We start from the raw sequence: 72089 nt of genomic DNA on the forward strand, positions 1-72089 counted from the left end.
AAAGAACGGTTGAAAAACATATGTGACATATCTTTGGAATGTGGCAGGTGCATTTGTGAGACCAAATGGCATAACCCTGTATGCAAAACAACCCCATGGCGTGATAAAAGTGGTTATTAGCTGATCTTCCAAGGCTATGCGTATTTGAAAGTATCTAGAATAACCATCACAGATGGTATAGCATTCAAAACCCGCTACTTCATTCAGAATTTCATCCAAGAAAGGGAGAGGAAAGTGGTCTCTCTTTGTAGCTGCATTTAGTGGTTTGTAGTCAACACAGACCCTCCACTTACCATTCTTTTTAGGCGTCACCACTACGGGTGACACCCATTCTAAGTTTTCTACAGGATAGATGAATCCCGCCTCCAGCAGTTTCCTTACCTCGGCCAAGAGTGCCTTTTCTTGTATGACCCCCAATCGTCGTAGCTTTTGCACAACTGGTTTTACCCCTTCCTTCAGCTTAATATGATGTTCCACCACTGTAATGCCTGTGATTCTTTCATAGTTGTCAATGAACAGGTTAGGAAATCCCATCAACATTTGCAAAAAACTATCTTTCTCCTCAAGTGTTAATTCCGTAGACAACATACCCTTCAACCTACTTCCTCCTAGGCCAGGTGATTTTCTCTCCTCTTCATTGGGTTTCCCTTTTGGTGATGGATCACCAGTTGTGCTTACCCTTTGTGGATCCTTCATAATGATACCCATCACATCAATGGAACTGTCACTTTCGTCGGTGGATGTGGTCTCCTCCTCAGAACTGGAAGATTCGCTAGTGGTTTCATCTGCCGATGTTTCCAGATTCATTTGCTTCTGCTTGCCAATCCTCATGTCGTAGTAGATTGTCTCCCCTTTCTTACCGGTCATGCGTAGAAGGCTAGTAACCCAGTCCTGTTTTGCCTTCATGGCCATCAACCATGGCCTTCCCAAAATTAGTGGATAGCCCTCCCCCTTAGTAGGCATTACAAAAACATCTACCTCTACCTCAGTGTTGAAAGTTTTGATTTTCACGGCACTTACGACACCCACACACTTTACTTTTGCGTTGTTTGCCATCTTTGCCTTGCATGGAGATGGCCTGTCAACCTCGAGCCCTAATCGAAGCATCATAGCTTCGCTCATTACACAGATTTGTGCACCTCCATCAATGTAGGTGTTTCCAACCCTCTTTCCTTTTATGTTTACGTCGACAATTGGAAGGATGTCATCCATGTTGCATCCCGAAATTGCTCCGGCTACCTTTGTTTTGGAGCGTCTTGTACTTACCATTTTAGACCATTGTCGCCTTACTTTTGGTGCAAGATGTAGCAGCTGTGGCCATGTAATCTTCGGTCCTTGCTCTGCCACATCCAATGTTAGATCATAGGGCTTAGAACTTTCCCCTAGCTGGAAGTCGGTGATGCCCAATTTCCGTCGTGGCCTGGATGGCCTCTTGCTAGTTTCTCCTCTCATGCTTCTCTCATCATCTGATTGTGTAGCTTTCTCCCTCCTAGCTCTTTTCACAGTCATGGCTTCAAGTGGTTCTAAAAAGGTTACCTTCTCCTTACCCTTGTCCCTCTCCTTTGCTCTGGGTGGATCCACTACTATGGCTTTTCCTTTCTCTTCTAGCCTTATGATGTTTACAGGGCGATCAGGTGGTGGGGCTGGTGGAAGAGGTGGGATAGATGCTTGTAGTGGTGTCTGGGGTGGACGTAGAATTTGTGTTGGTGGGGGTGGTGCTCGGGGTGGGGGTGTTCTTTATTTAGGGGGTGACAATTGGTTCTTCCTACCTCCTCTATTATAGTTTTGTCGTGGTTTGGGACAGTAGTACATACCTTGATCGTCTTCTCCGCAGTTGTAGCAATGATACTCCCTGTTTTGTCGTCATGATCTTCCAGGGTCTTGATCTCTTTCTTGACTCCTCCCTTGTTGTATTAAGTGGACAGACAAATTCTACAGTTGGTCAGTAATATGGGCCAACATATCTTGTTGGTCATCTCTTACCCCAAGAGCCGGTGGTGGTGGTGGAATGGTGGTTGTCGTAGTTGCTGGTCGAAGCGATGTTCCTGATTCTGTTGACTCGGTTTCTTTGGCTTTCATTCGCAGCTTCTTGTCTTTAAGGCGAGCAATCTCAACGGCTAACTCTTACGTAGCCGGGAATCTACCTTTCACCTTCTCCTTGAGAAGCGGCCATAAGCCATGCGTGAACCGATCTTTTTTTAGGAAATCGGGTGCAGCTTCCCCCCTAGCCAGTGACTCAACCCACTGTTCCCACAAATCCACAAATTTGGACTCATAGGTGGCATATTCTAAAAGACCCTCCTGCTTCAAGTCTCTCAACTTGTCCCACAACTTTTCTGAAGTGGTACCTTCCCCAAAGCGCCTCTTAAAAGCAGTTTTTAAGGGTTCCCAGTCATCCTTGGTTGCTTGTGGAAGTGCATTGTACCATGATCTAGCTTCTAGCTTCATGAGATGCTTAAAGATTCTAACCCGGGATTCATCCGTATCTTTGTTGCTCACTACACATGCTACTTCAAAGTCATCTAGGAAGTCTGCTACCAAATCCTCCCCCTTCTTTCCTTTAAATGTTGGAAATGCTACACTTGCCATGATTACTAAGAGAGAGCTAGAAAGACACACTGCTTAACTTGCAAAAGTTTTTTTCTTCTTTACAAGGAGGCGTGTATACCCTCTTATACTAGGACATAGATTAAAACTTCAAACGGTACATTGCCTTGTACCAAAGGTAAGACAAATGGTTGATCTGATGCCAGAACCTCCAAAAACCACTCCCCACCCGGCATGGTGTCAATGACGTGCTGGTAGTGAGCCTTCAAGTCCAGTATTACCTTGATTGAGCGTACACGTGTTGGTATGTGTGATCTGTCTTGAGGTAGGTTGTACTGATTCATGTGAAGCTTAGAGGTGCTTAGTCACTGTCCAAGCTTGTGGGAGAGGGTGGTGTTCTTTCCTGAAACAAACTCAGTAGATCCCTAGTTTCTCTAGTGAGAGTGTGAGCCAATGCTTCCGTTATCTGTGCTGCAGCATCAGGTGCGACTTGAAAACTGACTGTGGTAATTACCTCGGTGACTTGAGTTACCCGATTCTCAAAGTAAAATAGTGTTGATTCTCTATTGTGTAGAGCTCCTTCCATTTTGTTGTTGTGGGTTGGTTGTAGGTTGCGGACATGGTTTCGACCTTCTCCTTCTTCTTCTTGGCACTTGGCCTATGTATATCCACTGGGTTTGGCGTGTTGGTTGACTCTCCCACTGCAAATCGATTACCGTTACGCCTGGCACTCGAGCTTCGATGGAGATGCGGAGTTCGTCTAGTTGTGCTTGGAGCTCTTCTTCTTCTGTCGTCCAATTAGCAAATCCTGCTAGCCATTCATCCATTCACAATAGTTTAGGGGTTTCAGTCTTGTAAACTGAAGGGTTTCATGAAAAGATCCTCAGTGGGGGCACCAAATGACGGGAGCAAAGCGAACCCCGAACCCCGACGGCCTCTAAAACACCGGGGACCGAATGGCGCACCTCGAGCCTGTCATGGTAAAGCAAACAGGGGGCACCACCTAGCTTTAGCGGCTAGGACGCAAACAACACACCACCATAACAAAGTTTTCATCCAAGAGAGATGGATGCTTGGGAGTAATGATGAAAAGGAAAGGGAATGAGATCAAGTGAGAGAGAGAGAGAGAGAGAGAGAGAGAGAGAGAGAGTGAGGGAGGGGGTATAGCGGCTTAGTACTTAGGCATCACAAAAGGATGGCGAATCTGCACACCCTTCACACATACACAAGCTCACTCCAAAACACAAGACTAGGTGGCGATTCCGCACACCTCACATGGGCAAAACATTGCAAGAAAACATACTCACAAAACCTCAAGCTTTATTTAGAGAATTAGGCGATGAAATGGTGAGCATAGGGTAGGGGAATGAGAAGGGAGAGAGTGGTAGAGCACATGGAGGATAGGTGGGAGTTGATGGCGAAGACTCGCACGAGGATTATGTCCATCATCCTTCATTTAGTTCCCCTTCATCGTCCATAGCCAAGGGTGTAGAGGTCATGCTCAAGACAAGCATGGTGATTGCGGTGATGGTGATGGTGTGGGTGTGTGTGTGTGTGTGCACTAGGCACACACAGTGCATAGTGTGTTCTTTGGTGATGTTGTGTGTGTCTTCAGTGTGATGGTGACCCCTCTTTATATAGGGGAGGAGGGGGGAGAAATTCTAGAATTTAGAAATGAAGAAATCATTATCTACATAGGCCATGTGACTGTGGGCCCCACTTGTCTGGCTGTGTGTATATGTGCCAGAACAGCAGTCTCATGAGAGAGAGACTAAGAGAGAGAGATGGGTTGATGAAAAAAGTGAGAGGTGACATGGAGAATAAAGTAATTACAAGAGGGGAGAGAGGGGAGTGTGCTCAGAGGTGAATCTGTGTGCAGATGTGTGTGAACACAAGAAAAATCAGGTAACCACCGGGTGGGGATGGGTCTGTGGGTACCTTTTTCAGTGAAACTGAGTGTGTGTGAGTGTGGGGAAGGTTATTTAGCTACAAGACAAGAGACATGGCACCCTTTAGAGAGAGAGGGGGGTATTTGGGTCATGGGATATGATAGGAGAGAGAAAGAGGGGGTGGGGTATACTATTTTGGAAGATAGGGTAAGTTGTATGTGAGTTAGGGTGCATTATTGGTGAGTTATAATGCATTATTGGTGAGAGGTGGGGTAGCTTGAGGGGAGAGAGAAAGGAGAAAGGACAAGGGGAAGAGAGAGGGGGTTGACCTTTTGAGTGGAGGAGAGGAAAAGGGACACACGACGGGGCAACAGTGAAGAAAAAGGAGGCAAGGTGGGGATGGGCTACCCCGCAGGCATGAGGTGGCCTATTTTACCTTTCTTATATATTTACATAATCATACTTTATTTTTTTCTTACTTTTTCCAATGCTTTTTATCACTCCCTCCCTAAGAGGGGGTTTTCATGGGGTGGGGACGAGAGAAGAGGGGTATGGGAGCTTGGTTTGTGAAAAGCCCCCATCAACATCCAACCTCTTTTGCTTATTTTTGGTCGATTTCATTGTATGTTGTAATTTGAAGCCATGTAATCTGTCTTTTGCAAATCTGGCACCATGAAAAAAGCTCCAATGAAGCCTCTCTATGGTCTTCGTGATTATCTACCAGAGATGGTTGAAATCAATAGGACCTAGCTCCTCCTTTGAACTCAAGTGGATATGAAAGGCTTTAAACAAGGTAGAGTAGTGGCGGTGTGATAGGGTATCAATGTTGGGTGTACTGTGTGTGTGTGTGTGTGTGTGTGTGTGTGAGAGAGAGAGAGAGAGAGAGAGAGAGAGAGATGTCATAACCTAATGGGAACACCCTCCAAAATAGACCATATTGGAACTTTTGCGAGTATCTGCAAATCAACACAACAGCCAATGCAATGCAAACTCATTTGTGGCCATTGCATCAGAGTCCTCAAGCACTCTAGTAAGATAGTTCTCGTCATCGACACAAAGCAAGTGTCATAATAATCAATATCTAATTATCCTAAATGATTTTTTCATGTTAAACTGATCATTTAATGTGGGGAAGTGCCAACGGAGAAAAAGCTAGAATATTCGTTAAGTTAGCAGATCGACCACAGTAGGGATCCAAAGGAGGAAAAATAGGGATCCAAAGGGGCGGACATCTGCAAAAGAGCTATGTGCAACAATGGGCTCCAAAGACCTTAGGGTTCAGCCCATTAAGACTTCCAAAAGGCTAAGGTTCCAAAATTCGTTCAAAGGTCAAAAGCCTAGGGAAACTGGATGCTTTGTGTGTGTCTCAAAAGTCTTCAACCATCCCTATATAGGAAGAGGCGAGCCCTAGAAGTAGGAGATCAGAGAGAAACTCACACACACACACACACAAGCTCCTTGTACACAAAGGGAATGAGGGACACATGTCAGCTCCCTAGCCCAGATGCCCAGAAGGCGTACTCAATTCCTATTGGATGGCCTTGGAGGTATACCAATGAGAATTAGTCTAGAGTAAATCTAGTTTAATTAATTTAAAAATAGTTAATAAAAGAATCATTAAGAATTAAGCTCTCTAGAAGACATTGGACAGTCTCCCAAGGGGTCCAATGAGCATTTAGCAGCCCAATGGCTTGCCTGATTCCTATTTTCCAAGAGGCAAAGGGGTCCAATGAGAGTTTAGTTGAATTAAATAATTACCTAAAGCTCTCACAAAAGGGGAAAGGGGGACACATGTCAGAAGACTATCACTTATGGTGCTTAATTTCCATTGGCTAGGCCTGGGGAGGTCCAATTGTGATGCAAATCCAACCAAGAGCCAAGCTTCAATGCATGATCATCTCCTCTACCATGCTAATTACTAAGCTAGGATATGCTAATACTAGTGATTATGTGAGGAGATGTACATCTTTCTCATAAGAATACTCCATCTTCCTCTCAATCTAGTGTCATACCCCGCTAGCTCTCGCCATCTTCGAAGGTCTGTGAGGTCTTGGTTCTGAGACCGTGAGGGAATTGATGTTGTGTTTAACAAGTGTTGTGCTTAGTGCCTGAAGTTTCCATCTTCATAGCACTAGCTAGTATTGAAGGAACACAAAGAATTGTATTGTAAAATGTCTCTCTTGATGGGAGAAACCATAATACAAAGCCTTTTGGAGGGGGGACCGGCTCCATGCAAATCCGGTCCTCAACTGTTGTCAATTGCTTAATTTCTCTCTCTTTTGAAGTATTGTTCATGCTATCTAACTAGGTGTTATACTTTTTGTTGCTCTTTCCACCCAAGCACTCTTGTTATTCTCATTAGGAATCTATTCTAATGAAATGCTCACTATGTTCATGCTATTCCACTACACACAAGTTACTAGACCATTAAATGTTACATTGGTATCAGAGCACAAAGGGATGACAAAAAGCAAGAGAAGAAAAATGCGAGAAAGAGGACACCCTCTCCTCCATATTCTTCATCCTCTTCCTCTTATGAAAGTGATGGTGAAGACAACAAAGATCAAGGCAAGAAAAAGGCGAGAAAGAGGTCACCCTCATCTCCATCTTCCTCAAATTCTTCATCTTCTGAAGGAAGTGATGCTGCAACCTTTGAACCATCAAAAAGAAGAGGCCATAGGGAATCCTATGCCACATGGAAGAGGTCATCCAAGCTCAAGAAGTTCAAAGAGGGAGGGAAGAGCATCTCTTTCCTTACCTACGATGGCACTTTTGGTGCTACAGAAAAAGTCTTGGCCTTTATCCAACAGTTCGATGTGGCGTTTGGAGTTGAGGGCTTCACGGAGTCTAGAGCTCTAAGCTACACCATGTAGCTATGCACTTTCAAAAATCGGCCAGGCAATGGTGGTCTAGCCTATGGGCCAACGGTGAAGCTCCACAAACATGGAAAGCTTTAAGAGCTTCCATTATGAAGCAGTTTTTGGCCACCGATGCCAAAGACAAAGTACTCACCGAATGGCGAAGCTTGAAGCTCTCTCCCTATGAATCCATTCACAAATATGTAGACAAGTTTTGGGACCTACAACTCAAAGCCACTGTCTTTAAAAAGTTGGATTTTGGAGAGCAAAAGAAAAAGTTTGTGCAGGCTTAATTGAAGAAATGGTGGAGTATGTCAACTCCCAAAGGCCACGCACCATATCGGCGGTTATACACCATACTATGGTGGCCTCTCGAATCAATTTCCAAACGGGGGCTAAAAGAAATTTTAAGCCCACGGAAAACAAGTGTTCCAATGATTCTAAGGGGAAGGACAATGTCTAAAGTCTCCTAAGGGCAATTCCAAGAAAGCTAAAGAGAAGGGAGTTTACAAAGGCAAAAACAAACTCTCTCCTGAAGAGCTTGAGTGTTATCGCAAGGATAACCGTTGTTTCAAGTGCGGCAAGCAAGGGCATGCGTACTGTGCTTGTCCCCAAAAGAACAACCACCATGAGCCTCCTAGAGCTACCTTGGTCGAAATCCAAGAGGAGGAAACTCAGCACAAAGGATCTCCTCAATGCCACGCTTGGGGAAAGGCATGATGCTTTTCTTCTCTTTGACCCTGGTTCTACTCACAATTTCATATCCACAGAGTTGGCCACCAAGCTAGGCATACAAGCTTATGAGATGGGAGATGTCCTACCCGCAGATGGTGCTTTCAAGGGCAAGAAGCTTCAGTCACTCCCTTAATCGGGAAATTGAGGCTCCATGTCCAAAGCTATGTGGACAAAGAGGACGTCTTTATCTCTCCTCTCAAGCATGAGGATGTAATCCTAGGGGCACCATGGTTTGATTGCATGGCTACCAATGTTAAATACCCTGAAAGGAGAATCTCCTTTAGGTTCAGGGAAAAAGATATGTACATAGATGCTAAGGAAACGGGTAACACCATACCCATTGTACATACGCAAGCTTTCAATAAGTCAATAAAGAGCTCTATTTCGTGTACATGATTTTTGTTAAAGACTCTCAAAATGAACCTAATGTTTTAACAAAAGAAAATATACACAACCAAAAGGAATTAGAGTTATCCAATTTTCTCAAGGTGTTTTAAGATGTCTTTATTGACGACATCCCTTGTGAGCTACCTCCTAAACAAGGCAATGATGACCATGCAATTGAACTTCTTCCAGGAAATTCACTGCCTAGCAAACCTCCTTATAGAGTTTCTCAAGCTCAACAAGAAGAGATTGCGCGGCAAGTGCATGAGTTAGTTGAGAAGGGCATGGTTAGGTCTAGCTCATCTCCATATTGTTCTCTTGTGCTACTAGTGCAAAAGAAAGACGGCACATATCATATCTGTGTTGACTATAGAGCACTAAATAGGATCACTATCAAAAATAGGTTTCCCGTTCCACGGGTAGAAGACCTATTTGATAAGCTACAAGGGTCAACCTACTTCATTAGGATTGACCTAAAAAGTGGCTCTCATCAAATAAGGATAGTTGATCAAGACATTGTAAAGACCACATTTTGCACCACGTTTGGTCTTTATGAATATATTTTCATGCCTTTTAGCTTGACCAATGCACCAGCCACATTCAATCGCTTGATGGAGAAGCCATTCAGGCCTCACCGAACCTTTACTGGAGTGTTATTTGATGATATTATCATCTACTCTAATTCATTAGACGAACACAAGAAACAAATATTTCAAGTTCTAAGAGAGAATAAACTTTATGTTAATCAAAAGAAAAGTGAATTTTTCTTACAAGAGATTCAGTATTTAGGTCACATTATCTCTCAAGATGGCATCCAAATGGATCCATCAAAGTTAGAGGTAATAAAAGGATGGCCTAAACCAAGGAATCTTCATGAGCTAAGAAGCTTTATAGGTATGTGTGCATACTATAGATGCTTCATAGAAAAGTTCTCACTAATAGTAGGACCATTACATGACCTAACAAAGAAAAACGTTAGGTACACATTGTCTGCCAAGGAGAACAATGCTTTTGAAAAACTTATCTCTCAACCTGCACTTACACTACCGGATCTCTCAAAGCCATTTGAGGTCCAATGTGATGCTTGTGATGATTGCCTTGGAGATGTTTTGCTCCAAGAAGGGCATGCCATAGGCTATGAAAGTCGAAAGCTCGACCCTGTTGAGCAAGCTCTAGGAATATATGAAAAGGAACTCCTCGCAGTTCTACATGTCTTAGACTCATGGAAGCACTATTTATTGGGGACTCCTTTCATTCTGCGAACAGATCACCAAAGTCTTAAGTACTTCATGTCGCAGACCAAGCTCTTCGACAAACAAATGACATGGGCAAATTTCCTTTTGCAATTTCATTTTCATATTGCTCACCTTGCTGGCAAGCATAATCAAGTGGCTGATGCACTCTCAAGACGGTTGAGAGTGAATGCGGTTTCCATAGCAACTCACAATGATCTATCTTCTATGATAGATGAGTATGCTATTAATCTCGATTTTAGAGATGTGATTTCAGCCCTTGCACTAGGGGAAGAAAGAGGAACCATTTACTTTACAAGATGGTTATCTTCTCTATGGAAATAGACTATGTGTTACTAGCTCACTACGTCAAAAAGTAATGAATGAATCTCATGCTCCTCCGTATGCAGGGCATAGAGGGATTCATTCTACCCTAAAGGGGATTGAAACATATTTATATTGGCTTACCATGAAAGCAAACATACAAGAGTATGTTTCTAAAAGTGTGGTATGCCAAAAGACAAAGTTTGATAGAGGGAAGCAACCTGGATTTCTTCAAACTTTTCCAATCCCTAATTCACCATGGGAGAGCATATCCATGGATTTTATCTTTGGATTGCCTAAGTCTATCCATGGGAATAAGGGAATATGGACGATAGTAGACAGGTTCAGTAAACAAGCTCATTTTATACCTGTCAAAAAGACTATCAAAGCCCATCAAATGGCAACCCTCTTCATTTCACAAATCTTCAAGTACCATGGCTTGCCAATGTCCATAGTGTCGGATAGAGATCCTAGAATGACCAGTAATTTCTGGAAGGGTCTCTGTGAGAATTTAAGAAGAAGGCTAAATTTCTCTTCGGCCTATCACCCGCAAACGGATGGCCAAAGTGAAATAGCTAACCTAATAATTCTCGATCTACTAAAAGCCTATGTAACGGAAGTAGATCAAAGATCCCAATGGGAGAAGTACTTACCTTTAGTGGAGTATGCCTACAATAACACTGTACATACTTCCACGGGAAAAGCATCTTTTGAGCTAATTGAGGGAAGATCAAAAAGTCCCTTGCTACTTAAGGTACATGGGAAGATCTTCGCTGTGGATGAGTATAGCCGAGACCTACAAGAATCTTTCCAAAAGATTAAGGATGCTATCTCTATCTCATAGCAAAGGCAAAAGGCTGCTACTGACAAGCACATAAGAGCCCAAGCCTTTAAAGAAAATGATTGGGTCTTACTCAAATTTCCCAAGGCTCGATTAAGGCACACAACGGGCAAGAATCCTACGGGACACCAAAAGTACTATGCTAACTTAGCAAAAAGATAGTATGCTCCTTTCCAGATTCTTAGGCCAATCAACAAGATGGCCTATCAACTCAAGTTGCCCAGCCATTGGCTCATACACGTGCTTTTCATGTGAGCCTATTAAAGCCTTACAAAGGAGAGCCACCTCAAGAACCTACTATTGAAGACCCACCAGAGATCGAGGACCAAGAAGAGGTGTTGCAACCCGAGTCTATTCTCCGACATGAAGACAAGGTACTAAGAGGCGGTAAGACTATCTCACGATATCTTATTAAGTTTAAGAATTATCCTTTTGAAGATGCTAGATGGATGCAAGGCATACAATTAAAGGATAACCTAAACCTTGTCAATGCTTACAATGCTTCCCAAGAATAAGAAAATTTACAAATGTTTAAAATGAACAAAGTTTTTGTCTTATAAGACTCTCTTTTTCTTTATTGTGCACAAAAATGAAGTAGTAGGCATGCTTAGATCAAGTTTGCGGAGACGACGTCTCCCAAACACCAAGTAGAGCTTGTCACTCTACTATGGAATATTGATAGGACTAATGTGCAAACATGCTTGCGGCAGCTTAGGCTCTCAAGCGCCAAATGGACTAGTCATCCATTCTGGAACGATGTCGTAGGGTAACATAGGGATCCTCTACCCGCTAGGAAAAAGGACTAATGAATATGCTTTATCTTCTCTACCTCATAGTAGAGGACGACTATGATTTCAAGAGAGAGTTAATGTCATAATAATTAATATTTAATTCTCCTAAATTTTTTTCTCATGTTAAACTGATCATTTAATATGGGGAAGTGCTAGGGGAGAAAAAGCTAGAATATTGGTTAAGTTAGCAGACCGGCCACAGTAGGGATCCAAAGGAGGAAAAATATGGATCCAAAGGGGGGGCCATCTGCAAAAGAGCTATGTGCAACAATGGGCTCCAAAGACCTTAGGGTTCAGCCCATTAAGACTTTCAAAATGCTAAGGTTCCAAAATTCAAAGGTTGTGTCCAAAGGTCAAAAGCCTAGGGAAATTGGATGCTTTGTGTGTGTCCCAAAAGTCTTCAACCATCCCTACATAGGAAGGGGCAAGCCCTAGAAGTAGGAGATGAGAGAGAAACTCACACGCACACACACAAGCTCCTTGTACACAAAGGGAATGAGGGACACATGTCAGCTCCCTAGCCCAGATGCCGACAAGGTGTACTCAATTCCTATTGGATGGCCTTGGAGGTGGACCAATGAGAATTAGGCTAGAGTAAATCTAGTTTAATTAATTTAAAACACTTAATAAAAGAACCAATAAGAATTAAGCTCTCTAGAATACTATTGTACAGTCTCCCAGGGGGTCCTATGAGCATTCAGCAGCCCAATGGCTTGCCTGATTCCTATTGTCCAAGAGGCAAAGGGGTCTAATGAGAGTTTAGTTGAATTAAGTAATTACCTAAAGCTCTCACAAAAGGGGAAAGGGGGACACATGTCAGAAGACTATCACTTATGCTGCTTAATTTTCATTCGCTAGGGCTGGGGAGATCCAATGAGGTGTGAGGATGAGCAAATAGCAAGAGGGGTTGACCAAGAGAGATAGGGGGCTGATTTTTCAAAGGCATTATTGAGTTACACACACACACACACAATCTATGTGTGAAGGAAGAAGACTCTTACTCTCCTTCTCAAGCTTCGATGGAAAGCTTACCACGTACTCCAAGCTTGTGAGAAGGGAGGCCTACACCAACTACTCTTGGCTTTGTGATGCAAATCCAACCCAGAGCCAAGCTTCAATGCATGCTCATCTCCTCTACCATGATAATTACTAAGCTAAGCTATGCTAATATGAGTGATTATGTGAGGAGATGTACATCTTTCTCGTAAGAATACTCCTTCTTCCTCTCAATCTACTCTCATACCCCGCTAGCTCTCACCATCTTCGAAGGTGTGTGAGGTCTTGGGTCTGAGACCGTGAGGAAATTGATGTTGTGTTTAATAAGTGTTTTGCTTAGTGCATGAAGTTTCCATCTTCATAGCACTAGCTAGTATTGAAGGAACACAAAGGATTGTATTGTAAAATGTCTCTCTTGATGGGAGAAACCATAATACAAATCCTTTTGGAGGGGGGACCGGCTCCATACAAATCCGGCCCTCAACTGTTGTCAATTGCTTAATTTCTCTCTCTTTTGAAGTAGTGTTCATGCTATCTAACTAGGTGTTATACTTTTTGTTGCTCTTTCCACCCAAGCACTCTTGTTATTCTCATTAGGAATCTAATCTAATAAAATGCTCACTATGTTCATGCTATTGTCCGCTACACACAAGTTACTAGACCATTAAATGTTAGTGCAAGCAACAAGGGAGACATGTTGTTTGAAGGGTGTTCTAGTTTGAAGAAGGTCGGCTAAGTATGTGCGTGTATGTGTGTATCTTCATCAGCAACGAGGGAGAGAGATCGAATGCTGCAGAGTTTGCCGAAGCTTGAGACGGGGATGGAACTTGTGGTGTGAGATCTCGTGCTCGTCCTCTTGAGCCTCAGTGTCAGTCACCAGCTCACGCTTGGGGTCAGAGTCTCTTTCTGACTCCTCAGGAATAGGGTCAACACGGTAGGATGGTTTCTGGCCATGACTGGTTTTGGGTGCCATTACTGCAGCTGAAAAACATCAAACTGGGAGATGATTTTTCTAGTCAGCGAGCAACAACTCTAGCCACCGTGATCGCCAAAATGTAATTGGAGCTGATCTCTTTAGATAGTTGACTCCAGTGTTAGAAGTTTACAGCTATGGGTGATGTGTTAGTTCAAGCAGTAGACTGGAAAAGGAAATAGAAACTGAACTGGAATACATCTACTGGAATGAGAAATAGACTGAAGTACTAAGAATGATGTTCATATTCAGATTCAGATTCAGACTCAGAGAGAATGAGTACAAAGTATGTATGACTGGAGTATACTGGACTTCTATATTTAGGATTACAGATGAAAGATTACAGATAAAGATGATGTAGCTCAAGAACAGCTCGAGAACTAAGGATTATGACAAAAGCTAAGCAGAAGTACAGCCGACAAATGCCAACCCAATTGCCAACCCGATTACAATGTAATGGGTCCTATTTATATGCCTTGGGAATTACTGTGGTAACTACCGTGGTAATTACTAACTGATCCACTGTTTGTCTCACAAGAGCCGATTCCCACCCAGTGAGACTGTCTCAGCCATCTACACAGTGGTTCTTTTGCGAATTGGAGATGGCATGCACAATATGCCTGCTTCGAATATGTGGGCATCACTGGTGGAGAGAGCGGGTTGTTAGAAAGCAATACCAAGCAACTGAGAGAGAGAGAGAGAGAGAGAGAGAGAGAGAGAGAGAGAGAGAGAGAGAGATGTTGAACCGTCGTTGTAGAGAGAGATGTACGTGTGTGGTTGTGCTTCTATGGCTCCAAGCTTGCATGGCAACTCTGGTTGGTGAGAAAGAGTTGATGGAGTGTGTACAAATGATGAGAGAGAAAGCAACAAACAAAGTGACTCATGGGTTGTTGGTAACAGGGGGTGGATATTATTTCTATATCGGATGGTGGCATGAGCGAGAGATAGGGAGTCAGGGACTAAACACCATATTAGTGAATTTGGGACTTCTTGGATTCCCACTTTAAAACTGAGCTTAAGATTTGACGACATGGCCAAGTCTTAGCCAAAGTTTTGAGACCATGGATCGGAAGAGATTTTCAAGTACTACCTTGTGGAAGTATTTGGCCCTTAGAAATAGTTTGAGATTTGTCCATATGGCCAAATCTTCAAGACATTGGTGATTTCCAAATTTTCTCTAAAGTCTCAAACTCTTTAATATGGTGTTACTAGATGTAAAAGTGTGGCCGCAAGTTGACCAAAGGAGAGAGAACTAGGTCACTAGACGACGCTAATCTGATCATGCACAATGAAAGAGAGAGAGAGAGAGAGAGAGAGAGAGAGAGAGAGAGAGAGAGAGAGAGAGAGAGAGAGAGAGAGAGAGAGAGAGAGAGAGAGAGTTCACTCGTTGTTTAAACTGCGAATAATGGGTCTGCGCATATATCTGAGAAAAAATAACTTCTCTCTTTGTGGCATGTTAGCACACACCAATGAATCTCCTTTTCGGACTAGTCTTTTTGGAATTATCTTTGCCTTTTCTTCGAAACTACTACAGATATCGAATGTTTCTATTTTCCTATGGGCTAAATTAGGCATCGAAAAGACTTTGGAATCCCTTGGGGTTGTATCCCTTAGTTCAATTATCCCGATTCTTTCTCTATACTCGAATCTCAGCCCAATTCATGGGATTGTTTACCTTCTCCTTCTACTTCTCGTTCTTCGTAAAAATCTGGCTACTTCTACTTCTTCTCCTTATTCCCTCGTGCAAAATTCCCTGGTGGTTTATATATCCATTGATTCTAAACTTATCATCAACCAAGCTTAGAATTCTTAAACACTAGCCCTCACTAGGTCATATTGGCTCATCTCCAAGCTACAAAAGGAGTGGGATAAGGTCTGAAAGTGGTTCGCACTCTATTTTATTCATTTGCTTACGAGATTCCTCCTACTTGCCTCTCAAAGCCTACCTTAGGATTCCTACCTCTTAAAAGGAAGAGTCGAGGATATTTCGAACCCGAAACCATAAGGACTGCAAGATTACGAATTACTACCTTAGGATTCCTACCTTTTAAAAGGGAGAGTCGAGGATTCGAACCCGGAACCAGAAGGACTGCAAGATTACAAATGCTTACATAACCAATCGAGCATCCCTGCGAGGCTGACGACGATGGAAATTCTGACGACAATGGTTCTTACCAGGTTTATGGAAAATTTGAAATTCAAATTCCATAAGGAACATCATCCACCGTATTAGCCTGCCTTGAATAATGACTTTATTAATCAAGAATAATAGGGCCTGATGATCCACATAGAAATGAAACAATTTTTCTAGCAAATAATGCATGAATTTCGTAGTACTGAAAACCATCCCTAGAGCCTCTCGTTCATTGGTTGTATAACCTTGTTCAACCTGGCTGAATCTAGGACAGGCAAAGTAGACAAGATAGTCAGTCCTTCCATCTCGCTGGGCTAGTGTCACCCCCATCGCCAGCCCCGAAGCATCCACATGTACATGGAAGATAACATCCCAATTTGGTTGTGGAAGGACTGGTAATGGCACATTTTAAGCTCTGGAAACTTTCCTCACACTTAGCAGTCCAATTGAACTTGCTGGTTTTCTTTGTGAGCTCATACAGTGGTAAAGCCTGGGAGGCAAATTTATGCACAAATCTTCTGTAAAAGTTAATATACCCAAAGAAAGAACTTAACTCAGATGCATTCCTGGGCACCTTGGCCTGTTGAACACACTCGATCTTATTGTTGGCCATTTCTATTCCATTGCGGGATACTACATGTCCCAGTAGCTGGCCTTTCCAAACTAGGAAAACAGATTTGAATGGATTCAGACAAATCCCCTTCTCCTGACAGCGCTTAAAAACCATTTCCAGGAATAGTAAATGTTTTTCCTCGGCTGAATATACAGTGAAATCTTCCATGAATATGGCGAGGAACTGATGAAGAAACTCATTGAATATCTCCATCATACACCGCTGGAAAGTGGTTGGTGCATTGCATAGGCCAAATGGCATTACCAGATACATAAATGCTCCCCACTCTGTAATGAAAGTGGTCTTCCCCCGATCCTCAGGAGCAATTTGTAACTGGTTGTAGCCACTGTATCCATCCATAGAACTGTACATCTCGTACCCTGGAATCTCATCAAGCAACATATTTGAAGGGAAATGGAAATGGATCCTTGATGGTTGAGCGTTGAGTTTCCTATAATCCACACACTCTCAACTTCCCATTCTTCTTAGGAACAACTAGAATAGGAAACAACCAATCGCTACTGGCTACTTCAGTGATGAACCCAGCTTTGAGAAGGTTGTCAATCTCTTCCTTGACCTTCTTAGCATAATTGGGATTCATTCGGTACCGCTGCAGTCTCACTGGCCTGACATCTGGCTTCAGTGGTATCCTGTGCTGGCAGACCTCTGGATCCACCCCTTTCAGATCAGTGTGTTCCCAGGCAAGACAGCTTTGTAATGCTGGAACATTCTGTGTGCTTTCTCCTTCATTGTAGGGTTCAGATGTTTGTTAACTTTGATCATTCTAGGGTTGTCTTCAGAGCCTAGATTCCATTCCTGGATCTCTTGGTCATCTGGGAGTAACCAATTAGGCCCGCCACCTTTTTTATTGGTTGACTCTTCAGCGTAATCCCAAGATGGCCCTTTGAGTTCCAAATCACTGTTCTGATTTACCGTGTCCTCCCCAAAATGTGCTGGCTCATCTGGCGTGCTGGATTCAATTGATTTTTTCGGCCTTCCAGTCAACTAAACGAACGTTCTCTTGAATTGAGTTCAGTAAACTGGTCTAGAAACTGCTTCTTCTGTTTGTCAGCCTGCTCCTTGTTCACTAGAAGTGCATTAAGATCAATTTTTGCTAAGGGAAAAGTATTTAGAGCTGCTAACATCCTTTCAATCTTCTTGATCTTATACTTCTGGTATAGTTCTTTAGGTTTCAGCTCCTTTCTCCAGATTCTAGTGTTGTTAGTCTGAATCTGGATTCTGCCACACTAGCCCCTTGTAGAGTAAAAGTTTGATTAGCATAGTCGTGAACAACCTGTGCCGTTCGCAACCATGGGCGCCCTAGTAGCATTCCATATGCTCCTTGCACATCGAGAACTAGAAAACTGGCCTTGAACTTCTCCTTGCCCACTCGTATCGGCATATTCTCGATCATACCAGTAGCTTGCACTACTCGATGATCTGCCATCCGCACTTTGAAAGGTGTTGGCTTCAGGTTGGTGATGCCCATCCTCTGCTGAAGATGTACTCCCATGATGTTTACTCCTGCTCCTCCATCCACAATGACACTGGAATGTGGTTCCCATTGTTTCCGACCTTTGTAATCTACTTGAATTAGCGGCACTTCATCATCTCTGACAACCGTCAAGTCAACTGTCCTGGCCTCTGCCTCAGCCTTCCTTTGCTGTCTGATGAATTTCGCTGCTTTAGGCAAAGTTCTTTTAATGTCTTCCAACTCCACAGTGAGCTGGATTCTGTCACAGATTTTGACATGAATTTCCTCTTTCTCATGGTCAGAGTTGTTGTCGGAGCTTGAAGAACTGGTAATATCTTCACAATGCCATTCCTTCATTTTAGTGCTTTGAGCTCCTCTATCAGCTCCCAACTCTTCAATCAACCCTTATACTGCAGCCAACATGGTCTCAACCATGCCGGGCTTTGACTGATTTGTCTCAGAAGATTGGGCTGGTATCTTTTGAATGACCCGTGCTTCAGAACTCTCTAGCTTCTCTGGTAGCTTCTTAGCTAAATCCTCTGTGATTTTCGTCGCTAGTTCTCTCTGCTCCTGCCATTCATCAACCACCTTTTCTTTACCTTGGCCTTCCATACCTCTCTCTGTTGAGCCCATTTGCTGCTTTCAGTAGTGACTAGTTTTTCTGGAATCTCTGGGATTTCCTCAATCACTACTCCTTTGCTTCGTGTAACTACTCGTACTGGAACTGGCTCTAGTACCTTCGCCTCAGTAGCCGCAGTCCCAGGTGTTTCTGGAAATTGAGCCGCGAAATGCCCATACTTTCCACAAGTATAGCAATTCAGACTTCGGCTCTGGAAATTACCACGCCCTCGGCCCCGACCAGTACCTTCTTGGTATCTGTCGCGCCCTGGACCAGCACCACCGGTACCAAGTTTCTCCTCCTGAGAAGCGTTGGTAGTTTCCACTCTTACTGGTTCGGTATTCGTAAATGCAACCACTAGCAAGTCTTTGCCCTTTTTGAAATGATGAATCCTAGTGCCACAGTTATTCCATAAATGGCCATAGGCTTTACAATAAGTACACTGTGGGCACTCATTGGAAACACGGTCCTTAGATTTACAGTTTGAACACCAAGTCTCCATTCTTCTCACCGGTTATCTGGTCTGGCTAATCTCAACAATTTGTCCAGCCAGCTCTTCAATATTCCTAGCCCAAGACCCCTTTTTAGGCTTATCCTTGGTCTTCTCATCGGAGATACTCTCAGAATTACTGGAAACTCCACTTGAATCAGAGTCATCAGTAGAAGGACTGCTACTATTGGACCTCCTCTTCCTATGACCCTTTTCCTTCTTAGCTTGTTGTTCCAACTTCAGGGCTCGCTGCACCAAATCATTGAATTTCTTCGTCGGTGCTGGCACCTCTTGCTCCCTAAGCTTCTTGTTGTGAAAGCCATTCAAGAACCATGCTCGCAGTTCCTTTTTTGATGGTGGTTCCTGCAGCTGCCTTGTCAACTCCTTGATTTTCTTAACATAGCTTCGGACTAACAATTTCCTCTGCTTAATCTTATCCAGTTCACAAAGAATATCCTCATCTCCTCTGTTGTCAGAATATTCCAGTCTGAAGGCTTTAAGTAGTTTATTATAGGATCTGAGCTGGCAAGCCGGGTAATGGTAGTACCATTTCCTCGATGCCTCCTTCAGCGTTTGCGGAAAGTATTCACCCCAATCATCCTCATCAATATTTTTCAGCTCTGCATACTGCTCAAAGGCTTGGATGTGAACATCCGAATCATCCTTCTTGCCCCCTTTGAACACGGGAAAAGAGATTTTCAACAAGGATGTGTAATCATGTCAATCACCGCTGGTCCTTTCTCTTCTCATCTTAGAGTCTGGACGCCTATTTGGAGTTTTCTTACAATTTTCTGTATCTACATCCCAATTAATATCTGCCTCTATCTCAGTTTCTATGTCCTCCCTTGCCTCTCTACTGGAAGTATGGCGACTTCGTTTACTGCCTTTGGCGCCCTCGTCCCCCTGCCTGGACCGAGAACTTTTAGCCTTGCGTGCTTCTCTTTCTGCCCTTCTGCGTCTGGACTGACTAGAATGCTGTGAGTCCTGCGCCTCATCAGCCTGATTGTGCTCCTCCCGAGCCTCAGTGTCAGTCACTAGCTCATGCTTGCGGTCAGAGTCTCTTTCTGACTCCTAGGAATAGGGTCAACACGGTAGGATGGTTTCTGGCCACGACTGGTTTTGGGTGCCATTACTGCAGCTGAAAAACTTCAAACTGGGAGATGATTTTTCTAGTCAACGAGCAACAGCTCTAGCCACCGTGATCGCCACAATGGAATTGGAGCTGATCTCTTTAGATAGCTGATTCCAATGTTAGAAGTTTACAGCTATGGGTGATGTGTTAGTTCAAGCAGTAGACTGGAAAAGGAAATAGAAACTGAACTGGAATACATCTACAGGAATGAGAAACAGACTGAAGTACTGAGAATGATGTTCATATTCAGATTCAGATTCAGACTCAGAGAGAATGAGTACAAAGTATGTATGACTGGAGTATACTGGACTTCTGTATTTAGGATTACAGATGAAAGATTACAGATAAAGATGATGTAGCTCAAGAACAGCTCGAGAACTAAGGATTATGACAAAAGCTAAGCAGAAGTACAGCCGACAAATGCCAACCCAATTGCCAACCCGATTACAATGTAATGGGTCCTATTTATATGCCTTGGGAATTACTGTGGTAACTACCGTGGTAATTACTAATTGATCCACTGTTTGTCTCACAAGAGCCGATTCCCACCCAGTGAGACTGTCTCAGCCATCTACACAGTGGTTCTTTTGCGAATTGGAGATGGCATGCACAATATGCCCGCTTCGAATATGTGGGCATCACTGGTGGAGAGAGCGGGTTGTTAGAAAGCAATACCAAGCAACTGAGAGAGAGAGAGAGAGAGAGAGAGAGAGAGAGAGAGAGAGAGAGAGAGAGAGATGTTGAACCGTTGTTGTAGAGAGAGATGTACGTGTGTGGTTGTGCTTCTATGGCTCCAAGCTTGCATGGCAACTCTGGTTGGTGAGAAAGAGTTGATGGAGTGTGTACAAATGATGAGAGAGAAAGCAACAAACAAAGTGACTCATGGGTTGTTGGTAATAGGGGGTGGATATTTTTTCTATATCGGATGGTGGCATGAGCGAGAGATAGGGAGTCAGGGACTAAACACCATATTAGTGAATTTGGGACTTCTTGGATTCCCACTTTAAAACTGAGCTTAAGATTTGACGACATGGCCAAATCTTAGCCAAAGTTTTGAGAGCATGGATCGGAAGAGATTTTCAAGTACTACCTTGTGGAAGTATTTGGCCCTTAGAAATAGTTTGAGATCTGTCCATATGGCCAAATCTTCAAGACATTGGTGATTTCCAAATTTTCTCTAAAGTCTCAAACTCTTTAATGTGGTGTTACTAGATGTGTAAGTGTGGCCGCAAGTTGACCAAAGGAGAGAGAACTAGGTCACTAGACGACGCTAATCTGATCATGCACAATGAAAGAGAGAGAGAGAGAGAGAGAGAGAGAGAGAGAGAGAGAGAGAGAGAGAGAGAGAGAGAGAGAGAGAGAGAGAGAGAGAGAGAGAGAGAGAGAGAGAGAGTTCACTCGTTGTTTCAACTGCGAGTAATGGGTCCGCGCATGTATCCGAGGAAAAATAACTTCTCTCTCCTGTGGTGTGTTACCACACACCAATCAAAATCCTTTCCAGACTAATCTTTCTGGAATTATCTTTGCTCTTTCTTCGAAACTGCTACAGATATCGAATGTTTCTATTTTCCTATGGGCTAAATTAGGCATCGAAAAGTCTTTGGAATCTCTTGGGGTTGTATCCCTTAATTCAATTATCCCGATTCTTTCTCTATACTCGAATCTTCAGCTCAATTCATGGGAAAAATCCCTGAGTCTCTTGGGATTGTTTACCTTCTCCTTCTACTTCTTGTTCTTCGTAAAACTCCAGCTACTTGTACTTCTTCTCCTTATTCCCTCGTGCAAAATTCCCTGGTGGTTTATATATCCATTGATTCTAAACTTATCATCAACCAAGCTTAGAAAATTCTTAAACACTAGCCCTCACTAGGTCATACTTGCTCATCTCCAAGCTACAAAAGGAGTGGGATAAGGCCTCACAGTGGTTCGCGCTCTATTTTATTCATTTGCGTACGAGATTCCTCCTACTTGCCTCTCAAAGCCTACCTTAGGATTCCTACCTCTTAAAAGGAAGAGTAGAGGATATTTCGAACCCGGAACCATAAGGACTGCAAGATTACGAATTACTACCTTAGGATTCCTACCTTTTAAAAGGGAGAGTCGAGGATTCGAACCCGGAACCAGAAGGACTGCAAGATTACAAATGCTTACGTAACCAATCGAGCATCCCTGCGAGGCTGACGACGATGGAAATTCGTTCAATAATGAAAAGATGAACATCCACTACCTGCTCGCACGGAGCAGGGCAGATGACTGCCACAGAGCAGGGCTTCCCCCTGCTCCTCCCTGCTACATCTGGATTTTGTGCGTGCTCTCACAAGCTCCATATGCTCGCTCGTCGGCAACTCTACGCTACTCGCATCTCTATCGCTCGAGCGGCCTTAATGTTGCTCGCTCCTGGATGTACTCACGCCCGTCAGTATCGTAGAGGATTCTTGCTTATTTTATTTTTCATAATGGGTGCCACATACTGGTTCATCTCCCAATTTATCAATTGGAATCTCACTATATTCCATCTCAAGCTCTGTGGGTTGGCGAGTCCAAGAGCCAAAAGAAACACTTGTCAGCGAGAATTGAACCCGACACACCGCAATCAGGAAGCATCCTTTGTGTTGAACCATCCCACCAGCACCAGGTGCTTGTGACATTGCTTGCCCCTTTGTTATAAAACAAGCAAGCCCCCGGTCCTCTGCCCGCCCCCGTGTCCTCCCTAGCCTAGTCGTCATTGTCCAGCACACATAGCTCTTCCACTCGTGCATCACATTCTCCTACTCTGTCTGCTTGCTATAAGTCACGTTCTTCGCTGTCCTGCCTGCGAGTCACAACCTCCTTCCCTGCTAAAGTGAAGAAAATGAAAGCATCTCTTAAGATTCCAATCTTTAACGAATTATTTGAAATCCTGCTTGAATTTTTAGGAGAGGAGCTCATGTGATGTCACGACTCCACCCCTTGCCCCCGTCCTTTATAAAGCTTGTCGAAGCGTGCCTGTGCTGTAAAAGCTCTCCTCTCATCCCGTCTCGACACACGGCCAGCCTGCTATCTAAGAATTTCTTCACCTGCTGCATTTTACATGGCTCCACCTGCTGTTAAGTCGGTTCCTTTGGGGTCGCAGGGCCTCCACGTTTCCGCTCAGGGCCTGGGATGTATGGGCATGTCCTCCTCCTTATATGGTCTCCCCAAGCATGCCATCACAACAATTCCTCACTACTCTGCCTCTCTACCCAACCAAACGACTATGCACTTCCAATGATGATAAGGAATCACCTCATAGACTTCTTGTCCGTATTATCACCATCCAAATTAGCATCTATGTATCCCTATAGCTCCAATACTACATACATTGCATAAAACATGCACATAATGAAGTTTACCTCTAATTTTGGGATCAAGAGGTAACCTACCAAGACCAGAAATCAAAACTGCATAAACCTTCAAATACAGACTAGAGTTTTCTACATGAAGGCTTTCCAACACTGCAGAATACAGAGTAGAGTTTTGTTTTTTCTTCATAGTGCAACTCGACAGCATCATTCCAATTGTGGTATGTTGATCGTAACAATCATGGAAGTTTCCATATCTCTACAATTGTACCGTATGACTGTACGACACAACATACCCAACAGTATGACATGGCATAGCTACCCGGAATGGGAAATCGGAATGGCAACATGCATGAAATATCATCCCCTTTTATGGATACTCATGTCTGAAACACGAAACACGGATTTGGAATGGGAGATTGGAACAAGGAACGTAGACCTAAAAATTGCCATTCCTTGTGACTATGTGGTCAACATGGTTCTTGGGAGTTATTTGAAAGACACGTCCTACAAATCTGAATCATACGATATGAATGGTAGTACACAATAAAGAAACCATACCAAACTTTATTACACGATAGTATGATGACAACCCTTGTTACGATGCTCCCACTATCTTGTTCCTTTACTTGGTGGGTTTCCTTTTTTTTTTTGTTTTAAGTACTGACAAGTCAGCTATTTTTATTCCACCAACGCCATGCATTAGGCCGGGCACTTGGGACCATCCTTTGCCTTGGGACCATCCTTTGCCTTAAGATACGGCCAATGGCGCTTAGTGGGGATTGAACCCGTTGGTGATGCAAGTCCAACCCTCTTCCAACTAAGCTAGCTGCATTGGATAAACATGGTGGCTTTCTTAAACACATAATCTACATACGCACCAACCTTGCTAGTTTAATCCCCAAGCATTGAAATAGTTTTATAACCATAGCTTCCTACTACACTTTGACAACATGTCCACAAATCACAAACAACTTACAAACATAACTTAAATTTAGTTTGAAAAAAGTGCCATAGGTTAGGCTACCCACCCATGAAAGGGTTCTTCCACACAACCTACATCCTCACAAACCTTGCAATTATGAGCTAATGGGATCGAGCAACTATCCCTCTCATACTTGTACATGCCCACAAAAAATTGTCTCTATGGCATGCAAACAACACTAGGTATGTGAATGGTCTCAATGTCCCCCAAGCTCCTAGTGTCGAATTATGTCATCGCTCTACTTCTTTCAATTTTTCATCCCCATAACCAAGGAAGGCCATCTCACAATAACCACAGTAACTTTATCACTCATGTTTTCATACAACTACTTTATTTGCATGGTTAGTACAAGAACTAAAAGAAAGAAAACACTCCCTTCTTGCCATGCATGTGGGTTTACTTCATCCTATATAGACTTTGCATAGTGTGTATTTAGAATCCAAGTATGTGATCGCCTCATAACTACATGGGTCATTTATAGACACCCTCTCTTGCAAAACCTTATGCAAGAACGCAGTTTTTGGATCCATGTGATGCAAAAAGCAACAATTAATTATAATGATTGCAGATATACCTTATTGTTTCCATCTTTGAAATGGGAACATGTGTCTCCTCACTAACTGTTTGGAGCACACAATTGAGCCAAATGCACGTCTTCTTGCCCAATGTTTTATGTGATCTTCGTCTTTGTTATGGAACCAAATTAAGGGCTGGGTCTTTCTATGGCTAAAAGTATTAGTAGTATTCTTGGTAATAATGTATCCCACAATTTTGAAAACTAGTATTAGTATCAATTTCTCTTCCTGCTAGACAACATTAGCACTTTTGAACAGAAACTTCCTATGTTAGCAAGGAGCGTCTGCTTATTAAAAAAGGCTAAGGAAGGCTAGCATATCAATTCAAAGGCATTAAATTAATCCACAACATTTCCTTTGTACTATTAGTATACCTAAAAGTAAGGGAAAAAAGGGGAGCAAATGCTCACTTGCTTCCTCTAAAATGGTTTCAAATACCACTGAAGAATTGATGCATAGTGGGTCCGAACCTAACTCTAAGCTTGACATGTTGAAAATATAGGATTGACGTGTTATGGCATATCGACAATGGAAAATTGCATCTTTTTTAAGATTTGCATGCCTCATGTATATCAACTTCAGAGCCGATTTATGTGTAGAGATGTTCATGTACAAAGTCTTTCTAGGAACATTAAAAGAACAAGTGTGTGACCCGTCCTCCACACAGAAGCTATGCGAACCACACACACAGTTTATAAAATAGAGGTGTTCTAGGTACATACATATATATATATATGTATATGTATATGTATATATATATATATATGTATATGTATATGTATATATATATATATATATATATATATATATATATATATATATATATACACATATACATATACATATATATAATGAGGCGGTCCGGGGCGGGCAACAAGAGAGGCGACCTCTAAACACCCCTCAAGGCTCCCGTGCTGCTCAATTGGGGCTGGGGCAACCACAAGCACAACACAACAACAAACCCACAGCCAAACCCAAACAAGATAGGGGCACCACCTAGTTATTGTATGCGAACTAGGACGCAAGAGAGATTTTGGCACAACCAAGAAGATGCACCACACAACACACACAAACAACCTCACACCAAGACACACACAAACTGGACCAGAGAGAGCTAGAGCAAAGGGAAGAGAGAGAGAAAAGGATCTTGGGTAATACCTTATTTGTGACTTGCAAATGAAGATGGTTTGTTATGATGCTATCGTAGAACTTGTATAAAACTCACTCAATGCTTAGTGATTGCTAAACATTGCCAAAACACACACACTGTCTTAGGGTGTGGGAGACCTCTCACCACAATACCCTCTTACAATGGACAAAAAATGGCAATGAAAAAACACACTAAAACACTTTCTAAATCAAGATCAACCGATAAAAACTCAAAATACACAAGTCACCTTGAATTCACCGAACCGTATTGCACAAATGGAAGGATGAAGATTTGAACGTCGAATCACGCCTTTGATGCACCAAACCTCAATTTATTGATGATGAAGGAGCATATACAATAGTGGTTTTGAGATTTGTGGAACTCACGCTCTCTCACTTACAATGTGTAGCTTGAAGGCTTCTCTCACACCAAGAGTGAAGCTCACAAGTGGTTGCTACACCTAAGTCTCTCCTCACACATAGAGTGTTGGGGTGCTATGTGAGATATTGGAGGTTGTTTTACAAGAAGGAGAGGGGCCTATTTATAGGTTGGAGACCCCTCATTAAGATTATTGGAAATCCTAATTTACAAGCTAACAAATCAGGATTATGATTTTTTTGAATATCAAAACATTGCGGGCCTTCTTTGTCTGCTTGAGTCATGGGTGTGGGCTCAAAAGAGAGCATTATTGATGGTAGATAAGGTGAAAGTAAGTTTTAAGGAAGGGGAGAGAGAGAGAGAGAGAGAGAGAGAGTTACTATACATGTCTTGAGGTGAGGTGTCTTTTATGGTTAGGTCAATGCTATTTTGTGTTAGTATGTTAGTCGTTAGTAATCACTAGAAAGTTAATGTTACATTTACAATGGGTAGAGTGAGTTGATTTGATGAAGGCAGAGGGGTGAATTAAAAGAGAATCATTGAGATGGTGAAGCTTTGAAGAAGCTTGAACTCACCCTTGTGTAGATTGTGGAAAAAATGACCGCTGGTCTTCTTCTTCTTCTTCGCTTCTTTACGCCGCCGCCACGGTTGACCACCACGATGAAAAGAGGATTTGTTGATGAAAAATCCTCAATTTGCAGAAGTTATCATGGTTAAGATGCTGAATTTTAGATATCTTAGGAGAGGTAAATGAAATTGTAACATAGAAGCAATAGAGAGAGACATGGAGAGGGTGTATGTATGTAGAGGTTCATAAAAGAACTATAGGGATGAGAGAGAAGGGTAATGGTGAAGAGGGTGGGAGAAGCCATGGAAATTGCAGGTTTGAGTGAGGGAAGGAGAGGGAGGGATGTGTAAGAGTGAGTAGGTGTGTGGAAGGGTGAGAGAAGACTAAGGGCTACTTGTGAGAAAAGTGGGCAGACTGGGGTCCACTCAAAAAATCATAGCTCACCGGTGGTAGCTCCAAAAATCATGAAAAACTTTGAGGTGATTATTCAGAGCGTGGGCTACATTTTCTCTTTTGACCACCGCTCCAAATTCGGAGTGGAGATAGGTGCCAAAATTCTCACCAAAAAGCCTGTTTTTTATGCCTGCAAAAGTCTTTATGTGGCCCCCTCCTTTGTTGAATTTGTACAATGCATCCAAGAGTGAGCCCCTCCTTTGTCATATTATAATACAAAGCATTCAAGTTGCCCTTGACCCATGCATGGAGGAGGATTATTGGTGAAATAAGAAATATATACATGGTGGGACTAGTGTATGGACTATTCATGGACTTTAGCTCAATGAGCACATGGTGTTAGAATAATGAGTAAAAATAATAATAAAAATATGGAGGAGTTATGGATATGGAAAGATATTGGAATCATATGATATGGTCCCTCCTTGAATTATTTTGGGTGAAAGAGGAAAAGGTATGCAAGTAAATAATATAATAAACGTAACTAATGAGTAGAAATCAATTTTTTGTTTTCACGAGGGTGAGGGTGAAAATGTGAGAGTGATTTGTATAAAGGAAAAATATGAGGTTAGAATATGTACATATTGGCAAAAAATATACTTATGGTGTAAGAGGATGAAAGAAGGTGTACATAGGTTTAATAAAACACACACCTAAGTAGAAATATTTAAATAAAATACCAAAATAATTATAAAAAATCCCTATATTTAGGCCATATATACAATGAAATATTTACACACAAAGAGGCCATAATATACTTTTATTTTTATTTTTTTATTTTTTTTGGCTCACCTAGCCCAGTGACTAGCTAGCTGAGGGTTTTTAAGAAGATATGGGAAAAGCCCCCTAACTCACACACGCCTATGTACAGTGAAATGGTAGGGATAGCCATAGCGTTTGGGTGAATTTGGTAGGGTGGAGTAATCTAGTATGGCAATTATGGAGAGCCGAAAAACGGCTATCATTAGCCCTTCCCCCAGGATGATGGTATATTCATGTACCATCATAGAGCATCTTTTCCAAAGAGAGTGCTTCAGAGTCCTTGACGAGATCTTCATTGTTTGGCCCCTCAGAATTTTGGCTGGAGTTACACTCATGCTTCATGTAACAATATTTACATGAGACAGCGGCCTTTGGATAGATCTTTGGTAGATCCTTTGGTAGAAGGCGACTCAAATAGGGCTTCAAGCGATACCCGTTTACCTTCCTTGAGTGCTCTTTACCATTCAAGTCCATAAGCTGATAGTAACTAGAATTGAAAGCCTTCTTGACTATGTATGGCCCTTGCCATCTAGTTTCAAACTTGGCATCAAAACGATTGTCAAGTCGATTGTCATACCTTAGCACAAGCTCTCCTTCCTTGATGCCTTTGTCCTTCAGTTTCTTGTCGTGCGTTTCTTTCGCTTGTGTGGCTTTCCTCTTGTAGCACTCGTATGCTGCTTCTCTTTTCCACTCAAGCTCCACTAACGTAAGAAGTCGATCCATCCATACCTCTTGATCATCTTGTGCTCCTTTGCCATGAAGTCGCATTGTTGGAATGTTGAGCTCGATAGGCTGCAAAGCCTCTTGACCATAGACCAAGTGAAATGGTGTGAACTCCGTGGCTTCCCTATATGTGGTTCGATATGCCCACAAGGCACCATCCAAGAAGTCATCCCATAATTTTGTCTTGTTTTGCACCATCTTTCTAATGATTCCTGCAATGACACCATTAGCCTTCTCCACCAAACCATTTGACTGTGGGTAGTATGGTGTGCTATGACGATGTAGAATGTGAAGCTCTTCACAAACTTCTGTGAGCAAGCCCTTCCTAAACCCTGGACCATTATCAGAAACAATCTCCAAAGGTGTGCCAAATCTGCAACAAATGTGAGTGTACAAAAACTTGCTAACTGTCCTCTCATTCACTCTTGCCACACTTTGAGCTTCCACCCACCTAGTCATATAGTCTACAGCCACTAGAATGTAGAGTTTACCATTTTTTGTCCTAGGCAGAGGACCCATAGCATCAATGCCCCACTTTTCAAAGGGTCCATTTGCAAGCACTATTTGCCTCGGGCCATGCACCAACCTTCTATTTCCATTTATCTGACAATTGTGACAGCTTTTACACCAATGTTGAACATCCACATGCAAGCTTGGCCAAACATACCCCGCAAGCAAAATCTTCTTCACAGTTGATTCTTGGGAAAAATGACCACCACATGCCTCTTCATGCAAACCTTTTAGAATGGCTGGAATTTCCTCGATAGTTGGTACTCTTCTGCACACTTGATCCTTCCCTTTTTGATAGAGGGAGCCTTCTAGGAAGAGATAGAAACTTGCCTTCTTCATGAGTCTCCTCTTCTGAGCCTTCGTGAAGTCTTGTGGAAACTCACCCTCCAAAATGTAGCCGATAATGGGAGCCAATGACTCCAATCCCTGGTATCTCGGTTGCTTGACAGCTGCTACCACCATGATGACCTGCACTTCTCTCTCAACACATGTAACTGCTTGTTGTGCAAGTAAATCGGCATCTTCATTTTGTTTCCTCGGAATATGATATAGTTGCACTTCTTCAAACTGATTAAACATCTTACGAATGGCATGAACTTTTGTCCTTAAGCTTTCATTCTTGCATGCCCAAATGCCTAAAATCTGTTTAACAATGAGAAGTGCATCTCCCTTTACCATGAGACGTTTTATCCCTTGGCCAATGCACATCTTCAAACCATGAAGTAGTGTGTCGTATTCTGCTTCATTGTTGCTAGTTGAACCTGGTAGATTGACCTTCTCTTTCATGACCACCTCTCCACTTGGGTTGAGCAACACTAGCCCTCCCCCTGCTTTTCTTGTGGCTCGTCGAAAAGCTCCATCAAAGAACAAGGTAAAAGCATTGGGAATACTTTTTGGTGGTGGCAATGGTAGGGTCTTTACTTGAGGCACCTTAATTTCCTTCTCATGTACCCTATAAGTGAGAATCCCTGCCAATTGTGCACGCACACTATCTTCTACCTTGAAAGAGTATTGGAACTCTTGCAACTCCATAATCCACTTTGAGATCCTAGTACTAAGATTCATTTGAGATGACACCCAAGGGAACACATTTTCTGCAGTGAGAATTACAAAAGGTTTTGGTAGTAGGTAGGATCTAAACTTTCTCACCGCAAACATGAGAGAAAGCATCATGAGTTCTGCTTCTGTGTAGTCTCTCTCCAAAGCATTCATGACCCTACTAGCAAAGTAGATGGGTCGCATCCTTGTACTGTGGGGATCTTGTTGTAGCAACACAGCACCAATTGTTTCCCTTCCAACACTAGAGCTAACAAAGAATGTGTACTCCCAACAAGGAGGCATGAGTGTTGGTAGCTCTGACAAAATGACTTTAATGTTACAAAAATACTCTTCAAGCTCATCAGACCATGCAAATTCTACTTGTTGTGTCAACTTTTGCAAAGGATGAAGCAACTCCGAGGCTAAGTGAATGAAGCGTGACATATACTTCACCTTCTGAATGAAAGAGATGACCTCCTTAAGACTCTTCGGTGATGGGAGCTCAATAAGAGCCTTTGCCTTTGAAGGATCCACCTCAATGCCTTTATAGGAAACCTTGTGACCAAGCAAGATCACTTCATCCTCAGCTATGTGACACTTGTCGGGGTTGAGTTGACCTCCCATGTCATAGAGCTTCTTTAAACCTTCTTCTACCCTTTGTAGATGCAATGATTTTGAGCTATAAATGCAAAAATCATCAATAAAAACCCTAATGGACTTTCCAAAGAATGCTTGAAACACCATGTTCATGAAGCGTTGGAAAGTTGCAGGAGCATTTGTCAGGCCAAATGGCATGACTCTAAAAGCATAACAACCCCAAGGAGTGATAAAGGTTGTTTTCAATTGATCCTCCAATGCGATACCTATTTGAAAGTAACCCGAGTAGCCATCGCACACAGTGTACTTCTCATGACCAGCTACCTCATTTAGTATCTCATCCTGGAATGGGAGGGGAAAGTGATCTCTTTTTGTTGCCTCATTGAGTGGACGATAATCCACACACACCCTCCACTTGCCGTTTTTCTTAGGAGTGACAACAACGGGAGAGACCCACTCTGAATTCTCCACTGGATAAATGAAACCTGCTGCTAGAAGCTTTCTTACCTCCTTGAGTAGAGCCTGCTCCTTAATGACTCCTAGCCTTCGTAGCTTTTGAGCCTTAGGTGTGGCCTCTGGCTTCAACTCAATCTTGTGTTGAACAACATCTACTCCACGCACATCGGTGTAGTCTTTAGCAAAAAGCCTCGGAAATTTCCTTAGCACACATTTGAACTCCTCTCTTTCATCCTTTGTAAGTGTTGTAGACAACATACCTTCTAACATTCCTTCATCTTCCACCTTTTGGTTCTCTTGAGGACCTACCTCCTCCAAGCCTTGACAAGAGGTCTCTTGGTTGCTTGGCTTAAACCTTACCCCCATGACCTCGATGGAAGACTCCTCTTCAGTAATGCTGTCGCTACTTTCTTCTTCTGAAGTGCTATCGGTCCAACCTTCTTCCGTCTCACTTTGAGATGATTCTTCATGGAGCTCCTCTTGGCGTTGCTCCTTCATGTCAAAGACAACCTTCTTATGATTGTCATTCCTGCAAATTAATTTCCCACTCTCCCAATCCTGCAAAGCTCGCATTTTCATTAGCCATGGTCTTCCTAGGATAAATGGATAACCACTTCCCTTGGTCGACATAACATAAAAATTCACCGCTTTCTTAATGCCAAAGGCCTCTACAAAGACATTTTTACAAATGCCTACACACCTAGCCTTGCTATTGTTTGCCATTTTCACTTTGATTTCAGGTGTCTCATGGATGTGCATGCCTAGTCTTTGCATGAGTCCCTCTGTCATGATGCAAATTTGTGCACCCCCATCCACTAGACCTTTCCTAACCAATCTCCCTTTGATGTAACAGTCTAGCACCGGTGTAATGTCCTCATTCATTTCAGCTTGTGCAATTTTTACAACAGGCACACTCTCTTTTACCTTTCTCCTAGTGCTAACTGCCCTTGTTAAATCCCTCCTAACTTGTGGACATAATGCAAGAAATTGAGGCCATGAAATATCAGGACCCTTACCTCTCATGTCTTCCAACAAGTTGTACGGAGCCATACCATGTCCAAGAGGGAAGTCTTGGAGGTTGATACGACGTCGAGTCCTCTTGGTTTCCTTGGTTTCCTTTGCCTTCTTGCCTTGTCCATGGTCACTCTGTGATGTGACTCCTTCTTTCTCTTTACCTTTTCGTCGGCCACGCTTAATGCCATTGGCTTCCATGTCAACCTCATTTGAATTTGTCACCTCTACCACATGCACATTTGGATCTGGCAAAGGTGGAACTCCTTCTACCCCTTGTGGAGGTGGTCTTGGTCCATTTGGCCTTTGTAGAAGCCTTGGTTGTTGACCAGCTCCTTCTCCTGCATTCATCACTGGGTAATTCAAGTTAGGTCTCCCTGGCTCTCCACGGGGCCAAGGACAATTATACATCCCATGTCCAGACTCTCCGCAATTCCAACATTGCAAGACTCTCCTAGGTCGTGGGTCTCGCTCTTCAGACTTCTTTGCTTGTCCCTTTGGACCCACGACTTGTGCAAGGTGAATTGACAGGCTGCTTAAGGATTCATTTAACTTCTCAATCACTTCAACCGTTACCTCAGGAAGCTCCTTAGATGTTGATGCTTGTGACTTACCTTTGGGTCTAAGACCTTCTATTGGAACCTCCCCCCTTAAGCACTTGAGTTTCCTATATTTCTCAGCAGCCCTAGTTTCAGCTGCATCAAAGGTAGCATGTGCACCCGCCTCAACTTTTACCTTAAGGTCAGGAAAGAGTCCGGCTATGAACCTCTCCTTCTTTAGAAATTCTGCACCATCACCAGGGTTAGCAACATTTCGTATCCATAGAGCCCAAAGACGTAGGAACTCTTGCTTGTACAAGTAGTAGTCATCTAAGTCTTTTTGCTTATGAGAAACAATGTCTTGCCATAGCTTTTGAGTGTTTTGGGGATCAAAGAAGTATCTCTTGAAATGATTGACAACTTCCATGTAATTTTCTTTAACTTCCTCAGGCAAAGAGTCAAACCAAGTGCTAGCATCTTTCCTAAGGACTACCTCAAACATTTCTACACGTTCTTGATCAGTTACTATCCTCTTGATACGACAAGACATCTTGAAATTTGCCAAAAATAATTCTGCATCCTCTCCAGGCTCTCCAAAGAAAAGAGGATATCCAGACATTTGGCGTTGGTTCTCCATTGAATTGATTTCAAAGTGACGCGTTTTGTTTTTTCTTTCTTTAAAAGATCTACACAATAATATTCTCTAAATTGCAATCTATTCTACAACAAAATAAAAATATTCACATCAAATGACCTATGATAATCAATGAGAGGTAGGATGACAGGGTTTGGTGACGCGAGAATTTCTCCTACTCTTTGGGCAGCAAACAAGAACACCATACGTTGTTGAAAATGGATTTTTCTACTAATTGCAATGTTTATTCTAATGTGTGGAGTGAAATGAAAGGGGAAAACCTCTATTCTTGGGCCATTATCCATTGTCTATGCATGACCTTATGCTTAAAACAAAACAAAAATATAGACGTCCAAACTAAGGGCGTACCTAATGAGAGGCAAAATAAAAGGATTTACTGATGCGTTTATCTCTGCCAACCTAAGAGGACCTAAAATTCTACGAATTACACGTTGAAATTGCAACTTAGTACTAACAATTATGTGTACCTTTTGCCTTGCAATGGGAATGAAGGGATCATACAAATTCTCGTGATTCATGCAAGCTACTTGATTATGCTAAAGGTTGAGCCTACACAAAACATACACAAGCCTGTCCTCAGTGGGGGCACCAAAATTGAGGCGGTCCGGGGCGGGCAACAAGAGAGGCGACCTCTAAACACCCCTCAAGGCTCCCGTGCTGGTCAATTGGGGCTGGGGCAACCACAAGCACAACACAACAACAAACCCACAGCCAAACCCAAACAAGATAGGGGCACCACCTAGTTATGGTATGCGAACTAGGACGCAAGAGAGATTTTGGCACAACCAAGAAGATGCACCACACAACACACACAAACAACCTCACACCAAGACACACACAAACTGGACCAGAGAGAGCTAGAGCAAAGGGAAGAGAGAGAGAAAAGGATCTTGGGTAATACCTTATTTGTGACTTGCAAATGAAGATGGTTTGTTATGATGCTATCGTAGAACTTGTATAAAACTCACTCAATGCTTAGTGATTGCTAAACATTGCCAAAACACACACACTGTCTTAGGGTGTGGGAGACCTCTCACCACAATACCCTCTTACAATGGACAAAAAATGGCAATGAAAAAACACACTAAAACACTTTCTAAATCAAGATCAACCGATAAAAACTCAAAATACACAAGTCACCTTGAATTCACCGAACCGTATTGCACAAATGGAAGGATGAAGATTTGAACGTCGAATCACGCCTTTGATGCACCAAACCTCAATTTATTGATGATGAAGGAGCATATACAATAGTGGTTTTGAGATTTGTGGAACTCACGCTCTCTCACTTACAATGTGTAGCTTGAAGGCTTCTCTCACACCAAGAGTGAAGCTCACAAGTGGTTGCTACACCTAAGTCTCTCCTCACGCATAGAGTGTTGGGGTGCTATGTGAGATATTGGAGGTTGTTTTACAAGAAGGAGAGGGGCCTATTTATAGGTTGGAGACCCCTCATTAAGATTATTGGAAATCCTAATTTACAAGCTAACAAATCAGGATTATGATTTTTTTGAATATCAAAACATTGCGGGCCTTCTTTGTCTGCTTGAGTCATGGGTGTGGGCTCAAAAGAGAGCATTATTGATGGTAGATAAGGTGAAAGTAAGTTTTAAGGAAGGGGAGAGAGAGAGAGAGAGAGAGAGAGAGAGAGAGAGTTACTATACATGTCTTGAGGTGAGGTGTCTTTTATGGTTAGGTCAATGCTATTTTGTGTTAGTATGTTAGTCGTTAGTAATCACTAGAAAGTTAATGTTACATTTACAATGGGTAGAGTGAGTTGATTTGATGAAGGAAGAGGGGTGAATTAAAAGAGAATCATTGAGATGGTGAAGCTTTGAAGAAGCTTGAACTCACCCTTGTGTAGATTGTGGAAAAAATGACCGCTGGTCTTCTTCTTCTTCTTCGCTTCTTTACGCCGCCGCCACGGTTGACCACCACGATGAAAAGAGGATTTGTTGATGAAAAATACTCAATTTGCAGAAGTTATCATGGTTAAGATGCTGAATTTTAGATATTTTAGGAGAGGTAAATGAAATTGTAACATAGAAGCAATAGAGAGAGACATGGAGAGGGTGTATGTATGTAGAGGTTCATAAAAGAACTATAGGGATGAGAGAGAAGGGTAATGGTGAAGAGGGTGGGAGAAGCCATGGAAATTGCAGGTTTGAGTGAGGGAAGGAGAGGGAGGGATGTGTAAGAGTGAGTAGGTGTGTGGAAGGGTGAGAGAAGACTAAGGGCTACTTGTGAGAAAAGTGGGCAGACTGGGGTCCACTCAAAAAATCATAGCTCACCGGTGGTAGCTCCAAAAATCATGAAAAACTTTGAGGTGATTATTCAGAGCGTGGGCTACATTTTCTCTTTTGACCACCGCTCCAAATTCGGAGTGGAGATAGGTGCCAAAATTCTCACCAAAAAGCCTGTTTTTTATGCCTGCAAAAGTCTTTATGTGGCCCCCTCCTTTGTTGAATTTGTACAATGCATCCAAGAGTGAGCCCCTCCTTTGTCATATTATAATACAAAGCATTCAAGTTGCCCTTGACCCATGCATGGAGGAGGATTATTGGTGAAATAAGAAATATATACATGGTGGGACTAGTGTATGGACTATTCATGGACTTTAGCTCAATGAGCACATGGTGTTAGAATAATGAGTAAAAATAATAATAAAAATATGGAGGAGTTATGGATATGGAAAGATATTGGAATCATATGATATGGTCCCTCCTTGAATTATTTTGGGTGAAAGAGGAAAAGGTATGCAAGTAAATAATATAATAAACGTAACTAATGAGTAGAAATCAATTTTTTGTTTTCACGAGGGTGAGGGTGAAAATGTGAGAGTGATTTGTATAAAGGAAAAATATGAGGTTAGAATATGTACATATTGGCAAAAAATATACTTATGGTGTAAGAGGATGAAAGAAGGTGTACATAGGTTTAATAAAACACACACCTAAGTAGAAATATTTAAATAAAATACCAAAATAATTATAAAAAATCCCTATATTTAGGCCATATATACAATGAAATATTTACACACAAAGAGGCCATAATATACTTTTATTTTTATTTTTTTATTTTTTTTGGCTCACCTAGCCCAGTGACTAGCTAGCTGAGGGTTTTTAAGAAGATATGGGAAAAGCCCCCTAACTCACACACGCCTATGTACAGTGAAATGGTAGGGATAGCCATAGCGTTTGGGTGAATTTGGTAGGGTGGAGTAATCTAGTATGGCAATTATGGAGAGCCGAAAAACGGCTATCATTAGCCCTTCCCCCAGGATGATGGTATATTCATGTACCATCATAGAGCATCTTTTCCAAAGAGAGTGCTTCAGAGTCCTTGACGAGATCTTCATTGTTTGGCCCCTCAGAATTTTGGCTGGAGTTACACTCATGCTTCATGTAACAATATTTACATGAGACAGCGGCCTTTGGACAGATCTTTGGTAGATCCTTTGGTAGAAGGCGACTCAAATAGGGCTTCAAGCGATACCCGTTTACCTTCCTTGAGTGCTTTTTACCATTCAAGTCCATAAGCTAATAGTAACTAGAATTGAAAGCCTTCTTGACTATGTATGGCCCTTGCCATCTAGTTTCAAACTTGGCATCAAAACGATTGTCAAGTCGATTGTCATACCTTAGCACAAGCTCTCCTTCCTTGATGCCTTTGTCCTTCAGTTTCTTGTCGTGCGTTTCTTTCGCTTGTGTGGCTTTCCTCTTGTAGCACTCGTATGCTGCTTCTCTTTTCCACTCAAGCTCCACTAACGTAAGAAGTCGATCCATCCATACCTCTTGATCATCTTGTGCTCCTTTGCCATGAAGTCGCATTGTTGGAATGTTGAGCTCGATAGGCTGCAAAGCCTCTTGACCATAGACCAAGTGAAATGGTGTGAACTCCGTGGCTTCCCTATATGTGGTTCGATATGCCCACAAGGCACCATCCAAGAAGTCATCCCATAATTTTGTCTTGTTTTGCACCATCTTTCTAATGATTCCTGCAATGACACCATTAGCCTTCTCCACCAAACCATTTGACTGTGGGTAGTATGGTGTGCTATGACGATGTAGAATGTGAAGCTCTTCACAAACTTCTGTGAGCAAGCCCTTCCTAAACCCTGGACCATTATCAGAAACAATCTCCAAAGGTGTGCCAAATCTGCAACAAATGTGAGTGTACAAAAACTTGCTAACTGTCCTCTCATTCACTCTTGCCACACTTTGAGCTTCCACCCACCTAGTCATATAGTCTACAGCCACTAGAATGTAGAGTTTGCCATTTTTTGTCCTAGGCAGAGGACCCATAGCATCAATGCCCCACTTTTCAAAGGGTCCATTTGCAAGCACTATTTGCCTCGGGCCATGCACCAACCTTCTATTTCCATTTATCTGACAATTGTGACAGCTTTTACACCAATGTTGAACATCCACATGCAAGCTTGGCCAAACATACCCCGCAAGCAAAATCTTCTTCACAGTTGATTCTTGGGAAAAATGACCACCACATGCCTCTTCATGCAAACCTTTTAGAATGGCTGGAATTTCCTCGATAGTTGGTACTCTTCTGCACACTTGATCCTTCCCTTTTTGATAGAGGGAGCCTTCTAGGAAGAGATAGAAACTTGCCTTTTTCATGAGTCTCCTCTTCTGAGCCTTCGTGAAGTCTTGTGGAAACTCACCCTCCAAAATGTAGCCGATAATGGGAGCCAATGACTCCAATCCCTGGTATCTCGGTTGCTTGACAGCTGCTACCACCATGATGACCTGCACTTCTCTCTCAACACATGTAACTGCTTGTTGTGCAAGTAAATCGGCATCTTCATTTTGTTTCCTCGGAATATGATATAGTTGCACTTCTTCAAACTGATTAAACATCTTACGAATGGCATGAACTTTTGTCCTTAAGCTTTCATTCTTGCATGCCCAAATGCCTAAAATCTGTTTAACAATGAGAAGTGCATCTCCCTTTACCATGAGACGTTTTATCCCTTGGCCAATGCACATCTTCAAACCATGAAGTAGTGTGTCGTATTCTGCTTCATTGTTGCTAGTTGAACCTGGTAGATTGACCTTCTCTTTCATGACCACCTCTCCACTTGGGTTGAGCAACACTAGCCCTCCCCCTGCTTTTCTTGTGGCTCGTCGAAAAGCTCCATCAAAGAACAAGGTAAAAGCATTGGGAATACTTTTTGGTGGTGGCAATGGTAGGGTCTTTACTTGAGGCACCTTAATTTCCTTCTCATGTACCCTATAAGTCAGAATCCCTGCCAATTGTGCACGCACACTATCTTCTACCTTGAAAGAGTATTGGAACTCTTGCAACTCCATAATCCACTTTGAGATCCTAGTACTAAGATTCATTTGAGATGACACCCAAGGGAACAAATTTTTTGCAATGAGAATTACAAAAGGTTTTGGTAGTAGGTAGGATCTAAACTTTCTCACCGCAAACATGAGAGAAAGCATCATGAGTTCTGCTTCTGTGTAGTCTCTCTCCAAAGCATTCATGACCCTACTAGCAAAGTAGATGGGTCGCATCCTTGTACTGTGGGGATCTTGTTGTAGCAACACAGCACCAATTGTTTCCCTTCCAACACTAGAGCTAACAAAGAATGTGTACTCCCAACAAGGAGGCATGAGTGTTGGTAGCTCTGACAAAATGACTTTAATGTTACAAAAATACTCTTCAAGCTCATCAGACCATGCAAATTCTACTTGTTGTGTCAACTTTTGCAAAGGATGAAGCAACTCCGAGGCTAAGTGAATGAAGCGTGACATATACTTCACCTTCTGAATGAAAGAGATGACCTCCTTAAGACTCTTCGGTGATGGGAGCTCAATAAGAGCCTTTGCCTTTGAAGGATCCACCTCAATGCCTTTATAGGAAACCTTGTGACCAAGCAAGATCACTTCATCCTCAGCTATGTGACACTTGTCGGGGTTGAGTTGACCTCCCATGTCATAGAGCTTCTTTAAACCTTCTTCTACCCTTTGTAGATGCAATGATTTTGAGCTATAAATGCAAAAATCATCAATAAAAACCCTAATGGACTTTCCAAAGAATGCTTGAAACACCATGTTCATGAAGCGTTGGAAAGTTGCAGGAGCATTTGTCAGGCCAAATGGCATGACTCTAAAAGCATAACAACCCCAAGGAGTGATAAAGGTTGTTTTCAATTGATCCTCCAATGCGATACCTATTTGAAAGTAACCCGAGTAGCCATCGCACACAGTGTACTTCTCATGACCAGCTACCTCATTTAGTATCTCATCCTGGAATGGGAGGGGAAAGTGATCTCTTTTTGTTGCCTCATTGAGTGGACGATAATCCACACACACCCTCCACTTGCCGTTTTTCTTAGGAGTGACAACAACGGGAGAGACCCACTCTGAATTCTCCACTGGATAAATGAAACCTGCTGCTAGAAGCTTTCTTACCTCCTTGAGTAGAGCCTGCTCCTTAATGACTCCTAGCCTTCGTAGCTTTTGAGCCTTAGGTGTGGCCTCTGGCTTCAACTCAATCTTGTGTTGAACAACATCTACTCCACGCACATCGGTGTAGTCTTTAGCAAAAAGCCTCGGAAATTTCCTTAGCACACATTTGAACTCCTCTCTTTCATCCTTTGTAAGTGTTGTAGACAACATACCTTCTAACATTCCTTCATCTTCCACCTTTTGGTTCTCTTGAGGACCTACCTCCTCCAAGCCTTGACAAGAGGTCTCTTGGTTGCTTGGCTTAAACCTTACCCCCATGACCTCGATGGAAGACTCCTCTTCAGTAATGCTGTCGCTACTTTCTTCTTCTGAAGTGCTATCGGTCCAACCTTCTTCCGTCTCACTTTGAGATGATTCTTCATGGAGCTCCTCTTGGCGTTGCTCCTTCATGTCAAAGACAACCTTCTTATGATTGTCATTCCTGCAAATTAATGTATATGTATATATGTATATGTATATATCTCTACATACATATACATATATATATATATATATATATATATATATATATATATATATATATATATATATATATATATAATATATATATACATATACATATACATATACATATAGCAATGATGCAAATCTTTAAGGATTACCTTCAAAAGTTCATGAGAATTGTTTTGGGTGATTTCACTATATACTCAATTTGTTCTTTCACTTTGATTGCATAATTGGGGTTCATTCAATTTCATTACTTCCTAACCGAGGTCTTGCATTAATCTTTAATGGGATCGTGTGTTGACACATCCTTTGGCTCATGAGTGGTTTCCAATGCTCTTACCGTTGTTCCCTTGAGTTCAACACTCGTGCTATGGATCTTTGAGTTCTCTTAAGTTTGTTCCTACGATGGTTTAAGAAAGCAAATTTCCTTCCATCTTCTGCTTCTCGGGTAAGAGCCATGATGAAGAGAAGAAAAATTGCTACCATTATACTTTCTTAATAATCTTTTAACCCTATTATGGTACATTCTTGGTACATTAAAGTTTTGAAATGACACCATGCCATGCTTATCAATCAAAAAACATTCTCACGCACTTAATGTTTTTCTGATTGCTTCTTCTTCTTGATGCTTGCTATAGTACAAACCACATTCCTACAATCAAATTTAAAGAGTGCACTATGATCTGACAAGATGCAAAATCAGAGAGCTCAATGTGTCGTCGTTTTTGTGAAGGGTTGTCTTGCATGTGTAGCAACATGCTTCTCTGATGCATAGAGTCCTCTCCATGCAGCATGCCTTTTCCTCTTCTTTCTTGAAATTTTGACTTCTTTTAATAGCCTCCGCTCATCTTTTTCAGCCAAACTTAGCCTACATGTTCTAATTGGCTAAAAAGCATACAAAGTATGTATTTTAAAAAGTGGGCACTTAACCCTCCCAAATTTCAAAGTTGTGAGTGGGTTTTCTGAGAGCTTTTGACACTCTCTCATAGCATCTATGCACTGTAAGTTTGATCAACTACATCCTTTGGATTGAAATTTGCTCTAAGGTTCTTGCTAGCACTACAATAAATAAGGCAAAATAATTATAAACTACCAGCCCTTGGCCCCGATCTACTCATTAAAAGCTTACATACATAATTGTAAATGTGATAAGTAAACTTGTGAACACTAAAAAAATAAGCAATCCGACTTTGTATATAATGAGGTACTTATAAAAATATGATACAATTGTAAAAGTGTTAATTAAAAATGTGGACACTACAAAAATATGCAATTCGACTCTGTATATGATCAGGTAATTACAAAGATAAGCGACACAAATAGACATTTGGTGGCATATGTTAGCCTGATTGCTAGCAATGTGTAGCCCATGTAGTATGCCCACTTGGATAGCAATGCACGTGTGTAGGTCACGGTGGTGTATACGTGAGCACTAGTGCCCATGTGGAGGTGGAGAAGACATGGGGACAAAAAGGAAGAGAACGATAGAAGAGGGAAGGAGGAAGGGTTTGCCAGAAAAGACATATGCACATCCTTCAGAAAACTAAAAGAGTCCCATCGATGTCTTGAATACTTCCTCCAAGAAAAACACACTCACAAAAACCATGTCAATCATTCATGGGATTGTACAGGTGACCACTACAAGAGGTCGCCCAAAAACGGATGCTTTGATTATCGAAAAGTCACATCATAGCGTCGGTATGTTTGAAGAAGAGTGAATCCAAAAGAGGAGATTTTTTTGAAAAAGAAAGGAATTTTTGACACTATACCAGTGGAGATACCGATGGGTGTTTCAACGCAGATATTATGGTTATTCTAGCATAAATATCGATGCCTTCCCAAAAAGTAAGCGTCGAGCAGATCTTGCCCTTTTCTGCTCGATTTTTTCTCGTGCCTTGCTTTTCTTCTTCTTCCCAGATCTGCACTCGTCCCTATATTCTCTCTCTCTCTCTCTCTCTCTCTCTCTCTATTACACACACACACACACACACACACACATTTTGTGGCATTATTGTGTTAGTATGTGAGTATATTTTGGGCTTGTTCTAATTCATTGATTTGTATGTATGTATGAGTAAACTATTGATGCTTTTTTTGGGGGGTTTCAGATTTGGTGTGAATTTCTCACGCGGGACAAAGAGCTCAAGATTGTGGAAAGTGCATGTGAGTCCACATTGCAGACATAGTAACAATGCATATTCATACACACAATATTTTAATGCCTTTTAATGTATTTTTATTTATTTTTTGTACGTAAGTATTTTAATTAGATCAATATTTAAAGGTTAATTGAATCAATTTTAAATAGAATAGTTTAGTTCATTAATTAAAAGCTATTTTAGTTTTCTTGATTGCATGCTGGTTTATGTGTGAAAAAATAAATTATATTTGTTTTAGTTGTAGATTAGTTATTGTATATTAAAAAAATAGATTTGTTCAATTGTTTATAAAATAAAAATAAAAGCCAAATAATTAATAAAAAATATAAGTTAATTTATAAAGTAATTAATCAAAATAAAAGCTTAAAAAGATTTTGGATAAACACATTGGAGAGAGAGAGAGAAAGAAAGAAGAAAACATTATATAAGCAACGAGAAAAAGAGAGAGATATACGTTAATTTAAAAACTAATTAATTAAAAATGAAAGATTAAAAATATTTTGGATAAACACATTGAAAGAGAGATAGAGAAAGAGGGAAGAAAAATTTATATAAGTAAAGAGAGAGCGGATAGAGAAAAGATAAAAAGGTAGAGAGAGAGAGAGAGAGAGAGAGAGAGAGAGAGAGAGAGAGAGAGAGAGAGAGAGAGAGAGAGAGAGAGAGAGAGAGAATTATTGTCCACGGAGGTCAGATATGACCCATGGGACCAAAACAAAACATTACATCCGTTCTTTTAAGGTGGAGGTGTTAAATACACATCAGTTAGGGACTGAGGGTCCATCAGGGGGAAAATATAGAAGATCAAAACCTAAGGGGGGAGTTTGCTTGGGAGTTTGAAACTCCTGAATGATGGCTTTACCACCACGATAGACTGCCCATTTACCTCTTTTACGAGCTTCATGCATCTTCTTGAGCTCAGCTTGCTTTATGCTTGAGTTGGTTTCATGGCAATTGCTTGGCGATCCAAAGCTTTGTCCTCTTGAGGCAGTAGGATTGGCGTAGAAGCCTTGTCCGTTATTCTTTGTTTTTGAAAGTGAGGATGCAATTTCCAGGTGGTACACGCCTATGTGTGCCGTTGATCCAAGAGACAGTGTCGGGCTTGATGTTGATTGGTTGAAGAGTGTCATTCAGCATGGTGATGGCTTCTTTGAGGGTGTCCTCTTTGGTGCACCATGGTGGGGAGAGTTCTCCAATTCTAATCTTGAGGGCAAGGGATTCTTGTAGCCTCATTGAGAGAAGCTTCGACTTTGTGTTTTTTTGCGAGTAGAGTTTTGTTCTCCTTTGCCGCATCCTCAAGCTTACTCAAGCGTTGTTTAAGTGCAGTGTTCTCCCAAACAAGTGCTTGGATCTGAGCCTCTAGGGTCGTGATCCATGCATCTTGGCGAGTGGTGGGATCCTTCTTGGGTGCAGATACCATAGGAAGAAAACTCTTGCGTGTTTTGGGGGTCGGCGTGTTGAAGGAAGACATGGCTCGCGTAAACCTTGAGTTTTATGAGAGTGGTGTGAAAACCCTTGAAGCTCGACAAAAACCTGCGATTGTCCTTGTGGAAGTGGAGGTCAAACCTTGAGAGCTAAGAGAGGGGTGTGAAAACCCTTGAAGCTCGATGAAAACTTGAGGGACTCTGTCCTTGTCAAAGTGGAAGCCAAAGTCAAGTGGAGCATCCAACTCTAGGCAGACCACTCGTAGACAACAGCGCCGTCATGGCAGTACCCTAGTCTAGTGACTATGGAAGCAAGGGTTGCTGAGAGAGTGGAAGCGAGGGGCATGATTATGCAGAGGCTGTTTTGATAGTTTGGTTTGCAAGTGCTATTGTTTGCGCTAGTTTGCTGAGAGAGTGGGAGCGAGGAGCGTGGTTTTGTAGAGGCTAGGGGTGGCTCGAGTTTGTGCAGGGCATGGCAGAGGCTAACACCCCCCCATAGGGCAACCCCTCGCCCATAGGGAGACCGAGGGAGGCACGAGGTAGAGACGGAACTAGGGCATGAGATAGAGAGCAAGAGCGAGAGCGAGAACATTAGGAGAAATATAGACTTTGCATGGGCCTTCTAAGGAATCCTAACTTTTAGGGATAAAGGCTAATGTTGTGTAGGGTTAAGGGGACAAGGACATAGAAGAAGGTAGTTTTGAGTAGGCTTTTCTAGCCTTTTTTTAAGACAAATGTAGGATGTGGAGGTAAGAGGTTACTTTCTCTCTCTAGCTTTTTGAAGTGAAGGAAGTATAGGGGTGTGGCCACATCAGCAAAAACGTGGTCACTAAGAGCCAAGATCTGCCCTTTTTTTCAAAAAACTCATTTTTGACTTAAAACTCCCTCCCAACATATACATATCCAAAAATCACTTTTTGACTCTTTTTTTTACCTTCAAGTTAGAAAGTCCATTTTTTCAAAATCTTTTTTGCCAAAAAATAAAAAACACTTCGTTCTCTCCTCCTCCTCCTCCCTACTCCCTCCCTCTCCTCTCCCTCCCTACCCCTACCTTCCTCCTCCTACTCCCCAATCTCTCCCTCCCCCCTCCCCCTTCTCTCCTCCCATCTTCCTCCATCTCCCTCCCCCTCTATCTTTTTATCCTTTGCTTCCTCACGCAACAGCTACCATGGTGCTTACGGACATCACAAATTATTTGCTTCCACCACCATGTACTCTGCACACCAAAAGCATACATATTCGCTTGCCCACGGCGTTTGCACCGACGGCCGTATGTGCGGGTGATCAAAGGTCATCACAAAAATGTCGTGCCGTCCGTGAGACGAATGTTGATATTTGGGTGGACAACCATTTGTACCCTTAAGATCCTATAAGCCGCTTCCATCCATCCTTTAATAGACTTTTGACATTTCAATATCTTGGGAGGGGAGAAGTAGGCTTGTAAGGCTATTGCAAGCGGTTTTGTATCGGTGCAGGTGCTTCTTTGCATATGTGGATGCACGAATGTCAAGCTCTTAAGCTCAAGAAGGCGGAATTACAACATAGTATTGCTCTTCGGAGAGGGAGGTTGAAACTATTCAACAACAAATGCAAGAAAAGGATACCCACATTATGAAGCTTGCCAACACGATTACATATTTGAAGGAAACACCCCTTGGTGCAAGGGAACGCAAACACACGTATTTATCCATTGAAACCCTTACACATTCGGGTGGAGCACGAAAACGACGAGTGACAAGCACAAGGTGATTTGATCTTTACTTGCATGATACATTCTTACTTCACACTATTTTTTAACATTTATCTTATTCGTTGCTAGAAACTTCCTCCAGGAGGCATGCGGTGGAACAAGCCAAGATGATCGATTCAACCTGCTCACTAGTTGTCTCAATACCCATGATGTGATATCTATCTTACAATCACCTGAAGGGAATCACATTAAGTATGCAGTCACCAAGGACCTTATAAACAAATTGAGAAATATGTTAGTGAAGATGACGTGCAACAAGCTTGTGATGAGGTTGGGATCAACACCAAAGCCTACCAGTCTATTTTTCAACTCCTAAAGGATGATTTAAAAGAAAGTGGCATAGCGGAAAACCTATTTCCCGTTCTGCACAAGGTCAACCTTGCAAGGAAGGCCACAGACGAAGATGTGTTCTCCAGCATTGGGGCATACCAACACATTTAGGACACAATGCGAACTTCGCTTTACGCTTCGTGCACAACAAAGGCAAGGGGAAAAGATAAGGAACACTCCGTAAGACCTTTGGATAAGGGCTTCCCTTACACAATGTGGAAAAATATTTCTGTGGATCTTAAAAGGATTAAGAGTTGCGTCTACTGTCTCCAAATTCATTTGGCATTTGGGATTATCCATGTGTTTTAAGTTTGGTGATTCTGGACATAGGGATTTAAATTTAGATCAAATATTAACATTTTTGGTATCCTAGGGGTCAGACAAGGCCAGAAAATGCCAAAAAAAGAGTGGCCACAAGGATGTGCAGATGGCCCATCCAGCAGTTTTGGTTTGCTCACCTGCGTGCCCTTATGGCCACCGTTTTGTTTGCATTTTCTAGCCTTGTTTTCCCCCTAGGATACCCAAAATGTTAATATTTAGTGAAATCAAATGTTTATGCAACATGATACTATAGATTTTCATACTGTCCAATGTGATTTTGCCTTTTGGTGTAGGGAACTATTTAGTTGAGTTGAGGGAAGTACTAATGTGTATGAAAAGTGAAATTTTAGGTTCATCTCACCATTTTCAGGGTCCTGGAGTGCAGCAATGGCCAAAATATGCAAAAAAAAGGTGGCCACAAGGGCGCACAGGAAAGTCATCGAAAACTGCTGGATGGGCCATTTGCGCACCCTTGTGGCCACCTTTTTTTCTGCATTATATGGTTTTGTCTGTCCCCCAGGATACCAAACAATGTTAAGATTTAGTGAAATCAAATCTTTATGCAACATGATAGTATAAATTTCACTTCTTTTCACTCATATGTTTTTTGTATTGTCCCCATAATTAAGGTAAGTTAAAGGGAGTGATCATGTGCATCCCACTTATGCTAATTTATTGCATTGAGTAAAAAAGACACAACTTATTAAACACATCACCAATTTTAGTAATTTACAAGATTGAGAGATCACATTGAAAAGAACGTACAAGATAGAGAGGCAATTCAAAGTATATTTTATTCCTTCCAAAAGTTGATTTTACATCATACATCTGAAGAGCTCATAATTTTCTTGGACATTTCCTGGCATCTATCTTGTGCGTAAGATAACTCCCCAGCCAACCAGGAGGGACTGCGCTCTCTCCTTAGGGTTAATTGAGCCAACGGAAGTGTGTATCCCTATTTAGGCAAGCAATTTGTAACGGAAGCCAGTGCCAAATGTTGTGCATACAAGGGATCTACGCACTAGAAACACAAGATGTGCAGTTTGAGCAATGGTGCACAAACACAAAACCTTGCTTAGAGCTTTCAACGACCATGCCATAAAATGGCCTTGGGGAGTAAAATCATTATGTACAATGGCAACATTGCAAGGGGGGAGTTTTCCTAGGTAATGCGCAAGGGAAGACTTAGGTCCAAAGACCGTCCAACTGCCACCCGTCCTTTCCACCCAAGCCAATCCTCCCTTGCACCACACCTACAAGCTTTGGATCATCAGAGGGGGGGTTATGCAGTGGAGTAGGCATCCTAGCAGCCTCAACCTTGGCTTGCATGGAGTGTAATTCTTCCTCATCCACGTGCAACTGCTCGGCTTCCATGACCTCCGCACACATAACTGCAATAGCATTTGAAACAGAGTCCCCAAGTGGCAAGAGTTTGCTTTCAAGGGCATCTGGCGCACTGTCTAAGGGAAATTGGGCGCTGGTGCATAGCACGCTCAAGCATTCATCCGTGCGCAAATCAAATGCTTTCTCCAAGCCATGCATAAACACATACTCCTCCCCATCCACTACCACTGAGGAGAAGTGACTAATTTCTACCTCTAGGATAGCTTCATCTATCAATGGTAGTGGCACTAGAGTGTCACTAGGGCTAGCCACAACGATGGATTTCTCAACCACCTCCTTGAGCCCCCTTCACGGCAAAGTGCATGTTGTTAGACAAGAGGAACTAGAACCTAGGAGTCCACTTCCCAACCACCCACTATATAGCATGGACCCTGGCCCTTTGCCCTAGTTGGACTCCCTTTCCACACTGTCTAGCCCGGCCTTGCCCTTGTCTAGTCCGGCCTTGCTGGTGTCCTGACATTACTCCCCCCTTAGAAGAGTTTTTGTCCTCAAAAACAAAAGTGGGAAACTTCTTCTTAAGAACATTAATGTTTTCCCAAGTGGAACCTTCCTCAGGTCGATCTTTCCATTTGATTAAGGCTTGTTGAAGTACATGATGACGCATACATAACTCATGATAATCGAGAACACGTTCAGGTTCATGCGGTAAGGTAGGAGGTTCAATGAAATCTACCAAAATCTGTTGATCAATGACATTGTCGTCCCCATGAAACCGCTTACGTAAACGGCTTACATGAAACACCGGATGAATACGAGAATGTGTAGGTGTTGAGATAGGCATGGGACATCCCTCTACACCTCATTTGAGTTGATGTTGACACCTTAGTATATTTGCTGTAAACATAAGAATAAGCCATGTATAGGCATTTGTGCTAGCCGTGTAATATCAAGGCCCTATATAAAGCCTTGTGCTGTACATATAATATAGGCTATGCAATATGATATCCTACTTTTGTGTGTACATCAATTTGTCCCTTTAGTGGTAGTTCATCTTTTATTAAGTGTGTGCAGCTCACTGTGTAACAATGGAGCCTTTCAACTTTGAACCTCCTTGAGCTCCCTTTCCCCTCCCAATCCTTACAACTGGTATCAGAGCTAGTGAGCACCATAATTAGCTTAGCCATCTTCTTCTCATTACATAGACACCCCACTTTCCCGCTTTCTAATAATCACACAGTCGATTAGAATCCAATTAACATCCTTAATCACCCTCCTAAATTGTGAGAAAATTATCCTATTCACTTGGAATTACGCCGATCGGAATCCACGGATGTGAATATCGGAGAGGTATTTTGTCTTGCAACTTCCGATCAAGAAAAGGAGCAATCTAAGCCAAGGCAAGGAGACGAGACTGAGCAAATTAGAGCCACGACACTCTTCACGCATTGCATCAAAGTCTGAAGCCGGGCACCAGTGAAATCAGGTAGCGAGTAAAAGCACTATAAGGTGTATTCAATAGAAATTGTGCTGCATGAGGGAGCTTGACAGTGCTACAGGAGGAAATCACTGATCTTGTGAGCTTGATTGCTTCACACACACACACACACACACACACACTCAATTGCAGTAGATAGTGGGCAGCAAGACCGAGCTGAGAGAGCACACAAATCGAATTGAAGCTTGGAGATTGGAGCAGATTGGATAGCACTACTTCATTGGGGTAGACCGAATTGAGCAAGACATGATTGCTTTACACACACAAACTGCAGCGCTAGCCTCACTCAATGCAATTCAAAGCTCTGCTGCAGCGCTATCTTCATAACACACACACACAAACACACACACACACACACACGAGCTCATCATCAGCATGTTCAAAAAAATCCCGATCAGCCCACAAGGATGCAATCACAACAGCAAAGCGCTCCTAATTAGCTCCTCGATTTTCGAAATGGCTTAAGCTTGCACTCCCAAGCATTTCGACGGGTTCTGCTCGTTCTTGGCAATCGACAGATTTCGGAAGATTTCATTTTTATTTTTATTTTTATTTTTATTTTGTAACCTTTTATGATATATAAGCCCTTGTACCCACGCCTTGGCTCACTTATCCCTTTAAGCAGCATGTCCCACATGCACTGCGTATTGCACAATTATAAATCATTTGCAAGCGTAGCACCATAGGATCCTCATCTCGTGGTGGCTCGACAACATCGACAAAACTCTCCACAACACATAGCAACAAGCAACAACAAGCAACAACTTTTTTGTACAAGGTTTTTTTTAAAGCTTTTGTAAATTCCCTACAAGCAACTAGTGCAAAGCAAATAATCAAAGCTCTCCCTCGACTTCAGGGCTAAACCTTCTTTGTTTGTGAAGAGGAACTTTGCAAATCCTACTTGCAAAGAGTGACTTCGCAAGTTAAGCATAATCCGACATTCATATTACCTCCTGTAAAGGGCAAGACACTGCCATAGAGATAGTATCTCTATTGGTAAGACCGAGACCCTCTGCGTTTGGAACCACTTTGCATCATGGGAGAGAAAGGGATTGAAAAATTCAATGGAGATGGTTTCCACACTTGGTAGACCAAGCTGCGAGGATATCTTATGAAAAAGCAACTATGGTCTGTTGTAAAACCGAAAATAAGCGAACCATCCACTTTTGCTGAAGGCACTCTCACTAGAGCCCAAATCGCATAGGCACAAGCTAAAGATGAACAGGCACTCGACATAATTATCACATCACTGCATGATAATTATGTGCATTTTACAGATAGCTGTACCACTGCAATCCAAGCATGGGATATTTTGGAACATAACTTCAGTGCTAAACAAAAGCAAAGTAAGATTAGCTTAAAGAAAAAACTTTACAAACTTACTATGCTCCAAGGGGAGGATGTTTCAAGCCTCGTTAATAGACTAATGAGCATAATCACGCAGCTCACTTACATTCAGTGCCAAGTCCCAGAAGAAGATCAAGTCGCTGTGCTGCTAAGTGCTCTACCTGAAAGTTTTGACAACATAGTAACAGTCTTAGAGCAAAAGGAACCCATTCCTTCTCTGCAATATGTTACAGGGGCAATCCATGAAGAAGAAAAGAAAAATAAGAAGAAATATGAATCACTGGGAGGAGCTTATTTCACGTCATCATCATCATCATCATCTAGGGCGTCATCATCATCACCTAGATTAAATAACAAGAAGTGTTATGAATGTGGAAAACCTGGACACTTCTCCAAAGACTGCTACAAGAACAAATATTGTAGCAATTGCGGCATCAAAGGTCATCCACCATCAAAGTGCCAAGGAAGCAACAAAAATAGATTCAATCTTGCAGAAGAAAAGGACGGAGATACAGCTGAATAGGAAGAGAATTGTCTCCATGTGTGTGCCGCCCCCAACTACTTTTGCGAATATACTGATGTACTATAAAATGGATAGGCTCAAAAATTTTATCAACCAAAATTGATCCTCCAGATTTCACGATTGTTTCTTTGATTTCACTCCCAATTTGTTTCACCTTTTTTTGGAATAGCTTTTTTGCTTTCTCCTCAATTTCAGCCTATTGTTTTTTTTTTCTCATCTCATATCTTTTGCTTTTGCTTCTGCTTCTTTTGGTCTTTTGAGAGGCAGCTTTTGTGTTCTCCGAATCATCAAAGGAGTTATGTTTCTTTTTCTTAGCCTGAGCTCTAGTGATTGCCTTGACTGGAACAATTGGTTCACTCTCAGATGAGCTACTAGGTATCACTTGGACTACATTTACTACTGTTTTCCCCTTGTTTAAAGAATTTTTGGGACAATCTTCTGGGAAGTGTCCTCCCTTTTTGCAACATTGTATGCAATAAGCTTCAATTGGCTTAAGGTTCTTGTTAGGATCTGGGCATACATTGGTGCGAGCTCTGGTGGAGCATAAGTCACAGGTTCTTTCATTGGTGGTGGATGTGAATTAATCCAACCTCCTTCTACCATTACTGTAGATGGACTAGGCTTAGCATAGGGTATAAGAGGCACTAGTGCTTGTTCATCTACGACTTCTTCTAAATGCATGTACTTTACAGGTACTGCATTATGTCCTGGATACCGAGGTTGTTGACCCAACACAGGTTGAGGTATTTCCATACCCATCGGTGGTCCTTGAGCTTGGGTCATATTAGGCTGGTATCTGTACTTGGGTTGTCCTTGTGGCCTCATGGGCACGTATTGAACATTCCCATCATACTTTGGTCGGAAATAGCACTCGTTGTCTCATGGTTGGTCCATTTACCCTCGATTGCACACCATTTTTGTGGCATAATTGGTTGTCTCTGTTGAGGTATCCCTTGCCCTGGTAATCTCATAGGTGCTTTCTGCATGTTATTCATCATGTCATTCATCCTTTTAAGCATGTCTTCTATGGCTAAAAGTGGTGTTGCACTAGTCGTTCCCACTTGTGCTGGTTTAGTGGATGCTGTTTTATTACTTTGATTATCCTTAGGGACATCTTCTTTGCTGAAAATATCACAATTGTCTCCTAAGTCAATAGCATCTGAGACACATGCTTCTAGGGTTGTATGCTTCTTACTATACAATATAGCATGAAGTCCTTTGTTTGCCAGTCCCTCTAGAAACAATGCATTAGAAAATTTCGGAGGTCATTTGGAGGGCCTTGTAAGAAATTGTATTTCTCTCTCTAGAAACTTTTTTTAAAATGCACTTGCACCTTGTGAGTACGTCCAAAAGGACAACCAGACACTCTGAAAAGTAGATTTATATTCCCAATCGTCCTTGAAAACGGTCACTTTTTTATTTAATGCGAGCGTCTTTTTCAGGAGGCAGGTGCGGCGCATTCAATGCAGCTTACGTCATCACTGAAAGTTGAAAAGTCACAAACTGTAAAATAGTGATAGATTTTGAGGATTTTGACACCACCAATGCATCCGGAACGCCAAAATACCTTAAAAACGAATGTCTACTTGTCTCATTCCGACATCCAGAGAGGCAAAAAATGTCAAAAAACCCCCAAAAATGGGCTTTTTACTAAAGGCGCGCGAGGAGGCATTCTAAAATTTTAGAATGCCCCTCTGCGCGCCGTTAGTACAAAGCCCATTTTTGGGGGTTTTTGGACACTTATCTTTCCAAAAAGCCCTTTTTTAGAGGTTTTTGGACATTTTCCTCTCAAAAATCTCCCTAAAAAAAAGAAAAAAGGGCCTTTTTACTAACGGCGCGCGAGGAGGCATTCCAAAATTTTGGAATGCCCCCTCGCGCGCCGTTAGTACAAAGCTTTTTTTAGTGATTTTTGGACACTTATCTTTCCAAAAAGCCCCTTTTTAGAGGTTTTTGGACATTTTCCTCTCAAAAAGCTCCCTAAAAAGAGGAAAAAAGGGCCTTTTTACTAACGGCGCGCGAGGAGGCATTCCAAAATTTTGGAATGCCCCCTCGCGCGCCGTTAGTACAAAGCTCTTTTTAGTGATTTTTGGACACTTATCTTTCCAAAAAGCCCCTTTTTAGAGGTTTTTGGACATTTTCCTCTCAAAAAGCTCCCTAAAAAGAGGGAAAAAGGGCCTTTTTACTAACGGCGCGCGAGGAGGCATTCCAAAATTTTGAAATGCCCCCTCACGCGCCGTTAGTAAAATGTTCTTTTAGGGGTGTTTGACATTTTTGGCCTCTTTGGATGTCTAAGCGAGGCAATTGGACATTCATTTCTAGGAGATATGTGTGTTCCGGACGCATTGGCAGTATCAAAAGTTTCAAAATCTTCCACCACTTGATAGTTTTGTGACTTTTTGAGTTCTAGTGATGATGTATCCCATATCAAATGCACCGCATCTACCTTCTGAAAAAGGTGCTCGCATTAAATAAAAGAGAGTGCTCGTCTTCAAGGACCACTAGATTATTAAATGAGGAGAGGGACACCTTTTATATTTTTGTTAATATCAATCTATTTTTCTACGTAACGTAAGCTCTTCTCTCATTGGAGGAGCTTATTTTCCTCTCTCTACCAAAAGGCCCTCCAAAAGACCTCCGAAATCTCCTAATGATACTAGTCGTTCTTCTGCAGGTATCTCTAGCTCTGGGCATCTAGCACTGTATTGTTTCATTTGAGTTGCACAATCCCTAAGAGACTCACCATGTTTTTGTTTAAAGCTGTAGATTTGAGCTACCATATTGTGTTTGATCCTCATTTTGGAACAAGTAGCTACAAATCCTTGAGCTAATGTGTTTAAGTCCATGATTGACCTCGGTGGAATGTTTTGGAACCATGTCAATGCTTTTCCTTCTAATGTCATTCCAAACCCCTTGAATTGAGTATGAAAATTGAATATACGTTCTGCTCTTAGCACTTGTTTAAAGCTTGGTAAGTGATCGTATGGATCCCATGATCCACTATATTTTCTGACCCATTTCTGAAAATCAGCTGGTTTGACGCGTCTGCTTGGTTCGACTCTCGATCTTCTGGCAGTTGGTCCTGTTTTAAGTTCTTCAAACCAGTCTGTTGGAAATAGTGACTCATGCAACCCTAGATTGGCCTTAGTGTCACCCAGTTTTCTGCATGATGAGGTGGTTTCTGGTTTCTTAACATTACTCTCAGATGATCTCTCACGGTGTTCATCTCTTGGAATTGTTCTTGGTCCTTGGCCCAATATCCAATCCCTTATGGAATACCTTTGGTATCTAGTTTGTTCTACCTCCTCAAGAGTCATCATAACAAAGTTATCTTTATAACAATCCCTAAACAGGTAGGTTGGTAGGTCTATTGATCCCTTATCCTTGATCTTGAAGATATAGATGATCTTCATGGCCGTCAATTGTGCTGATTTGACATGTGAAGTCCACAAAAGATCTTTTACATTTCTATACTCCCAATAATAGACTCGGATCCTAGGATTATCCGTACTAAGTTGTTTCAAAGGCTTCAAATCAACTTGATCGTATCGCTTGAATCCTAAGGTTGGTGGTCCTTCTTTTGCTGACATATCTGGGATTATGGTGTTTACTTCTAACCCCCATTTGTCTATCACGTCAGAGTTTTTAACTTGTAAATATTGAGTTCCGTTTTTATCCATGTACATTTTTCCTTGTTTGTTTGTCCTAATCTCTTCTTCGAACTCAATACCATGGTCATCAATGCGAATGGCATACTCTTTGTTAGGATCCAGGTAAACCTGAGCTCCATGGCGATTAGTCTTATAAAAAGAGAGTATATGCTTGTAGCGCATTGTTGTTCCGGTTTTTGAGTGAGTCGAATAGGAAGAAATTTCAGATGCCGAATCAGAACAAGTGTCTAAGACTTGTTCAAGGATAGTGTGCAAGGAATTGGCTTGATTCATGCTTTCTTCAGTGGATACTATACTGGAGGTTTCTCCAAATATGCCTTGATTTCCTAGCACACGACCAGATGTAAGGTTCATAAAGACTTATGCAGCCCTAGATAGAGTACTTACCTTTGGATTGACTTGTTGTCAATTTCTTCCACTTGACTGGATTTCACTTTCTGTCAAGCTACCGATTCCTCGTCTGCAACCTGATTCCTGTACAAATTTGATCAAGTTAGCTATTCTTCTATAAAGACAATATAGTTTTTGCTAGCTGTTGTGATTGGTCTATGTGTATCATTGCAATTCAAACTAAGTGAGTCAACCGTTGCAATTTTCAAACTCGACTTTGAAAAAAATCAAAGGATTAATCTACAACCTGGAAATTGAGTGAACATGTATCAATTTCCAGGTTGCAAATTAATCCTTTGATTAATCTACAACCTGGAATCTTGAGCACAGTTCGGAGCATACAGCCTGTTAAGGTCCCTGGACAAGTTTCAACAAGTTTGGACAAAATCTGTTTAAGTTTATCAGCTGTTTTTTGTCTGCAGACTTTGATTTCAAGAATCTGGCGTAAGTCTCACTTTTGTGATTCAAATTTCACCAAAATTGATTTGTGTGGTCTACTTGATATGCTTGACCTTGTGGTATACTCAAATTTGCAAAACTGTCAATTTTTGAAGTAGATGTAAATAATCACGATTATTTACTCCAGCTACATTTTTACAAAATTTTGTCCCAACCTTGACACAGATATGTTAAGCACTTTAACTTAAGGTCTCTAGCCAAGTTTCATAAAGTTTAGACATGTTTTGGTCAAATGGTCATCAATTTTCTGTCCGCAGACTTTGCAAATTTGGTCACAATTTCCAATCCAAAGATCCAAATCTCACCAAATTTGGTTTGTGGGCTTATTACACATGTAAAGATAGTGGTATGCCAGCTTGGTCAAAAAAGTGTCCTTGAACTTGCCCACTGGTTCATACAACTTTTAAGCATACTCTCCAGTCAGATTGAGTGGTTTAGACTCTTTTCGTGCTATTTCTAGCCGTAGACATGAAATTCTGCAACTTCAAATACAAATCATAATGATTCTTTCAGAGAGAGAAATGTTTTAAAATCCACCTCGGATCCTAGTTACCCTACTCCTAGATTCTTATGCAATGGGGTTGTGGAAAGTGTCCACAAACAATTGTTTTCTTGTTTTTTATGGTTTCTTGAGCATTGGTCTTAAGACTTGTCTCGTCTATCAATCATCCTCAAAATCCTAATCTAGTTCTACAATCCTAAAGGCACTTAGCAAGTGCAACTTACCTCCAAGCTACCTCTACACAGCAAAAGACGACAATCTTAAGCTATGCGGTTTCTAAAAGAAAATTTTAAACTTTAGGAGATCATAGAGGAAGTTAAAGGACAACTTCACAAGATGCTTGTGTTTTTCCTTAGTTTAGGTCTCTTCGATCCCCGATAGTGGTGCCAAATGTGGGACGCCTGTCTAACCTCACTATCCTATCTTATTGCAGTTTTAGCAAGAACCATGATTAAATTGTCAATCCATGGGACGACGATGACTCAACTAGTGCATAGAGGCTACAAGAGGTTGTCAATCTTTTGGAAAACAACAAACAACTCGCATCTAACTCAAGATACACTTAAGTGACTGAAATCACCAAAAGCCAATCGCTCATCGGCAAAAAAATCACATCCATTACAGCATCAAATGATATCCAAATGTAATGAAACTTCAAGGACAAGTTTATAAGACCTAAGCACACATGCCTATGGTCTCAAGCCCCACGTTAGGTCAAGTGCCAAAATCGCGATTATTAACAGCAATGTATTTTTGACCTAGTCGTTTTCGATCCAGAATGCACCTAAATGGTTAGCAATGCTGTCCCAATACCCCGCCTATGCTTAGTTTTGTATTTTGAAGTGTAAATTTCTACTTATGATGAAATTAGGCCGCTGATCGACGAAGCCAAAAGCTACAAAATACTGTGACATATTTACGTCAATGTGTAGAGCTCTTACCTACGGTTGCAATGCAACAAACACGACTACAATGTGACAACCGGGGAGGGAGTAGGAAGCGCGAGAAGGAGAGAAGTTAGCGTCGTTAGCTCACGCTGTGTATTTTAGTATCCAAAAATTCACAATAACTTACAAAAATTGGATTTTATACCTTAGCCAAGGTTTTTGGTGGTCAAAACTAATAATCTGGGAGCTCTAACTAAAGATAGGCAATGACAGGTTGATACAATCTGGAAGCTTGTAGCCCCGGCTCATCAATTACAAGGTTTATTCAAAAAATAGGAGTTGCAATACTCCCGATTTTTCAAAATAATAAGTGTTTTACAATGAGAGCTCCAAAAAATGGTGTCCGTGGTGTCCGTGTTAGCTTGCTGCTAACACTTGGAGAAGTCGGTAGAGTCCTGAACTTTCACCAACTTAGAATGAATCCACAGAATGAGTGTGTATGTGTGGTGTATATCCCCCCAGCACCCCCCTTGCTTTCTTGGGGTGATTTGTAGCTTTTACACATTTTTCAAGCTCATTGGACCTCTCCCCCCTAGCCAATCATATACATCATGCATTCAAGTACATGGGTAGTCTTTGGACAAGCGTCCTCCTTACCTTTTAGAGAGAGAGAGCTTGAAAATATCTAGATATTTGTTGGATGGAACTAGAAGGTCATTGGACCCCTCTTTAGCCCAACCAATAGCATTCAAGCACACCATGTGGTTAAGCTTAGGGAGAGTCTAACATGTGTCCCATGTGCCTTTTGAGAAAAGGGGTGCCCTTTGGGTGAGTGGAAGGTCAAGTCAAAGATTCCCCTAAGTTTGGGACTTTCATGCATAGGAAGCTTCCTCATGAAGTTTGTAGGGTCTCTTTTATTTGACTCAAGCACCTTACCCCCCATGCATGCGAAGCTTCTCAAGCACCTTCCTCATTAAGTATAACAAGTACCTCAAGTACCTTAGTCATCAAGCACGACAAGCACCTCAAGCTTAGGTCGGGTTCCCACCTCAAGCTCAACCCTAGCTTGCCTAAGGTCAAAGGACTTTTAACACTAACCATTGGAGGTCTTTAATGAATCCAACCCTAAAATATTTAAGCTCCATTAGTTAACCTTGCGCTTTGATAGACCATCTCTCATTTGGACCCCTTTACCATTGGCCCCGTGTTAAGATAGATCTATAAGCACATGTCTATATTCTATCCCTTGTTCCCCTTTATTATCCCACATTAAATGATTAGTTTAATATGATAAAATTGTTTGGGTTGGTTAGATATTAGATGTTATGACATTACCTCTCTCTTGGAATCATAGTCATCCTCGACTATGAGGTAAAAGAGAAAAAACCATAGTCATTAGTCAATTTGTCTTAGCCGGTAGAGGATCCCTTTTTACTCTATGACATCATTCCAATGGACTCAGGTTGAAGTACTTCTTCTTGATCTTTGATTTTTGGAGGGTCTTCAACTATTGCTTCTTTTGATAGCGCTCCTTTGTAAGGCTTACATTGGCTCTTATGGAAAACATGGTGCATGAGACAATGGTTGGGCAACTTGAATTGATAAGACATCTCATTGATTGGTTTAAGAATTTAAAAAGGACCATAGTATCTTTTTGCTAATTTAGCATAATACTATTGGTGGCTCGAAGGATTCTTGCCTGTAGTATGCCTTAGATGAGCCTTGAGAAGCTTTAGCAAGACCCAATCATTTTTCTTAAAGCCTAAGGCTCTTCTATGCTTATTAGCAACAAACCTTTTTGCCTTTTCTTTGAGATGGATATAACCTCTTTAATCTTTGGAAAATATTCTTTTGAGTCTTGGCTATATTCATCAGCAGGAGAAGATCTTCACATGTAATTTGAGTAGTAAGGGACTTCTGGATCTTCCCTCTTTAACCTCGAAAGGTGCTTTCCCCAAAGAAGTATGTACAATGTCATTGTACGCATACTCTATAAGAGGTAGGTACTTCTATCATTGAGAACATTGATTAACTTCCATGACATAGGCTTTTAGTAGATTCAAGAATCATTAGATTAGTTATTTCACTTTGGTCATCCGTTTGTGGATGATAGGCCGAAAGAGAAATTTAATCTACTTCCTAGATTCTCAAAGAGACCGTTCTAGAAATTATTGGTCATTCTAGGATCTTTGTGCGACACTATGGATGTTGGAAAGCCATGATGCTTGAAGATTTGAAATATGAAGAGGGTTTCCATTTGATGTGCCTTAATAGTCTTTTTGACAGGCATAGAGTGTGTCTTCTTGTTAAGCCTATCGACTAAAACAATCCAAGTTGCTTCCCTCAATCAAATTTCAACTTTTGGTATACCACGCATTTTGAACCATACTCTTGTATGTTTACTTTTCATGGTAGACCAACAAAAATACATTTCTACTCCTTGAAGAGTAGATTATGGATTCCCTCTTTTCCCTGTATAAGGACAAGTATGGGATTCATACATGACTTTCTTATTGTATGGGTGAGTAATACATAGCCTATTGCCATTTGGAAGATAACCATCCTTCAAGGTGAATGGTTCTTTTTTCTTCCCTAATGCAAAGGCTATAATTACATACTTAAAGTCTTGATCAGTAGCATACTCATCTATCATAAAAGATAGATCATTGTGAGTTGCTATAGACACCACATTTACCCTTGGTCATTGTGAAAGTGCATCGATCACTTGATTTTGCCAACAATGTGAGCAATATGAAATTTAAATTTCAAAAAGAAAATTTGCCCACCTCATTTGTTTGTCGGAGTGAATGGAGTCCACAAGAGATAGTGTTTCCACGTGTTTAGGGCACATAGAATAGCTAGTAGCTCTTTTTTGTATTTGCCCAATACTCACTTATCGAAGTTGAGTCTTTGACTCTCATATGCTATGGCATGCCCTTCTTGAAGCAAAATAGCTCCAAGGCAATCACCACAAGCATCACATTAGAGCTCAAATGTCTTTGAGAGATCTAGTAGTGTGAGCACATGTTGAGAGATAAGCTTCTTGCACTTTTGCAGTCATGAATACTTAACATTCTTTTTTTGTTAATTCATGTAATGGGATTGCTATTAATGATTTTTTTTTTAATGAAGCATCTATAGTATGCAAACATACCTATAAAGCTTTGTACCTATTGTAGATTCCTTGGATTAGGCCATCCTTTTATTATCTTTAACTTTCTTGGATCCATTCGGGTGCCATCTTTGGAGATAATGTGACCTAAATATTGAGTATCTTGTAGGAAAAATTCACTTTTATTTTGATTAATAAAAAGCTTATTCTCTCTCACAACTTGAAAGACTACCCGGAGGTGTCGCTTTTACTCCTCAACAGAATTTGAATGGCCTAAAGACTTTTGTCCATCATGAGTTTGAATGCGTCTGAAGCATGTGTCAGGCCAAAACTTGTAACTTATCAAATAGATCTTCTACCCGCATTATGAGAAATCTATTGTTGATACTGGTCTTATTTAGTGCTCTATAGTTGACACACATGTGATATGTGTCTTATTTCTTTTGCACTAAAAGTAATGGTGAACAAAATGGAGAGGAGCTAGACCTCACCATCCCTTTTTCCACCAATTCATGCACTTGCCTCATCATCTCCTCTTGTTGAGCTTGTGAAACTCAATAAGGAGGTTTGTTAGGCGGTGAGCTTCCTAGTAGGAGCTCAATTGCATGGTCATCATCCCTCATTTTAGAGGTTGATTCCCTTTATTGCAGGGATATGGTGTTCCCCGACTCATGAGCATCTATGTACATGCTCTTTTCCCTGAAGGTGAAGGAGATTCTCCTTTTAGGGAACTTCATGTTGGGAGCCATGCGGTTAAACCATGGTGCCCCAACGATAACATTCTCATGTTTGAGAGGGGAGATGAAGAAATCCTTTTTGTCCACATAGCTTTGGACATGAAGCCTTAATTTTCCAATTAAGGAAGTAACTAAGACGTCTTGTCCCTTGATAGCTCCATTGGCGTTCAATGCATCTCCCATCTCATGGGCTTGTATGCCTAGCTTAGTGGTCAACTCCGTGGATATGAAGTTGTGAGTTGAACCAGGGAAAACAAAATAAAGGGATCATGCTCTTCCATCTTCCCCAAGCATAGGAAAGGAGAAATCCTTGGCAATGAGCAACCTCTTTTGGAGCTTCAAACATAGAGGCTCTAGGAGTCTCATTGCGGGCAATCCTTTTGGGGCAAGGATGGTAACCATGGCCTTGCTCCCCACACTTAAAACATTTGTCCTTACAAAAAGCTTCAAGCTCTTCAGGAGAGAGTTTATTTTTACCTTTGTAAACTGCTTTCTCCTTGGACTGATTGTTGTTGTTGCTGTTGGAATGGCCTTGGGAAGAATTTTGGGCATTAATTTTTCCCTTTGCATCACTTTTGTGTTTATTTTTCATGGGCCTAACATTCCGTCTAACCCCTTGTTGGAAATTTATGCGTGAAGCAACCATGGCATGGTGGATTACTTTGGTGATAGAACTAGGCTATTGAGAGTTGACATACTCGGCCATCTCTTTGGATAATCCTGCAATTGTTTTTTTCTTTTGCTTGGCGAAGTCTATCTTTTGAAAGGAAATAGCCTTGAGATATAAATCCCAAAACTTGTCCACGTATTTGTGGATAGGCTCATAGAGAGAAGCCTCAAACTCCGCCAATCGGTGAGTACTTTGTCCTTTGTATCGCTTGCAAGGAATTGCTTCATGATGGAAACTTGTAGAGTTTTCCATGTCTTTGGGGATTCGTCATTGCCACGAAGGCTAGCCCACTATTGACGAGCCAATTTTTTTGGAATTGCATACGTACATGGTGTAGCTTGGAGGACTCCGTGAAGCCCTCGTCTCCAAAGGCTGCATGTTGGATGAAGGCCAATACTTTCTCAGTAGCACCAAAGGTGCCATCATAGGTGAGAAAAGAGATATTCTTTCCTCCCTTTTTGAACTTATTTAGCTTTTGTGACCTTCACCATGCAGAGTAAGATTTACGATGTCCTCCCCTCTTGTATTCTCTAGGAGAATAGCCATAGCTTTCATCAGTAGAGAAGGAAGGTGAAGAAGAAGGAGAAGGAGGTGACCCTTTTCTTCCTTTGTTTCCTCTCTTCCCTTTTGGAGTGACGAGGAGAAGGAATATGGTTTAACCATTTCCTCTTGGGAGGATCTGGCGATCGTTTAGTCCGCCATCTTTATGGAGACACATCATTGGAGGAACTTAGGGATTCATTACTTTCTTGTCTTTGGATTCCTCCTCTCGTATGGGAGAGAGTCTTCTTTTGGGGGTCTCATCAAGAGGCCTGCTAAGCTCTCTCTCCTCTTGGAGAGGAAAGAAAATCCCATAAGTACGAAGTTGTGAGTAACTTCGGCTTGCAAAGCGGGCTTGCCCATAGCTTGTGCAACCTAGTAACAAGATAATTAACAAACATGCGGGCATCATCATTAGCACCTTCATGTACAAAATCAAAGTTATCAATGTTCATTCTACTCTCTTGGTTATTGTCAGCCATGTTAATTAAACTTATGTGTTTACTTAGTGTATCCTTTGGCAATTCAAAACTTTAGTTGCCACTCCTCTTAGCCTTTGAAAATAGGCCTTAAGTATCTACACCCACGGCTCGAATTGGTTAATTATAGAGAGTAGTGGAGTGAATCTAACATAGCGAATTTGTCAAGGGATAGCTCCTTTTGGACTTCTTATGGCTCAATAATGGTAAAGCCGTAGGCAAGTCTAAAAAGACTCCATTATTAAAACTAAAGCTCCCGAGGTGTGCACCATATCCCACATAGTGGGCTCAACAAAATCGATACTAGATCCCAGTTCCACTTACCCTAATATAATTAAAAAAAATCAACGATTAATAGGCTACTTAAGGACCTCTCTACTTAAGAGAAACCAAATGCTCTGATACCAATGTAATGGTAATGGCCTATGAACTTTGAGAGTAGCGGAATTAGGAAATTAGGTGAAGCTACTTTTGTGAGCATAGTGGGTGAACTTAATTGATGGTAGCAACATAAACATGGTACTTAGTTATCTTGGCATGAACAATACTTTTGCAAGAGAGAGAGTTTAGAGAACATGACAATAGTTGAGGACCGGACTCACACGGAGCCGGTCCCCCCTCCAATAGGAATTTCTATTATAGTTTCTCCTATCAAGAGAGACTTGGTACAATACAATATTTGTGTTCCTTGTGACCTAGGTGATGCAATGGAGATGGAAAGCTTCATGCATCACAAGCATAACATAAACTTGTAGAAAGCATTAACTATCCCAAGCCTCATTCCCAAGGCCTCAAACACCTGCAAAGGTGGAGAGAGCTAGTGGGGAATGAGGGTAGGGAAGAGGAAGAAGAAACATTCCATAGGAGAAAGAAATAGTTCCTCACTTATCATCACTCTTCTTGCTAGCATACATAATAGCATAGTAATGAAGATGGAGAAGATGGCAAGCTTAAGCATTGAAGCATGGCTCTTGGTTGGATTTGCATTCCATAGCCAAGAGTGTTGGTGTAGGTTCTCACTTATCACAAACTTGGAGAAGGAGGTGGAGTCCTCACCAAGTGATAACGAATCCACAAATGTAGTGTGTGTGTGTGTGTGCTGTATATCCCCCTAGCACCCCCCTTGATTGCTTGAGGCAAGTTGTAGCGTTTACACATGTTTCAAGCTCATTGGACCCCTCTCCCCCCTAGCCAATCACATGCAGCATGCATTCAAGTACATGGGTAGTCTTTGGACAAGTGTCCTCCTTACCCCTTAGAGAGAGGGATCTTGAAAATATCTAGATGTTTGTTGGATGGAACTAGAAGCTCATTGGACCCCTCTTTAGCCCAACCAATAGCATTCAAGCACACCATGTGGTTAAGCTTAGGGAGAGTCTGACATGTGTCCCATGTGTCTTTTGAGAAAAGGGGTGCCCTTTGGGTGAGTGGAAGGTTAAGTCAAACATTCCTCTAACTTTGGGACTTTCATGCATAGGAAGCTTCTCAAGCACTTCTTCATTAAGTTTGTAGGGTATCTTTTTGACTCAAGCACCTTACTCCCCATGCATGGAAAGCTTCTCAAGCACCTTCTTCGTTAAGTATGACAAGTACCTAGAGTACCTTAGTCATCAAGTAGGAGGTCTTTAATGAAGCTAACCCTAAGGTCTTTTAAGCTCCATTAGTTAACCTTGCTCTTTGACAGACCATCTCTTATTTGATATAGATCCATAAGCACATGTCTATATTCTAACCCTTGTTCCCGTTTATTGTCCCACATTAAATGATCGGTTTAATATGAGAAAATCATTTGGTTTGGATGCGCTATTTAAAATCCACACCTCCTTGTACATACAATTTCACTATGATCGTTGGATGTGAAATCTTGGAGTGTGGACTCCCTTACAGAGCGTAGATAGCGCTATTGCAAGCTTTGACATTACAGTGAGGATGCCCAATGATGCTTTGGAGGCTGTCCAAGTGGACTCTCAGTCATGTGCGAGAACATTTGTCTATAATGGGTTTTGAGGCCCTTCAACAAGCGCAATTTTGTTTGCAAGGTCACAAGGTGAGAATCATTCCACCACATTTTCAATACATCATAGTTTGGTGACCATTGGCTGCTTATTGTAATGAATGTCCACAAATTGGGAAGAGAATTGAAGACAAATTGAAGGTCGAGGAGGATTGGGGCATGCATGGAACTACTCTATCATTCATTCAAAATTTTCACTTTCGCAACACTTGAGCTCCTCCACTCTCTGTGTGCACCCAGGCTAGACATGGATGCCTCCACAGCCTCTGCATTTGCACCCACATCCACCCCTTTGTCACGCTTCATTCTCTTCCTGAAGGATACCAAATACAAAGGGAAGTTGAACCTCCACACCTTCTTTACTTGTCTCCCTAACCTTGAAGCCACAATTTCCCGTCACATGGATGCAGCTACCGAGATTTCACCATTCATGGAGGAGCACATCATAAAATATTCCGTATCTATCTCCCCAATGCAGGGATCTAGGTGCCTTGCTATCTTTTGTGCTACATACACAAGGTGATCGCCATACTCAAAGCGGTTGAGACGATTCCAAGAAATTTCCACCGACGCGGGCCATTTCTTGGACGAGCAAGCCCCAGGGGTGTCAGCAATCAAGAAGCGCAAGTTGGAGGTGGAGTACCTTTCTTGGCTGGCAACATTCATCTTCTTTGTGAGCGAGGAACCTAACTTGGAGGAGCTCAGCCTACCACACCTTTAGGAAGGGTCCATTATCAAAGACACCAAGGAGCGGGAGGTTGTCCCCATGAACCTTGCAGTGGAAGGACATGTGTCAGGACACCGGCAAGGCCAGACTAGACAAGAGCAAGGCCGGGCTAGGCAGTGTGGAAAGGGAGTCCAACTAGGGCAAAGGGCTAGGGGCCAAGCTGTATAGTGGGTGGTTGGGAGGTGAACTCCTAGGCTCTAGATCCCCTTGTCTAACATTGGTATCAAGAGCTTGGTTCCTTTTTTGGGAAAGGCACAGCCGTGGAGGAGGGGAGCCACAAAAACTTGCATGCTTTTTTGCATGTTGGGGTCAAGGGAGCGTGGAACTCACCTTGTGTGAGGAGGATGACAGGCCGAAGACGTGGGCAACTGCCCTTGCAAGGAGAAGCCGCCGAGGTTGGACCTGCACCAAACGGCGCCCTTGCGGGCTGTTCGGCATCGCGCTAGCGTGTGGACCCTTTCACGTGCCTACAGAGGCAGAGAGGAGCACTGTACGAGGCGCGGGGAGCTTGGCTCAACCCCTCGCACTGTCTACAAGCGGCCATAGCCGGTGAGCTAGTCTCTTTACACACCCGACGGGCGCCCAACCCCTTGGGGGTTGGTAGCCAAAGCTTTTTTTTCAAACACAAGGGACGGTACCCACAGTGGGGTACCCCCCCCTCTTGTGCGGCTTCAGCAAGGCTCGGCAAGGCTCGCTATATCGACACGGCCGACAACTACTTTGACACACCTTCTTAGTGGCTGCGTTTAAGGGTTTAAAATCCACACAAATTCTCCACTTCCCATCCTTCTTTGGACTGACTACAACTGGACTCACCCATTCTGTGGTCTCCACTGGAACTATGAACCCTGCCTTCAATAACTTGTCCACCTCTACCCGCAAGGCTTCCATTTGCTCTTGACCCATCCTTCTTAGCCTTTGCCACACTGGCTTAGCACCTTCTTTCAGCTCTATATGCATCTCTTCACCCTTGAACCCTCTGATCTCTTCATATGAAGTAATGAACAAATCAGGAAAACTAGCCAGCATATGCAAATATATATCCTTCTCCATAGCTGAGAGGTCTCCACTAATCATTTGCGTCATTAATTCCTGCTTCTTTGACAACTCAACCTTGGTTTGCATCAGCCCTTCAATCACTTCATAAGGCCCTTCACTTTCATCTTCAACCTCATTCGCAAATGCAACTAAACCAATCTCCTGGATTTCTTTGTCCATCAAAAGAAATGCAACATCAACATCCTCATCACTGCTGGTAGTGCTATCACTGTCCTCATCTGTCACCGTGGAAGAGTCTTCATCACTAGACTCATCCTCATCTTCATAAAGCTCCTCTAATCGTTTCCTTGTGTCCATATTATAAAGCTTCTTGGTACCTGTCTTTCCATAGAGGCTAATTGTACCATGTCGCCAATCTTGAACAGCTCCCACTGCACGTAACCATGGTCTGCCCAGTATAATAGGATATGCTCCCAACCCTGCTGGAATCACATGAAAATCAACCACTGCCTTTGCATCATATGCCTCCACTTCTAAGCTCTTTACAACACCTAAGCATTTTACTTTTTGATGGTTTGCCAATCTAATCTGAAAACCTGACACCCCAGCCAATGTGAGACCCATCTTCTCAACGCATGAGTGTGTTATGACACATATTTGGGCTCCGCCATCCACATAACCTTGTCCCAAATTTTTCCTTTTATGCCACACATCTACTATTGGACAAATGTCTGGTAGCTCGTCCATTGCCAACACCTTCACTGAACCTCTCCTCTGGCTCTTTCTCCATTGGGTTAACCATCCTCTTCCACTGTCGCTTTAGCTTAGGCACCATCTCTATAAGCTGCCCAAAAGTAACATCTGCCTTCCTGCTCGTCAGATCCTCCTTCAAGTCATAGCTTAATTGCCCATCCCCTAGTGGAAAATCTGAAACATGAAACTTTCGACGAGCTCTCCTTTTTCTCTTGGCCTTGACATCCTCGCCTTCATGGCTCTTTCCTTTCTTCTTACTAGGACCTGGGGCACTTCTTCCTTTCTTATCCTCTGTGGTCCTCTTCCCAATAGGCATCACTAATGTATCCTCTAGCTTTGATGCCTTCTCCAAGGTGACTACACTTAGCACTTTTGTCTTTCCCTTTTCCTGCTGGGTCAGTCCACTGGTTCCTTCGTCTCCCTTAATTTCGATGCCATAATCATTTGACCTAGTTAGCACCTGTCTTGGCAATGGATACATGTCTCCCCCCATCCTTGGTGGCTTATCACATTGCGGGCTGATGTGACCCAACTCTCCACAATTATAACATGTGGGCGTCTGCCTCCAAAACCTACCATTGCTTTGTCCAACACCATTCCTAGGCCTTTCTTCACCTCCTTGCTGATTTGCAAACCTCCCTCGACCTCGATTATTTCCCACTTGACCTAGCATGTTTAGGCTGAGATTCTTCATCAAATCTACCATTTGCCTCATGTCTTGCCTTAGCCCATCATCTTGCACTGCTGTAGTGACCACTGCTGGCATAACCTGAGTAGTAACAGGAACTACTGGTTCATGATGAACCCCTGACATGCGCCCTTGTAAAGACTCTATAGGTTGAAATTCAGACCTCATTGGCAAAGACTCCACCCCTAACTGGCTCATTTTCCTCAGCTCCCACTCGTTGTTCCTTGCTACCTCTAGTGCATCTTCATATGTCCTAGGCTTCTTTAGCTCCACTCTCCAACGTATATTCTCCCAAAGACCAGCTAAGAACCTGTCCTTCTTCATCATGTCAGGCGGGGGTACCTGTGGTGCTAAAGCCTTGCACATTTGCTCCCATGCCAATGAAAACTTACGTATGTACGCATCTACTGGCTCACCTTCCTTCTGCACCAAACCTTGTACTTCTTGCCACACTTTGTCAGGATCTTCTATCTTCACAAACTCCACTTCCAATCCATGCCTTAGATTGTCCCAACTCAATCTTATAGGTGGATCTGCCACACGCAACTCCTCTTCAAATGGTTTAGACCAAACTCGTGCATCACTCTTCAAACAAATTTGGAGAAGGCGTAACATTTGCGTAGGGTCATGAATCTGGTTGCTAATGCAGGCAACCTCCATCTTTTCCAAAAATTCTTCCACATCTTCATCACTTCTTCCATGAAACTCGGGATAAGAGAAAGCCATGGCTACCCAAGTTACAATGCTTTGAGAACCCCTTTGAACACACGTGCAAGAACCCAAAACTTTTGACTACTCAATCCCCAGAAACTTCAATGGAGCTCAACTTTAGATAAGGACAAACACATGCACATCAAATGAGTTTTCATAGTTGATCATCGGAATGACAACAGGCAAAGGACATTCCAGGATCTCTCTCAATCTTCTTGGCCCAAACATAAAGACTATGCGCTGCTAGAAAAAGATCTTCCTGGACACATGAACATTAATCTGAATCCTTTGAGTTAAATGAAAAGGAGTGAAATGAGGGCCATTTTGATCATCCATTAAAGCCAACCATGAAGCTCCCAAGAAGGCACACCTGACTTATCCTCTGATTTTTGCCCAAATTTCAGCAGCATAACAGCATAAATGGCTCAAAATACCAAAAAACCATCCATCATAACTTGGGAAAATTTCGACAGAGTTTCCCCAGAAGTAGAGCAGTAGGAACCCAAAATATAGACTGTATATGTATGCATAAACTGTCAACAATAGAACCCGAGCATCAAGTAGGACTCACTAGTACATAGCCTATGGCGAGGTCACAAAAAGGGTGCTCCAGCTACCTGTATCACCGAAAGGATCTCCACATTTGAGAATCCCCCAGCTCAATAAAAACCTCACGCTATCGACCCTCACATGAAGGCTAATGCAAATCGCATATAGTCAAGTCTTAGAAATGACTATCCTCCAGACCAAGTCTCAGAAATGGCTGGGACTGCCAAATACAACCAAGTATGGCTCCACAAATGCGTACAATGGCAGTTTCCACAAGTAACGTACAATCCAGCAGACAATGAGCTCAAACAGGCGCCAAGTGATGCATACCCACAACAACTGCAAGTGACATCACTGCTAGTATATCATTGTACTCCAGCTACCTGTACCTGTGTGAATCACCTGTACTTGTCCCTGTAACATGTACTTGTAACCTGTTATCTGCAACCTGCAACCTGTAATCTCGAATCTTGAAGCTTGAAGCTCGAAGCAGAAGGTACTCGAAGAAGATCCTCAGTGGGGGCGCCAAAAGAATGTGAGCAGGATGAAAACACACACATCGCCTCTATAACGACCCGACACACACTCTTGGAAAGATACACACACACACACTATGGGGCACCACTCGGCTTAGACAACACACCTGGTCGAGACAGGGAACACACCTCTGGAGTGAGAGGAGAGAGACTATCCACTTGCCCACTCCACACAGACACACACACCCAAAAAACTCAGCTCAAAAGAGGAGAATTTCTGATGTTTAGATACAATTGAGCTTGGGCCAACACCAATGGGGCAAATAGCTCACACAATATGGGTAAAATAAGCCAGATACAATCACAAACTAGAGCAGAAACTTCGCTCATAGGAGAAACTTACACAGAAAAACAGCAAGAAAAGAGTGAGGAATTTGGCAAAACGGACAGCACCATCGCGTCCGGAACGGCCAAAAACCCTAGTCTACAATGTCAAAGTGCTCAAATCCGACCTCGGATGAGCAGTTTACGGCCAAAACAGGCTCCAAAAACCCAAAAAACACACCTGCGGCTGTTCCTCCTCTTCTCTCCACGTTTTTTCTGGTCTTCTCTCTGTTTTCTCAGTTCCCACACTTAGCTTTTTTAGTTGGGCACCCTTGGCCTTTTAGATGACCTCAAACGGACCCCGAACAGGCCAAAAACTGACCTCGCAGTGCATAGTTGTCACCTTTTTTGCATCATCCGCACACCTAGCACTTAGCTTTCCCCAATAATGCATCCCGCAACCACGTGAAGTGGCCCCAAAAAAAGGTCCTCATGATGACCTTTCTGCATAATTCTCACAAGCAAACACCCACGTTGTGTCCGTCCTCATCCGCGTGCAAATATTGACCCCGTTCGCCCTCCTGACGCCACTAGATGCCATCTGACGCACCTGCTGACCTCACGTCGTCGGCCCGCGGATAGCTTCCTCGAGAAGTTTTACGTGCTACCAACTCCTCCTTATTGTAGAAAAAACACACTAGTATTGATAATAGTGAAAATCGCTGCACTATGTACATGCTGTCCTACCTGTACACATGTGGGCCCCACGTAACCACCTGGCTATGGAAATTAGGTAATCCTTTATTCGATGCACCATGCATGTGTATGTACATATGCGCAACCCCTTGCTCAAAAAAACTCCTGACAACGTCAAATGCCCGAAAATTGTGTTGTAAAGCACACAGCGACCCTCTAAGTGATACGCTCGTTTCGAGCTATCACACACTTTAATAATAAAAAAATCAAACATTAAAAAACAAGAAAAAATCAAGTAGAAAACGGGGTGCAAAACACCCACAAAACAAAGTAAGTAACCTTTGAGGGTACTTGCCGACACTTGTAGGGCACCCAAAGCACATGTATCTACGCTCTGATCGTGTGCTAGAGTCCCAACAACTAGCTAGTGCTTCGATTTACGGGGGTACTCACTATCCTTCCACGCTAGGGTCTACGCCCTCGGCGGGGACCCAAGGTAGTGCAACCCAAGACCCAAATATAGCGGCTAGCGACTCTTCCTCTGACTATGATATTATGGAAGAGCATCTTACACAAAGCCGTGGGGGAACAAATGAAACCGTACCTAGCTGGGCCCAACAACCTGGAACTAGTGTTTTTAGCCGTTTGATGGAAACTTTTAGTAGAGCTACGCGCTCTGAACGTACGGCTAGTGAAGTAAACGAAGGGGGTGGGGAAGTAGAATCACCATTCACATCTCCTGTAGACCCCACACTCCCTCAGAGTGTCCACGTGGACATTCTACCTACCTCATTTAATGAGGGCCCTACCGAGCTACCACCTTCCAAAGTCGCCTCTAAGGTAGCAACACGGGAAGCAACATTGCATCCACCTCACGGCAACCCTCTAGTACACCAAGTTTGGACGGGGTATTTATCAATAAAAATTGGGAATATGACCTACACACGGAGACTTTGACCGACCTATACATGGGCTACACATATCATGTGGGTTGGTTAGAAGTTGTACAATCCACATCTAGTGCCACTAGTCTAGAGGAACAACAACACATGATCTGCAATTTCATCCATAGGATTATCCAATCCGAGAGGCAAAATCGAGGAATAAACATAACTTCGACGGGTCCTATGCGATTTTTAGACACGGGCAAAGGGAAACAATCCACTCTATCACAAATGGAGACTCCCCCAGTCAGTACCATCAATCCCCATATGTTGTTTCGCCAGGGGTCTCAATGCAATCTGAGCCCACAAGTGATAGCTTTACTTTTCCAAGTCTAGCTCATCTTTCCCTGGATGACACCACGGATACCATGCCTACCCCAA

Source organism: Adiantum capillus-veneris, chromosome 27 (genome assembly GCF_014529385.1).
Source record: "Adiantum capillus-veneris isolate H3 chromosome 27, ASM1452938v2, whole genome shotgun sequence".
Lineage (NCBI taxonomy): Eukaryota > Viridiplantae > Streptophyta > Polypodiopsida > Polypodiales > Pteridaceae > Adiantum > Adiantum capillus-veneris.